Genomic DNA, 60,948 nt, shown 5'->3' with positions numbered 1-60,948 from the left:
CACTGTGCATGAGCTCAATTTATGAAAACAGTACTCCACTGGGAAAGGCCCACCCACATTGATTAAGCATGCACATCCACATGAGCAATGTGCAGAGCCGTGAAAACCAGCCTCATGAGAAGGGTTTGACTGAGATCATATGTCGCCTATATCTATCAGGAATAAAAGTAAAAAGCAGAGACACGGATACAATAGATGCAGTCTCACCTTCACTTCATGGTCATTGTGTTTCACACAAACTGATTCAGGAATATGCACAGTGTAAACCCAATATCATGTCAATGTCACAAATCAAATTCCACTCAAATTCCACTGGTGGTGGATTAGTTTGTGTGCCCCAGTGACCCTAGGAGCTGTGTTCCATCCATCCATCCATTATCAGCCGCTTATCCGGGGTCGGGTCGCGGTGGCAGCAGGTTCAGCAGGCCGACCCAGGCTTCCCTCTCACCCGCAACACTTTCCAGCTGTGTTGTTTGGGGCAATAGCTCCAGGGTCCTCCAAAGCTACCTGGTCCCATGGGAGCGGCCAGAGCAAGAGCCCGTATGAATCTGCCAGAAAAGAGTTGTGGTACCTCACCTGGAAAAAAGTGTAACCAGGGCCACTTCTGGCACACCACTCGGCAGCAAGCAGTCTGGCATTGCAGACTTGCTCTGACATAGAGTTACCTCTCTGCTGGGTAAGGAACCAGAGCTGGTGCGGTTTATAAATTATATTCAGTCTCACAGAATTGTAAAGATAGCTGAACACGGTAAGTGTTTGATTGGGAACTTAGAGAGATAGTTGGACCCGTTTGAGCTTTATTTAAAGATAGACAATATAGAGGTGACTCTTTTCACGTTGAAAACAAACTGAAAGTAGCAAAGGCTTAAATGATCGAACAAAACATTTTTACAATTGTAATATATTCAGTGGACACAGACAATACACCTTAGCTTTGTCATGAATCTATACCACTTTTTTTAAAAGACACCCTTTATAATGGGCTTATAAAGTGTCATAAAGTGTCTCTATTAATGGTTTTTACATCATTTAGATTTATACTTAGTTATAAGCCATTCATACTTAGTAGTGTAGTGTGGTAGTAGTAGTAGTGTAGTGTGATAGTAGTGGTAGCAGTAGTAGTGTAGTGTGATAGTAGTATTGTAGTGTGATAGTGGGGTAGTAGTAGTAGTGTAGTGTGATAGTAGTAGTGTAGTGTGATAGTGGGGTAGTAGTTGTAGTTGTAGTGTAGTGTGATCATAGTAGTAGTAGTTGTAGTGTGATAATAGTAGTAGTAGTAGTAGTAGTAGTAGTAGTAGTAGTAGTAGTAGTGTAGTGTGATAGTAGTTGTAGTAGTAGTAGTGTAGTGTGATAGTAGTATTGTAGTGTGATAGTGGGGTAGTAGTAGTAGTGTAGTGTGATAGTAGTAGTGTAGTGTGATAGTGGGGTAGTAGTTGTAGTTGTAGTGTAGTGTGATAGTAGTAGTAGTAGTTGTAGTAGTAGTGTAGTGTGATAGTAGTATTGTAGTGTGATAGTGGGGTAGTAGTGTGACGTGTGTCTGTGACCCACAGGGAGAGGCTCTGGTCAAAGATCAAACAACCATCTGACTGGGGAAGGCAGCAGGAGCCGGGAGTGACGTCATGGCAGCAGAGAGGAGCGTGCGCCGCAAGCAGCCCAGCTGTGTGCGCGCTCTGTGTGTGTGTGCGCGCTCTCTGTGTGCGCGCCCTGTGTGTGTGTGCTCTCTGTGTGTGCGCGGCTCTGAGGTGACAGTGGGCTAGCTTTCACACAACAAGGAAGTGGAGGACATGTCGTCCAACTGAAGGCACGAATAAAGACGAAGCCGTCGACTTTCTCTCGAGGTGAGGCGCACGAGCAGGAACTGAGTCTGAGTGGCTCCCTTTGATCGGGAAACGTCACGAGACAGAACCACGGAATACATTGTAGCTTTCTCTGCTGATGGGCCCTATCGCTGCGACTGAGTCGATACATTGTCGATGACTGGAGGTTCTGTATGTTTCTTTTCTCATGGGTTCATGTTCGCCATGTGTTTATATATGAGAGGAAACAGCAGTCCCTCCTGTAGCGGTGGTCATGTTGAAGTCTGGAGGTCCAGATGCTCTTCTCAGCCCAGAACACCGGGCACCAGGCGTGTTTCACTGCGGCCATGTAAGGGAACATGCACGGAGCTGTGAGGGTAGAGATGAAGCCTGGGGACTCGAGTGAACACATTAGTTATTCATCCAAGCGCGTTGTAAAAGCTGGCTCGGGAAAGTATATGAAAACGGCATCGCCTCCCAACAGGAACTGCTATGGAGAGAGTTGGTTCACCCACTACCGGTCTGGCCTGCTCTCTGGGGACATGTGTGCACTGACAGTAAACGACTCACTGCCTTTCCCTGGCTAAAATACATGTGTTACATATATGGGTTCAAAAGGCTGGTCTGGATGGCGTGTTCAGGTTTCTAAAGGAATTAAAAGAACTCATCCATGTGTGATGTTTTTGTGTGAAAAAACACCACCAGGATTCACTAGAACCCTGATTATAACCAGGAGAGCAATGCATAGTCATTTAGAAAATAGAGAAAACCAGCAAATCCTCAAATTTGAGAAGCAGGAACTAGAGAGTGGTTGAATAGTCCTGATGGGCAGGTGGCACCTTGCATGGTAGTTCCTGTCATCAGGGTGTGAATGTGTGAAGGATGACATGTAGTGTTAACGCCTTTTGAGTTGTCGGAAGACTAGAACAGATCTATACAAGGCAATTTACCATGAGTTAAAGAGTAATCAAAATGCTACTTTAAATGTGATTAAAGTTTGACTTTCCGCTCTCTGTTCAGTTCAGTTCCTCCCCTGTCCTGTACTCGCATGTCAAACTACCTGTTGCTTTGAAGTCGTGTGTCGATATAACTGAGCAGTAGAAACAAAAAGACAAAGCAGTCTTTAGCACTCGCTTTGAAACCTGGCACTTAATGGGAGTTGTGACCTTTCCATGCCCTCACTGACGGGTCTCCTTATTTATCTCTTGAGCTACAACCTTTCTCCTCTGTTATCATTTCCTGTTCTTCCCTCCTCCTCTGCCCCTGTACCTTCCATGTGATGTTCTCAGACTTCTGATTGGTCCTTCCAGCTCCAGTGCTCACGGTTTTAACCATGTATCCTCGTGTTGCCACTCTCCAAGCAGCTTCCTCTGAGATGGAGATGAGGCGAGGCAGCGGCACCATGTGTGTGTGTTCCCCATCAGCCGCCTCCGCGTGAGCCACATCAGCCGCCTCCGCGTGAGCCACATCAGCCGCCCGTCACTGTCGTTGTCAAGATTCCTTTCCAAACATGGCGTCTGTTCCTCCTGGGATCCGCCTGCTGGTGTCCTTCGACAGAGACCAGTGGTGAGTCCCAACCTGTGTGTGTGTCTGTGTGTGTGTGTGTATGTATAGTCTCTTTTACATAGTTAAGTCTGTCCTCTGAATTTGTTTTCTGCCAATTTGCCATTAATGTGAAGCTAATGTAAACGTGTGAGTTGTTTGCCAGCTGTTTTAGTTGTTGGAAATCACTTTATTTGAATGTGAATTCAAATTGTGTTATTTATTCAGATATTTCTGTGCAATATGGACATTGTATCAATCAGCACATGTGGGCTGAGCGGTAATGTCAGGCAATGCATTCACATGACGTGTGTCACTGTGGATGGTGCGTAACAGAATCTGAGAACAGGAAATACTACCTTGAGTACATTCTACTAAGGGCTTTGGGCTGCCTTTGAAATAGTTTGTTGACATAGGAGTGTATGCTAGATGTAGTCATCTACTTTCTTGGATCGTTCACGCTTTGACGTCATGTAGCAGGTCTCCAGGGGCTTACATTGTAGGAAGTTACATAAGGTTAATCTTAATGAAAGGATATTGAATATATTTCTTATTGTTGACATATCCCAAGAGAACTCCCCTGTCTTTGGTGGTCAGTAAATCATTTTGTAATTAGAACGAGCTCCATGAGTTAAAGTCGGCATTAAAGAGAGATCCGTGTGGCGCTAAATCCTCCAGGCAAATATGTCCTGAGCGTTAGTCGGACCTTGTGGAGTAACTTGCTAAACCGTTATGAAATGGCGGTAAACCTGAACACAAAACACAGCATGAAGATGAGTGTAAACTTGACTGACCTAAAGCAAACAGAATGTATTGCAAATAAAAGTACATCTTGAAGTTACAGGATATCCTGTAGGACACTGCAGGAGGGTGTAACGTTGGCAGCTGATAAAGGACGTGTTTAGCTTTGTCAAGAATACAGATGGCTTTGTCAACATTAATATAGCAGCAAACAACTGTTGCTATGTAAAAATATAGCCAATGCGGTCAGATCAGTCTCAATGTTAATAAATGCACACAGAAGGATTCACAGATTGTGTGATTTATATATAAATTAATCTCTACAAAAATTTGTATATAAATACAAATGGAATCGACAGATAAAAAACAAGATACATTGTTTGTAATATATTTATTGTTTTAATAAAAGTAATAGAAATCCACAAATGTAAGTTTAAAAGGATTTAAAAACATTTTTGGACGAGTAATGGACCCTAAGCTGCTTTTATATGGAAACCAAAAAAATTCTAAAAGCACTGCACATATAACTCTAAAACTCATTTTCATTCTTATTTGGGACTAAAAAACACATAAGTTTTTAACATTTTTCTTGTGTTCCATTTTTAGTGCCAATAGAATGATAGTAGGTAGTATCCCTTTACATTTCTAATACTGTGAAGTAATGCAAAAACACACCAAATACAATGATATAGACTTTAGGTCCTATGGGCCAGCCCTACTTTCTATCACACAAATATCCTTGAATATCATCTATTTTCACTAACTGCTGTGGATTGCGTCGATTGTTACGTTTGATATGTGGAATAATCTTTGTAAAGGGATTTCTGAAAATCTGTGTGCTGTGGTTTTAGTCTTGTTTGCAATAAAGAAGATAACGCGAGCTTTAAAAAGAAATACAGGCGTGAGCTGTTCCTGTCACCCTGCACCTCAAACTGAAATTGGACATGCTGGTTTCCTCCAGAGGGTCAGTTTAGTCCTCACTGCTGCCCTCTTGTGTTTCCTCTCTGCAGGTACAGAGCTCTCACTTTCATCCTCACCTTCCTGCTCTACACCAGCTTCCACCTCTCCAGGAAACCCATTAGCATCGTCAAGGTAACATATGCTCCTTGTTGGAGTATTCTTTACACATGCATGGCATCAGAGGCCCCTTTAGGGACAGGCTTTGGTGATTAACAGTAGCTCAAAATGCTGTGATGTATGGGAAAGTTGTCTATTCTCTATGTATTTATTTGTCCCTACCGGATAAACATGACATGCATATGAATCCACACAAACAGTTTCCTGACAGTGATACACCCTATAGTCAAAAACTGAATACTAAATTCAGTTAAGATTTCCATTGATGATAGTCTTATTTGGAGGCTAGTATTAAACTCGGAACATGGAATTAACCTTTTGTGTTTCACCACCACTGTGTACTAAAGGAAAGCATTGTATTTGAATGAGGAGCTGTGGCAACACATACTTACAGTGGAGGATTGGACATGTTGCTTTTATCTCTGTTATTAACCCCACTGTTTCTAATCGATGTTTATTTAATGAGGCAGTGGAGACAGATGTAATAAAATGTTCTGAATGTAAACTCTGTGACCTTTTTTAATGCTGTGCAGATTGATTTTAGACGGTTTGGTATGACCTGGTCTCAGACTAGCTTAATTTTAGGAGTCTGCTATAAAAAAGTGAACTCCTCAAAGTGGAAGCTACTCAACCTGATAGGAGGAGAAGCCAAACTATCGCACATGCTGTCTTTGGTCAAAGCCAGAGTTTGGATTGATTTTAGATTTTATTGACAAATGGTGCTATAAAGATTTCTGTCTGTCTCTCTCTGTCTCTGTCTCTGTCTCTGTCTCTCTCTCTCTCTCTGTCTCTGTGTCTGTCTCTGTCTGTCTGTCTCTCTCTCTCTCTCTCTTTCTCTCTCTCTTTCCCTGGTTCTCTCTGATCTACATGGTGTTTTCTCTGATTGCTGCCCTCCTTGTTTGTGTGGACAGAGTGAGCTCCATAGGAACTGCTCATCGGTCAGTGAGCTGGCCACCATGGCCTCCAGCAGCCAGCAGCCCTCACTGCCACCCCTCCACACAGACTGCAGCTGGAAGCCTTTTGGTTCGTATCTGCTTGACTCCTGACATTTTGGGGTTTTGGGGGAGTGACAGACAGATGTATTTTAGTGCAGTAGTTGGCAACCTTTTTGATATGAAGTACCATTTAAAATGTTCTTGTTGATCGGTGTACATATTCAACATCAAGGTTTCCTTTGAGTTTAATTATGACTGCACAACAAAATTAAAATCTCAGAGTAGGCTGGGTCTGGGGTAAAAATAATCCATCAAACCACCGTAAATAACAGGCATTTACGTGCCAATGGCTGTGAAAGAGGCCGCTCTAGTCCACTGGTTGGTTTATCCACCACGTGCCACTAGGTTTCCTACCTCTGTCTCAGTATTAGTCAATCAACATGATACTGTTCTGCTAGTAGACCAATGTCCCTTTAGCACCCCCCAGTTTGCTAGACATTTGGAAATAGAATTGTTAAATACTAATGATAATAGAAGGTGCAGAGCATGTAGCAGTGCACTGCTGCTGTTTAACTTGTTTCCTTCAGCTTTGCTCATGGAAGAACGAGGAAGCATAAAGAATAACAAACACAGCTGAAGATGAGCTAAATCTGATTTACTGTTCCAAACTAAACAACTCTTCTTTCTATTCTCAGATAAAAGGAACTACAAACAGCTGCTGGGGACCATGGACTACTCCTTCCTCTGTGCCTATGCAGTGGGAATGTACCTCAGGTAAGATGGCAAGAAGAAGAGGGACGTTTTATTCATGGGTGAAGAATAGATTTACCACACTTTATGAATGCATGAAGAGTATATACTTACAACACACTACTAAATAGAATGATATGTCAGATGGGGTGGTGAAAATCAGTGAAATCTGTCAACAGATACACTATTAATAGAGAAAGCCATTCAACCTCCTGATATAAAGCTAATGGTAATATTCACCCCAGTGCACATGCATCCACACAGCATGGCCACATCTGAAGAGAACAACCCACCTCTCCTTGCTAGCATAAGTCCAGCTCAAATTAAAAGTAGAAGCAGTAGCTAGTAGGTCTTCCCTTGCAGAAGTGAAGAACTTTCCAGGTAACATATCTAGATCCACAGATGAATACCAGGTGTAAATGTGGCCTTTGATATAGCTCATTAAAACCTAATCAACATGTAGAACTTGTATTTATGTCGGCATTATGTTGTGGGGGTTTGGGTGCTGTGATGATGTCACACATTGAATCTGCTTGGTTATGAATAGAACATTTTGGTGTTCAAAAGCCTTGAAAGACTCACAGCCCCCACATTCATCCTCCCTCCTCCCTCCAGGCTGAATTAACCAGATTGTCTTATAAACTGCACTTCCGTGGCTGAAGCAGAGGAGCTTTAACAAAATGAACTACTAAAACGCCATTGTGTGTTGTGGAGAGCTGAACGTATTCATCTGCAATCAATGTATTCGAATCTATTCTCGAACTCTAGATACTAATGTTGTATGTTGATTTCCTTTTGGTGTTCCTGACGGAACGTTCCGTCTTTTCATGTAACGAACAAGAAAACCCTCACTAAGCACAAACCTCCACCAAGAATGCACAAGCTATACACATTTTCATTTCATTGAAAAATAGTATTGAATTACACAGAGTTCCAGTTAGTTCACAGTAATGCTCCAGGTCTAGCCACTATGTACAATATCTGGAATGAAACAAACCACGTTTCCTGTTGTTTTTAATGACATTTTATAGATATCTTGCTAACAAACTGAACCGAAAAATAATCTTATTGGTGAAGGTAAAAGCTTGCATGTAGGGAGACATTAAACAACCTTATTGATGAGAGTAAGTTATGGTTAATATAATGTCCCCACTGTTTCATGCAGCGGCATCATTGGGGAGCGAGTGCCCATTCGCCTGTACCTCACCGTGGGCATGCTAACCAGCGGCCTGTTCACCTGCCTGTTCGGACTCGGTTATGTCTACAACATTCACAATCTGGGCTTCTATATATTTGTGCAGGTGAGACACATATTATTGCAGTAGTGAATCATGAAAAACACTTTTGGGACTAAAGGGATAGAGCTTCTTTCATGGTTGCTGTGTTACCTTTCAGTAGATGGTGATCAGCACATAATCATAGTTGTATATACCGATACAGGCTCACACTAATTACGTGTGTAGCCGTGTTTCTAATACCTCATTATCCTCATTTATTCTTTTGTGATTTCAGGTGGCCAACGGCTTGGTCCAAACTACTGGCTGGCCCAGTGTAGTGACCTGCATCAGCAACTGGTTTGGTAAAGGAAGGTAAGTCGAATCATTCCTGATGGACTTTTACAATCACCGATCATTAGGAGCCAGGACTGAATGTCTCTGAGTTAAATTCTACTACTGTTTTAAGTCGATCTTACCAGAGCTGAGCTCTCTACTTCACAGTGGGCTCTGATAGTGAAGCGTGACAGTACAGCTTCTGTTCATTCTCTCAGTGTTGCACTCATTATCCTCCACACCGATGCAGCGGTTAGCGTTTAAATGCCTGAGTCATTAGCGGTTGCTACCCTCCATGAGACATATGCTAACCTATGGTTATGCACATATAGCTTCTGTACAGGCCTCCGCTCTTTTATTTACTTTCCCAGCCACCTCATCCATGACCTCACCGGCCTTTCCTGTGCCCGCTGTGTCAGTCGTTCTGGTAAATTGGAAGGAACAGAGAATTTCTAGCTGCGAACGCCATCATCTTTGGCCCAGCAGAATCTGGTCCTCTGATTGAAGATCCTCTGATTGAAGGACGACCCTGCCACTCCACCACTGAGCCACAGTCACCCCAAGAACTCAGTCACTAACACCCTGATGTGTCTGTCTGTCTGTTAGGCGTGGCCTCATCATGGGGCTGTGGAACTCTCACACCTCCGTTGGAAACATCCTGGGCTCTCTGATCGCCGGCTCCTTTGTCTCTTCCAACTGGGGCCTGTCCTTCATCGTCCCGGGGCTCATCATCGCAGTCATGGGCATCGTCTGCTTTTTCTTCCTCATTGAGCGTGAGTGCAGCCTCCCCGTTGGCTGTAGGGCTTTTACAAGTGGTTGCCAAATCTAGAAATATGGTTGCCATTTTTAGTCACTTTATTTTAAGTAATCAAGATACTATGCAGTTCTACGTCAGTTTAGAGGTGCAAGATTGGGAGCATTTTAATTTCCTAGTAACAACTCTCAACATGGCGACCCCTGAGCTGGCGGCTCGTAGCTAACATTTCGTAGCTAACATTGCGTAGCTAACAGTACAGCAAACAAGCTGACAAGCTAACAGTGTTTACCTGAGGGTGGGGGCCAAATTCCCACGATGAGGCGGACTTTTTGCTGTAACCGCCCTATGAGAGCAATGCAGATTGGCAGCAGTGAGCTAATCATGCACGAACATGCACGTACATGCGCGTACATGCACGTACATGCACTGAAAACATCTACGGACCACCCCGAATTTTTCAACAAAGCAAAAAGAAGCTTGGAACAAACCACACAGAGGGAGATAGACTCTAATATTGTTCCATTATTAAAAATGAACATGGAAGAATAAAAGCTTTATTACAATATTATTATGTGTGTTCTATGTGACACACACTTGAATGTTAAATGTCATCAGGTAACATATCTAATCTCAACTCCTGGTTTCCAAAATAGCTGTTTTTGTGTTCTTCACAGATCAATCAAAAATGAATGCAGCGACTTGTTGGTTGCTTTCTCATATGTTCTCTGTCTTTCATATTTTGGTAATTTTCCGTCAATCTGCACATTTGTTTGTGAGGTTTTATTTGTAATTTGAAGAACTATATTATTTTCTTCCCTATTCTGTTTAAAACCGATTTCTGTCCACATTGTAAACGCACCAACTCATGTGCATTCCCACACTAATGGTTTATACAAAGGCCTTTGGCTTTAATTGTGTATTTGGCTGTTTTAATTTAATGTAAGGGTTAGGGTTTGCTGGCTTCATGAAGAAGAGACGCAGCTCTTAGCAAGACTTTGCAGGCTGAACATTGACCAGCATCATTAACTGGATCTTTTTCTCTCTCCAGATCCAAATGACCTGAAAAGCATGTATGCTCAAAATTCTTCTCCAAGAAAGAATGTAAGTACAACAGAGTTCTTCCTGTTTCTTTCTTTAGTTAATGGAAACGCAGTTGCCACATTTCTTTGTGTTTACGTTATTATTTCTCTGCATGGTGTCGATCAACTTCTTTTACACTTAATTGTCACCCTATTGTTCATATATGTTTATATTTTTAATATTTTGGGGTTTTCAGTTATTCTTCTGTCTTAATCTTCGATCAAACGCTGACACAAGAATTTCCTTCAGGAAAAATAAAGTTATATCTCATCCTATATAATCTTATCTTTGAGCATCTGGCGTTGCTGCTTCCACTGACCACTAGACATGTTGTTTATGAACAACAATACATGTGAAAATTTTTGTTTTTTAAATGAAAAAAAAATGGAGAGCCAGCGAACATGAAATGAAGTGTGGTATAAACAAGTCAGGACAAAAGGCCATTGCTTCCAAACAGAATTTGGAGTCTCCCTCATGCCTTTTGGTGAACTCTCTTATTTATTTAAGCCGGAAGGAATGTGGAACATGTGAATAAATGATTGCTTTTCTCTTCAAGCAGGTTCCAACCAAGAGTTGGAATGGCGTGAATGGAGAGACGGAGGTGTATCTGCAATACAAGGACAACAAAACCCAGGTGTGTGTCAGTGTGTGTTTGTTGTGTATTTCCACCTTTTTCCCAACTGAGCGCCGCTTCCTTCAAAACAGGGAAAGGAGCACAGTGACAAAACAAGTACAGACTAGTTAAATCTCATGTTTATGTATGAGCTCAGCACAAAATTTACCCAAAGACAACTACCAGTCACCAAGTTGAGATAAGTTAACAGATAACAAAGACTGATTTTTAAGGGATCTAAAACATGATCACTAAATGTTACATTTTGGATTTGGTAAAAGAGCTATTTCATCGCACTGAGAATGATCCATCATGCATGGACAGAGAAAGCACCTGGTAGGGCTCACCAAATAGTTGGACGCTTTGAAGCTTCATTCCTCGACATTCAAATTGGAAATGAAAATGCTGCGCATCTTTTTGGCTTTTTGGTTATTCACCATTCCAGTGGTGGTTGGTGGGATCATTTTAGACTCGTGTGATCCAACTATTTCCAATAAATTCAGAACTTTGTGAAGTCCTAAATTCTCAAATGCTTTTATCTAACAAAACAATACATTTTTGTTTTAAAAACAACATTTTCACTAAAATCAGTGTGTTTTCTACACACAAAGGGAGGCATGCACCTTAATAGGCAGCATAGCAGCAATCTAGGAGCACCGTACATTGCATTTATATAACCACAATAAAATCTATGTTTTTCATTGTATGCTCAGGTTGATAACAAGAAATGACAACAGACACTAAAAGCTTAACCTCAATAGAAGCTTTGAATTATTCAAGTCAAGTAATGAACTGCTTTAGATTTAACAATTGTACCAAATTAACTGGTTACTGTTTAAATGAATGACATTTAAGTATCAAACTGAATCTTCCTGCCCAACACTTTAATGAGTTGCATTTTAACATGTTGTGTAATTTATTCAGGTGTACTACTATTACGAGGATAGTGTTACAAACAGGAAGATCAGTTTCTTTAGTGCTTCCAGGCGCTTTGTGGTTGCTTCAGCAGTAGTTGGTCTACCTACCAGATTTCGGGGTATGCTGGCTAAACACTGAAAAATGTGGAGGCGGAATCCAAATGTCCGTGCTCTGACTCTGGACTGAGCCTTTGACATAAGTAATACACTCTCTGCTGCTGCAGCAACAGTGCTTATGTTCCCTTGCAGACTTGATGAATATTAGATTTTTGGATTCAAACAGCCCTTGGTACTCCAGTAACAATAACACGCCAGTCAAGTCCACTGCGAGTGCAGGTGAGTTAGGACATTTGGATTTAGTCTCAGGGTTTCTTGAACTTTTTTGGAATTATAGTTGGGTTGGGTTTACCACATTCTTTCATTTCTATTTCTTTAAACTTTAGTTGTATCTTTTAGTCCCCTAATGCATTGGTCCCTACAGTGAAACCTTCCCATCTATCACACCAAATGAGTTGGCAGTCCTAGAGTAATGCTTGCATTGATATTATTTGACACAACCCCCCCCCCCCCCCGATAATAAGGAGGGTGTTATAAATGGTGAATAATTGGATGGTCGTCTTTGATTGCTCTTCAAATCACAGTTTGGTTAAGTTAACTCTGTTTCTCTTTCATTCATTGTCACACAACGTGCCAGAGGTCAACATTCAAATGTTTCTGAACAACCTCATTCTTGGTAAAAAAAAAAATCACTAGAGCCTCCACAAAGGTACTGTGAATGATTGGCTGTTGACTCATTGTTCATTTAGTAGGTGGACTGAGTTGAAACAGCTCCTCCTGCAGCCCCTGAGCCTTCTATCCAATTCAGTTTATTTTGTATAGTGCAGAATTACAAATATGCCTAATGTGCATTGAAGAGACATGAATTTGTGGAGAGTGGAGCTCAGTGCATCCTAAGATGTCTATGAACCAAAAGTAACCCCGCATTCAGTGAGTGCAGCTCTCTAGTGGGGTAATATGGTGCTATGAGATCTCTAGTGGGTAATATGGTACTATAAGATCTCTAGTGGGGTAATATGGTACGATAAGATCTCTAGTGGGGTAATATGGTACGATAAGATCTCTAGTGGGGTAATATGGTACGATAAGATCTCTAGTGGGGTAATATGGTACGATAAGATCTCTATAGTGGGGTAATATGGTACGATAAGATCTCTAGTGGGGTAATATGGTACTATAAGATCTCTAGTGGGGTAATATGGTACGATAAGATCTCTAGTGGGGTAATATGGTACGATAAGATCTCTAGTGGGGTAATATGGTACGATAAGATCTCTAGTGGGGTAATATGGTACTATAAACTCTCTAGTGGGGTAATATGGTACTATAAACTCTCTAGTGGGGTAATATGGTACTATAAACTCTCTAGTGGGGTAATATGGTACTATGAGCTCTCTAGTGCGGTAATATGGTACTATAAGCTCTTAAGATATGATGGTGCATCACCAGTTGAGGCTTTGTAGGTGAGGAGAAGGATTTTAAATATGATTCTTGATTTTATTGGAAGCCAGTTTTCTTAGTTTTTGTTAGTACACGAGCTGCAGCATTCTGGATCAACTGGAGAGATTTAAAATACTTTCCAGAGCAGCTTGATAATAAGGAGTTACAGTAATATTTTTTTTTAAATATTACGTAGGTAAAAAAAGGCAGTCCTTGAGATGTGACTTCTCCTTCTCTCCTCCAGAGTTACGACACAGAGCTGTTGTTGCCCAGGGACAGTGTGTGTGTTCCCATGCAGCCGGTCGTAGTGGTGAAGAGGGAAGTGGAGCCGACCGCCATCAGCTTCATGGGAGCTCTACGCATACCGGTCAGACTCACTCACTCACTCACTCACTCACTAATTGCAACTAGCAATAACAATGCCAAGTAATAGCAGTAGTAATGTGCATTAATGAGGCATGAGTTCATACAGAGGAAGTATCTGTCTCTTCAGCTGCTAAATGTTCCTCTGTGTTCACCAGCTAGTCTCTGACGTTGTCTGTCTGCTGTTTGCTGCCTAGCAGGCAGCGCACATGAGTTTCATACACATACTAGTCGAACCCGAGAGTCTACACATAGATTGGACTGCTGATGCTCTAAAAGTGTGGGAACATATTCTGATGGCTGTGTGTGTCTCTGCATCAGACTGGGTCTATAAGGTTAAGAGGTCATTGTTGTAGTTTTACTGCATCAGGGTAGTGGAGGCAGACAGACGTCATTAAGTTACAGAAACAACTCGTGTTGACGTGTGTGTTTGTCTCTGTAGGGAGTGATCGAGTTCTCTCTGTCTCTGCTGTTCGCTAAGCTCGTCAGCTACACCTTCCTCTTCTGGCTGCCGCTCTACATGACCAAAGCAGGTGAGGACCACACACAACTACAACCATTAACTGCTCTTCAATTTTATTTGAGTCCGTTTATGTTCTTCATCTGCTTGTTATACATTCTTAACTAATATGTTGTCAAACATTAAGATAACCAGTGTGTTAAATACGGGGATCTCGATTGATTGACCCACAATTTCAGGGGGTCTCAAAATCACAAGACAATTATTTGTCACTTGCAAGTGTCACTAAAATGTCTTTTTCAAGCTTAATGCAAAGCTGTTTTCATAATTCAAAATACAAAACATGTATACACAAATATGAATCATGAGGCGATCGTAAATTGCCCATAAATGACACAGCCAGCCAGATGATTGCCACACTGAAGGCAACGCATCTGGCATAAGACTCAGAATAACCCAGCAACGGGAAATCAGAGACCGTTGCCTTGATACCCCGGATCATAGATCATACGTGTGCACTTGTGCAGAACTCAAGACTTCGGTAAGAAGAGGGGAAGCACACTTTGGGTTTTCATCAATGATGAAACGTGGTTGAACTTGATGGACGATGTTTCCCTGATGTCAAATATTAAATGTAAAGATCCCGGCCATGTTATCTGTCCAGAGAATTCACAAGTGTTTATGTTGCTGCTACAAAGAAATGCATTACAGGTATGAGGTCATCAGCAGACGCATGACAAAACAACCAGATGGTATTCTTATTTTAACTTGTGATTTAAACCAAACAAACCTCAGATCTGTTTGAGCTAAATCCCACCAGCATGTCCACCACTCCACCAGAGGAAACGACACACTGGACCATGTTAACAGGATTATTCCACACTTTGGACAACCCAACCATATTTCCCTGCTTCTGCTAGATACTTCTACCCAACGGATTAAACGAGCATAACCATCAGTAAAACAATTAGTGTGGACAGATGAAGCTACAGCTGCTCTCTACAGGACCGTGTCAGTATCCACATGATGAGAGTGAATATGAACATGTCCTAACCAGCTAACTGATGTCATGTGTCTAACCCCAGCACCTCCTTCTCTCTGGTGTTGAACCCTGGAGCCCACCAGGGCCAAGTGATCAGACCCCTGCTGTTACATACAAAGACCAATGAGACTTCATACAGAGAGGAAATCAACAACCTTCAGAGTGGAGCTCAGAGAACAGTTCAATGTCAGTAAAACCAAGGAGCTGATTGTTGATTTTAGAAAAAATGAAGTGAAGACTACAGCAATGGAGCTAAGAGGAACAAGTTAACTGCTCTAAGTTCCTGAGAATGAACAACCTGACATGGTCCTCACACATCTCCATCCTGGGGAAGAAAGCTCATACACAGCGGTATTTCTTAAGGAAACTTAAGAAGACCACATTTCTGTGCTACGTTATTGTTGACTTTCCCAGCAATAGAAAGCATCCTGAATGAAACATTACACACTGACCAGGACAGGAGGTGATTTACAACTACCCACACATCATTAGTGGTAACATCTACTGAGCATCAGTGATACTGGTGAGAGGAGGAGCCTGAGAAGAGCTAAAAGGATATTAAAAGACTAGTCTAGCCAGCCACTGTTGCTGCACCCTTATACACATCCACACACATTGGGGCAACACACATTGCCCCGAGAAAAGTGACAGATTTTGGTATCTTTGGAAACAACATCAGCATGTCAAGTCCCTCCACACTAAGATGGGGAAACCATTGTGTTGTGGACCTGGCTTTGTGCACAGGGGCATTGCATTCGGCTGGGAATCAATACAAATTATTTTGGAACAGACCTTTTTTGTTTTAGATTTCTTTCTCCTTTATTAGACTGGACAGATGAGAATGATAAGATGTACCACGGCTGAACAGACTTTCCCACAGCATTATCACGCTGTCTGCAATGTGATCACCGAGCTGCAGTATCTCAGCCTGACAGCTTTCTGTGGCTCCTGAATAATGTCACATTGTACTGTGCTGATGGACTGTGTGTATGCAGACCAGCCCAGAGAACTGAATTTGTGGTTGTGTGTCTCTTAGCTCACCTTGATGCTAAGAAGGCTGGAGATCTCTCCACCCTGTTTGACGTGGGAGGAATAGTGGGTAAGTGCTTTTCTTAACATTTTCTCTTTTCCTGCTCTTATCTGCATGCTTGTCTTTTTTATTCCCAAATTCTCTTACCGTCAGTATTTCTTTGTAGTTTTGTGCTCCATGGTTAGTATACAACTTGATATACACGTCGCCTCTCTTTTATTGTCTCTGTGTGTGTGTGTGTGTGTGTGTGTGTGTGTGTGTGTGTGTGTGTGTGTGTGCCCACAGGGGGGATCTTGGCCGGAGTGATCTCTGATAAACTGGGGAAGAGAGCCACCACCTGTGCGGTCATGTTACTGCTGGCTGCTCCTACCGTAAGTTCCCACTGCGCTGCTGCTACGCTCATCCAGAAGCTAAAGTCACATGTTAGATTAGGACATTCAGAGTCATGTTTTTACTGCTTACAGTAAGTGGATTCTGTGTCGTGCATAAAGGTGACTGATGCACGACACAGAATCCTTAAGCAGGAGCAGACAGAAAGTGGTACTGAGTCATGTTTCCCTGCACAGGCCTCTGTCTGCATTCAGACCCCAGCAAACACATTTCACTGAAGACAAATGTCTTTGTTAGCAGTGCAGCAATAGACAGTCTTTTGTTCATGATGTACAGTACATTAAGAAGACATACAGTATTTATTCATACAGATTCTGATAACTCAAAGTAGCTACAGAACAGTGGTGACAAATTAGAAAGAGATAGCCTCTTTTAACTTGAGCTGAATGTGTAATGCTGATGCTATTGTAGTTCCACATGTTAGTTATGAATAGTGACTGAACATGTGCGTGTTTTGACTGTCATGTTCTCTCTTGTCCTGCAGCTGTACGGCTTCTCCATGATCAGTGAGTTCGGCTTGGGGCCAACCGTAGGTAAGAGCCAGCTCTCTCTCTCTCAGACGCTGAATGAGTAGATGATCTCTCATTAGTTTGATTGGCTGTAAAATATTCAGTGGTAGTTTTGAGAAGCAAAGAATTGTTGATTTTCTGGTTTCAGATTGTTTAGTAAGAAAACCAGATAGATCTTTATGTTTTGTCATCATATAATTAATAGCTTTGGTTGTTTGGGAACTTGCAGAATCGTATTAGTATGTTTTATTACAATAATGGATTAATCAATTGTTGATTAAACAAACATAAAAAGATAATTTAGTAACAGACCTAGTCAATGCTAAACCAATATAATTTCATTTTATTAAGTGTTGGTTTTGTGTTATAACATGTCATTTTATCTTGTTATATCACAAAATTATAATATCTCATTAAAGCAAACATTTATTGTCATATTATAAGTTGATATGTTGTTATAACAAGAAACTTGAATGATGTATAATAATAATATTATGATATAATAATGACAGAACATTGGTGCCTACTTGGGCTGGACAATTTGACAATGAGTGGTTTATATGGTTTGATTAAGTTTTATACTCTGCAAAAGTATCATCTTTACATTAAACATCTTTATCCACTTATCCTGCCAAGAGGGTTACAACCTCTCTAACTTTACTTTCATGTTTAAAGCCCGGTACAAATGTGTGTTTATTAGATTACACTAATCCTAGATTAAAATGTAATAACATATTTTGACTGCATAGTTTTATTGTGGCTACAGTACTTCAAACAAACCTGTATTGTAGGCTATTGAAATCCTGATGCAAGAATACATAGATATTTAGCCACAAGGCTGAGGATAGATACAAGTTTACTCTTTTAATTAATCAAATATAAATATTGTTATTAATAGACACATTATATGCACTTAAATCCAACAGCTGGACAAAGCGAGTAAAACTGCTTTAGACACCATCTAAATGTAGGCCGGCTTCCACTTGAAATAAAACATACAAAAGATGTCGCTTGTGCATACTGTATGGTACAATTACATTAAATTGAGGGGAAAGCTAAACAATGTAAACTACAAAAAAGAGATTGAGTAAAGCTTTAACATGAGCAGATATATTAACCAATACATTATTGGGGGAGTTTTTCCTGATCCGATGTGAGGTCCCGGGATAGGGATGTCATGTGTACAGATTGTAAAGCCCTTCGAGGCAAACTTGTATTTTGTGATGTTGGGCTATATAAAATAAACTGAATTGAATGAACCAATACATTTTAAAACATGCTTTCCACTCAGGAAAAATGGAGCGTTTGGATATTTGTGATCAATGTCATTTTTTGCAACTGGACTATTTATGTATTATTATCTATTGAGATCATTTAGAGTAGGACTTGTGTAGCAGAAGCATAACGTTTCATATCACATGCCATATATTCAAACACGTATGTACGTATACATCTATCATTTATTTAGTTTATCATTTATTCAAGATTTTCTATTAACTTTAATTTTCTGACTGATAGTGCTTAATAAAGTCAAATAATATGACATCACTCCAGAAAGTCTGAGGTGAAATCATTGCTTTCCGGTCCAGTCAGAACAACGGAGACACGCCCTGATATATATTATGATTATCATAACGTTGTCCTCAGGGGAAGAATGCCTTCTAGATGTGCTGCCCACAGGGTTGGCTCCAAACAGAAGTAGTATAAAGGTGATCAAAATGCCACACATATGTGCAGCAGGAGTGCAGTGGATGTGGGTGAGTGTAGAAAGTCCGTAACTGAAAGCCGAGGTACAACGTAGCCGGTGTGTTTCCTCAGGCATGCTGTTGGTGTGCGGATGCCTCGTCAACGGGCCGTACTCCCTCATCACCACTGCAGTATCTGCAGATTTGGTAAGATTGTTCTAACTCTAATTCCAGTCATCTGAATGTGTAGATGATGATGATTTACTCAATCTGCACAGGCCCCTTTTCTCATTCCCTCTCTCTCTTGACCCTTGACCCTAGGGGACCCACAAGAGCCTGAAGGGCAATGCCAGAGCGCTGTCTACCGTCACCGCCATCATCGATGGCACAGGATCTGTAGGTCAGTACCACTGATCAACAAACAATTAGCTTTCTGTACTAAAACACACGATCGGTGACTGTAGCTCACAGGGAGCGTGGTCCTGTAACCAGAAGGTAGCCGGGTACCATCTCGCATGTGGAAGTGTCCTTGAGCAAGACACTGAACCGCTTCACAGCAGCTCACTGCTCTCAGGATGGGCTCAATGATGACAGAGACCACATGTCATGGATGGATGTAAATGTGTAATATGACGAACAGATACGAATTAAAAAGCACAATTCTACTTAGGAGAACATGGAAACAACAATAAGTAACTCCTACCCTGTCTGTAGCACTCTTTTCAGTCATTCCCCCAAACAGATGGTCACTGTAGATTTTAGTAAATGCAACTCAAACTGGAGAAAATAGTGCATTTGTTGGGAACTATTTTCAGTGGCGGATTAATGCATGTGTGTGTTCATGGTAATGAGGGAACATGTCATCCAGTGCAACAGTGTTGATTAGTGATGCGTTTTTAATAAAAATGACATTGGGAAATCAAAATGAAATATCACTAACGTTATATTTTAATAATCTGGTTAGTGGTGTTCATGTTGGCATATCTTCTCAATTCAGGAATTCATGGAGTTTTAAAATGGTTATTTCCAGGCCTGGTAAAGTCCTAGAAAAAAATCAAATTCCAAAAGTTTAGTAAAAGTTATGTAAATGTGTTATATTCATGTGTTCATGACGTTCATTTACGCTGAGTTTGAAATAATTAATATGCTTTTAAAAGAAAGACTCAAAATATAAGCAGGCATACATACAGGCATCTATATAAATGTTTATTCTTTTAATCAAACTATTGTCTCATTCATTTGTGTCATTTAAGGTTTACTGTATGCTTTGTATTCTCATTGTTAGTTTAAATACTACATTTACTCACTTTTTACTGTTTACACCCAGATTTCACTAAATGTTTGCTCATGGAAATTTGGTTTAAAGTCATGGAAATCCATTGGTCAGAATGTGTATGAACCCTGTCACTATGTCTGATATATATATATTTTCATTCATGCATTTATGAACGTGTTGAGATAATCCCCACTCTCTCCAATGACCTGGTGTGTGTGGTATCTCAGGTGCAGCGCTGGGCCCCCTGCTGGCCGGGCTCCTGTCTGCAGGTGGCTGGGATCAGGTCTTCTACATGCTGATGGCTTCAGACTTCCTTGCTCTGTTGGTGAGTGTTTTAAAAACTACAACAACAAAGAATCCCTCCCAAACAAAGTAGTAGATACATCTGTGAGTTGTCTTTAAAGGTGAACTAAATAATGTGGCTCATTCACCAATATGGGGTTAGATCAGCCTCAATAATATGGAATGCACACAGACAGAAAAATATTTTTCAATGCACACAAACAAATTATTATATATAAATGTAAAAAGAAATAATCCACTTATTAAAAAAGATTCATAATAATATGTCTGATGCAGACAAATATCTCTGGTTATAAATAAATTGGATAGAGTTGGATAGTTGTTCCATTTATATAAAAGCGGTTGAACAGGCATTTACAAACTGCTTGTGAACTTCACTGCATTCTTTTATGTCTTTGATGTCGATGATTCTAAACAAGCAACCAAATTATATGCAATAATAATATGCAATAAAAATAGTGAAGCTACTTCTTTTTACATTTTTCAGCATTTGTGCTGTATTGGATAGTGATGGAAAGGCCAGGCAGAGAGGGAGAGTGCTTGTATGTGCATAGATTCTGTTCTTACCTCAGAATAAATCTTGAATAAGAAACATAATTGAATGTCATAATCTTTGTAAAAACTGCGTGAGTGTTTAAAAAAAAGAAATGTCTGGGTCTGAGGTCATTTTCTCAACTTTACATCAATTCTTAAATTCCCCTTTTTAATGGAACTTGCATATGATACATACATGTTGTTTATCAATTTGCAGAACAATCTCAGCTCTCTATATAATGAGGCACCATTGTCCTACGGCACAAGTGTAAAGTGATAATATGGCCCTAAAGCTGAAAACTTTAAGCTCTATTTTTTAAATTCTTCATATCTTGTATGAAACATAACTTTGTTTGTCACTACTTTCACCAAAATGAGATCAGATGTGACTGAGGAATGACTCACACTACAGACCAAGCTTCAGGGGTGTGTGCAAATGAAAAATGAATATTACAACAGTTTTAGTTTTCAAACAAAATATTTACTACATATTTACTATATATATTTGAGTCAAAATATGTACTAAAAATAAAAACAAACTATTTACTATGTTAACACAATGTGCATGTTTGTGCATGTACTCTGTCTGTGTGTACTATGTACTCTTTACCAGCGCATGGTCGTGTGTTACATTGCGCAGAGTAAAACTGAACAGCTGATCTGATCTGCGCTGAACTGAGGTCTCTCTCACAAAAAAAAAGTGTTTTTCTGCAGTGTAGGTAGGTTGGTAGGGCTGTCTTGTGTCTAACTGAAAGCCAGTGTCTTTTTACAGTGTAGGTGGGTAGAGTGTTCAATGGTTAGTTTCAAACAAAATGTCGATGGACAGACACCTGAATGGACAAATCACGGTGAAACAAACTCCACAGGCTGTGAGCTCCTGTGAGAGACAGTAGGAGCTCACAGGAGCTCACAGCCTGTGGAGTCTGGCACATCCAGGAACAGCTGATTCCTATTTCTGTGACGTTTTTTCACGGAGCTATTAATAGAAACATCATATTATCCGGGTTAAAAGGGTTGGTGAATGACGGTCATTGCTCTTATAATATCATGTGATCAAAATCCTGCGTCACTCGTTGGTCCAGCAGGCAGATGTGTTCAGATGAAGTCAATGGACACTGCCGACCGACCAAGCTGGTGAACACATTGAAGCTAAAGAGAGCCATATCTAGCTCAAAGGAGAGGGAATATGATATATGATGTATGAATATCGCATTTGTGGATACAAACAACTTTTGAACTCCGCTTTAAGTGCACATTGTGATACCAGCAGTATGTAGGTAATATATAACCTACAACAAGCTTTAGTAAACTCAATAAATTAACCACTGTTTGACTGTGTGCAGCTTTTGCTCCGGCTCGTGACGAAGGAGCTGACCTCCAATAAATCCCACCCCATCTCCGCTGTAGAGTAAGTCCTGCTTCCTGTTTATCCTGTTGCTCTGTCCTGTTGTTGTTGGATGTTCTCGCTTCCCTTTCATTCCTTTATTCCTCGCAGATTGTGAATCATTTTGGTTTATATTCAAACAAAGTGACTTGATGGCGATTCAATCTATCTTTATATTGTATTTATAGTATTCATAATACAGACCAAGCACCAGTTAGATAGCAGTGTTTAATGAATAAGCTGTAGGCCTCACTGTGTGGAAGAGACTGGATCATTCTTTATGTGGAAGGCAACATCGACTTGACTTGACTATGATATGTTTGTTATACAAAGATTTCATTTTATCCAGCTAATTGAGTCAGTATCAGCCAAATATCTGTGCTTCAGGTTTATTTACCATGTTGGGATCTTTTCAGACATGAATGTTAACAATACTTTATCAATAGGATGTTAATGTTTGTCTCTACTTCACAGGTTGAAGGAGCACTGAGCACTTTGATTGCACTGCCTTCACGTAACACACACACAAACACACACACACACACACACACACACACACACACACACACACACACACACACACACACACACACACACACAAAAACACACGCCCATGATGCCAGCTGCAGCAGTCCACTGTACTGGCGTCCCTGAGGAAGAGCTGAAGCTGAAAGTCTGGCTGGTGAACCAAAAAGAAATCTGTCTGGAGGATCGTCTTCACATTCTGTACTTTACTCAACTTTCTTTGCCCTTTTCTCACCGCTTCTTTCTGCTGTTGACCTGTTTCCTCTGGCAGCCAGTCTGAGCTTGGCCGGGGATTGACAGATGTATGAAACTGGCCTTACGCGTATATTACAAGTAGAGAGACTTGAGATATTTATTTTGGATAGCAATCTTTGAAACAGCAACTTCCATGACTGTCCTTATGGATCCTACTGTAGTGATCCTCCTTTCCTTCTCCTTATAAGCACATGAAACCTGACCTAACCAAAACAAAACACCTTGAAGCGTAAGGTCAGGTGTACACCTCTCCATCTTAAACTACACCCAAGGGACCGTTGTGTATTTGATGCCAGCCTCAGCGCTGCAGTGGTTCATGGCGGCGTCTCGTCCGCGTGCAGACCTTTACATCATTGCTCATTGGCAGCTTCAGAAAACAACAACAACCGATCAATCCTTCAGGATGGTTCAGGATCGGGTCCTCAAGATGAGGTTCCTGCCAGACCCCCAAAAAATGGTTAACAGCAAACATGTTTGTAATTCAATTTACAGGAATATAATACATTTCTTTGATGTAAATAAAAACTTCCATTGCAGCTTCCACGTTGCCAAACAGTGACTTAAGATGGACCGATAGAACGCTCACTACGTAATGTTTAGTAGCTGTGAGATGACTCATTAAAGCTTCAACCCCTTTCACACATGGAGTCTAGTCTGGCTGAAAGGTCCTGGAAGATATTGTAACTCTCTGACTGTCTGTGGACACGGAGCTGGTCAGACTGATGCTGTGAGAGAGAGAGACACAAACAAGACCACTAACTCTCCTCTGTGTGGAAGTTGCTGTTTCAGTGTCTTCTTTGCCTTACTGAACCAAAGACATTGTGGAGATCATGTTCATGTAATTTAATTAATTTAAGTCATTTAAGTTATTCCTGTTGGTTTTGTGTCGGTTTCTGATTTACGTTTTTATGAAATTAAGGCACCAAAGGTGTATTTTTATATAAGACCGATGCAGATGAGGATGTATGTTTTCTGTGAGATATTATGAATGTAATTCTTGTTAAATTAGTTGACTAACTTGTCAAACCTCATAAGGACATGTTTTTCAGTGCAATGGTGATAACTTCGGTTTGTGTTTAAGTAAGTTGTTAAATAAAGTCTTATCTTCTGATTTAAGCATAATAAATCCTATGAATGAAAATCTGAACACTAAGATAAAAAGCTCACTGTTCGTGATTTTGATTTTATTCCCTGACACTTCTGATTATGTTCAGTAAATTGTATCAAAGTAAAATCAAAGTAATTTAATATTCTGAGCGTATTCATTCATTATTCACTACTCATAATGCTACATGTTGTGTATATTTATTACATGTCAGTGGTAGGCCTAGTACTTGAAACATTGTGTGCCTTATTTGTTGTTTGTCTTTTTTCCAGGCACTTGCTTTTGTAAAGAAATAACATCCAAATGTTTCCTTGCTTTTTGGGGAACTAACAATAAACACATTGTTTTCTTCACTCGACTGTCCTGGGTTGTGTTTTTGATGTCTCTTTGCAGCGTTTACTCAGGTCATTTACTACAAGCCTTAAGTCTCAGCTGGAGGAGGCAGGTGTTGTCTAAAAATGATAAACTCAACACACAATGAGCTGTGTGAGACACATTGCACCATAGCTTTCATCTAAACTGCCTGTAATAAGACCTGAATTACACACGATGGCGCCAGAGCTCACCGTGGCCGTTCTGTCTACCCTGAGAGAAGGAATCAAGGTGGTTGGGAGATTTACTGTATGAGACACGGTGGAGGGGAAAGCCCACTATGAGCAGATTTCTCTGAATTGGGGAAATTAAAGTGAGCCATGCTGTGAATTACATTTCAAGCGTTCACCTTTTCATGAAAAATTGTAAATCGCCATTGACGCAATGCAAAAATGATTCTTACTGAAGAATAATGTGTGAGACTTTCATTGATACAGATGTCTGTTTAGTGTTTAGTGGCCCCGTGAGGGAACACAATGGGGATGGAGCCTGTGGCCCGCTGGTGAAAGCCCTTTGCATTTGCAGTATTGTGGTAACATTGTGGTGAAAAGTGAAAATGTTCAAACCCAAGACTTATTCCTGGCTGCATCGTTTCACCAAATGGAAATTTTCTGAATGTCAGACACGTTTCCCGCATATTTGGGGTCTTTGGAAAACTGAATTTGAAATAAACTTCTGTGGGTTTAAAAACGCCTCGGCTGCAGAGGTTGCCAGACTTCTGCTCTAAACGCCCTAAAACCTTTTAAAACCAATCTATTTTTAGGTCTTTCCTCGAAAATGTCATCCCCAAACTAAAAAGGGTGTATCTGTGCAACCACTAGGGCTATTTGAATAATTTGGGTTATAATAAAAACAGGATGATTATTTCTTTGAAATGATGCAGCTGTAAGGTCCAACTCTAACCCAGATCATAGCTCAATATGTGAACATTCTCTAACCCAAATCATAGCACAATATGTGAACATTCTCTAACCCAAATCATAGCTCAATATGTGAACATTCTCTCTGCAAAGGCTGACTTTGATAAAGTGAAGCAGAACAAAGTTAGAGAGGGTTTAGAACAGAGAACATTCAGGCGAGGACTCCAACATTTGATTGAGGCACATTTGTGCACATCTGTGACATTTGAATTTTCTCATGTACAAAACCATATATTTCACTTATGGTGCTCAATACATCCAAATACAGCTGTTTTGTTTTTTGTTTTTCTCATAAAACAAGCTATGATTTACAGTTTCAGTCGCTCAGTCTTCCCCCGAGGGGGGATTGGTTTTTAAAAGGTATGTTTTTAATAAGAATACGTTAGGAATAACTGAATCCTGTCTAAATAAACTCTAAACCACACTGGAACACATCTACACGTTGTCTTTATTTCTATCTGAATGCATTAGGTAGTGTAAACCTCCTCTTGAAGTACATTAGAGGACCTGTAGTAAAGTAAACTAATCAGGCTGCTCTAATCCATCACTGCTGCTTCGCCTCATTTGGTTTGGCCTCTTGACCTACATTACTGCTCCCACTCATGACAGACCTGCTCCTGAAAACCTACAAGTACTACTGGGGTTTTGGAAAGTACAAACATACAAACATAATGGGAACTTCATGTACCACAGTCACGTCCTGTGTTCTCTCTGTGTTGGATAAGCCAATAATGTATCTGATGGACGTTACTGTGAGGCGTAGAGCAGAGATTGCTCACCTTGTCACCCCTTGGAGTTTCTTCTGGTGACCCAGGGTGACACTCAGGTCGTGTGGCGACATGAGCTGTGAGCAGTTCAACACCAGTGACTTTCTCTTCTTCAGTTTGATTTGAATGGTTTTATTCGGCTGAAGCGACCAGCAATCTGTATGAAACGTAACCGTATAAGCATTATAAAATGCTTTATACTGCAATGTTTTATGATGATTGACATTATGAATATGCTTATAACTATAATAATACTGTGGTATGAGCAGATTATTTTCATAATGCATTATAGAAATGGGCGTGAGAGAAAGTTTTGTTACGATCAGTAATATATATTCGACTTGCATATGTTCTTTTCTTACAACATATTAATGGCCACTACAGTGTACAGTAAATCAACCACCCAGCATCCTTCAGTGTGTAATACCGGTTTATATCGCTAGATGGCGGTGTTTGTTTGTTAATCAACAGTAAACCCGGACATGCACTCCTAAACTAAAGTTACAACTTTTTTATTCCTTCCCCCAGATTTGAACTTTTAATTGATATATTATATTTAATTGATATATATATATATATATATATATATATATATATATATATATATATATATATATATATATATATAACATAACACAATTTAACATTGTATCTATACTCTTCATTTTAACGATTATCCTCAAATTTGAGAACGTTTCATAACCTGGAGTATGGCTCAAAGACACTGGTTGTAATATGTGTCTCGATCCCGTTCTATGTTGCAAAACAAATGTATGTTTACGATCAGTCTGAACACTGTGGTCTGAAGCCCAGTCTCAACAGGCTGCAAGCAGTAAACTGAACCTGTGCTCCAAGACTGTCAAAGTTGGATGACCACAATATGTTTCCGTCTGTTCATCAAATAACCAAAAGTCTTTGAAGTGGGAACACAATGATGCAACCTCTCCATAATAACCCCTGTTCCATCAGTGGAGCCGTGGTTTCGGAGACGTAGTAGTTTAATAATCCCGTGCCTGGCGTCCAGTTGGTGGAAATCCCCACGTGGTTTCCACTCCTGTATAAAAACTTTGGGTGCGCTGAGCCCCTGTTGTCGTGATTGCAAAGGGAGCAAAGGGTCTCACTGAGCAGCATCTTGCAGAGGACGCACACGGAGCTGGCCATCCTCAGCCGCGCGCATTCACACTAAAGACATATAGGACGCTGTTGTTCTGTGCGGGACTGCGGCCGGAGAAGTGGAGTTTCTGCGGCGCGTCGTTTGAATGGGAACGAGCGGACCGCGCGCCTCTGGACGCCGAAGGGGTTTATCACTTAGACTGCGCTTTGTGTTGCTAGATCACGCTCAGGCTGAAGAGAAGCGCGTCAACGACCCAAACTTCTGAGTGCGCCTGTCAATCAGAGAGATTAACTTTTTATTTAACGCACAAAGAGGCGTCGCTGGATAACAACCTGCCCGCGTAATGACTCGAGGCAATTAGCCTGCCGATCTCAGCCGCTTCTCGTGTGTTTGGGAATACAACACATGTCCTTGGCTTCTGTGGATATCTTGTGGCGTCTCACTTTTGGAGCACAAGTGGATGTTCCTCCCGGAACGGGCACATTTGTAAATTAAAATAATCTTCTAAGTGTGTGTGTGTGTGTGTTGGACACGTTCGCCTTCTCGTTCATAGTGTTTGGACTGCGATCACAAGCTCTCTCAAAATGAGCATCACCAGAGTTGCTCTGTCCTGTTTAGTGGCGTGCGTCCTCTCCGTGCGCGACAGCTCGGTGGCCGGCGCAGAGACTCAGAGCGCGCCGCAGGAGTCGTGCGCGTCCTGCGGCATCAGGACGCCGGACCAGTCGGAGCGGGTGAACATCGACTTCCTGGAGGCGGTGAAGAGGCACATCCTGAACCGGCTGCAGATGAGGGACAGACCCAACATCACGCACCCCATCCCCAAGGCCGCGATGGTCACGGCGCTTAGGAGGCTGCATGCCGGGAAAGTGCGCGAGGACGGCCGCGTGGAGATCCCCAGCTTTGACGGACAGGCCGCGTACAACAACGAGGTTCAGTCGGAGAACTCTGAGATCATCAGCTTCGCCGAATCAGGTAACAATAAATAATTCATTGCCCGCATCCAGACCGACCCCTCCATGAACCCCGGTCACCTTTAGCCTTTATGTAACAGGGGAGCAGGTGTGTGAACAACATATCACCGCTCTCATCCATACATGGGATTTCATTCTGTTACGCTTATCACGTTGATATAAGCAGAGATGGGTGAGATGGACACATCGGCAGTAAAAAAAGCCATAAACTAATTGGATCCCATGCGCTCATCATTTCCCATAATCTTATTGCATCGCTATTCCCTCCTGCAGCAGCGGCTGCTGCTCAGCCTCCTGCTTGTAGCCCGATGCAGTTTATAAAAAAAGAAGAAGAAAAAAAGGAAGAGTCCTTAAATTACCCCCATGTGTTGTCTAGGGGATAAAAAGAACCTCTGAATCCAATTTCATCACTAAAGCTGTGCTCACACTCAATACTCCAATGTATAAAAGCCCTCTTTTAAACACGGACAAAGTCCCTCAATTGGCCATTTATCCCTTCCTCTAAGAATGTGTATCTAACTAATTCTCAGAAGTCCAAAGAGAACACCCTTCTCTCTCTCTCTCTCTCTCTCTCTTTCTCTCTCTCTCTCTCTCTCTCTCTCTCTCTCTCTCTCTCTCTCTCACACACACACACACACACACACACACACACACACACACACACACACACACACACACCCCAACACCTAAAATCATCTGCAGTTGACAGAATCCAATAATTGTCAGTTGGCGCTGTGAGAACCAAACTGCTCGTTCAACAAAAATAAAACATACAATTAAAGACAGCAAAATGGGATATCTTAAACACACACACACACACACACACACACACACACACACACACACACACACACACACACCATCTTGTGTTTTCCCATTGGCCCCGCTGGTACAATTAGCCTGAATGGGCTGCTAGGTCCGGCCTTCCAATGGGAATGATTTGAGCACCATCATGACAAGGGAACAAAAGCCGGGCAATTATTAGTGGAGTACTGTGTGTTCCTGCTGAGCCCAACATGTCAACGTGGTGCAGGGGGAAAAGCCAGGAAAAAACAAAAGAAATTGCTCAGAATAATGCATGAGACATTTGAGTTTGTGGTTGGTGGGTGGAGGGGTATGGTGTTGGTGATGGTAAAGGGGTGTGTGTGTGTGTGTGTGTGTGTGTGTGTGTGTGTGTGTGTGTGTGTGTGTGTGTGTGTGTGTGTGTGTGTGTGCCCATAATGCAGTGTTGCAAAGAATGCTTTTATCCTTCTAAAGGTTTGCTGGGCTCCTTTTGCTTCTTCTTCTTCTTCTTCTTCTTCTTCTTCTTCTTCTTCTTCTTCTTCTTCTTCTTCTGTTTTTTCTCTCCCTAGTTCTATTCTCCCTCACACCTTTGAGCCTTTGTGTGGCATTGTACCATGGAGCTGGCTCGGGTCCCTTGCTCCCTAGACCCCGTCTGCCTCCTGGCCAGCTGGCTCACGCCCCCCCACCCACGATCGGATGCTGCCAGCCGGGGGGCATGGCTCAGAGGCAAGGTCTCCAGAAAGCACTGAAGCCAGGGGAGCTTGCCACCCCCGCCCCCCTTTAAAAACACAAGGGAGCCAGAATTGTTGTTGTCACCAAGAAGGTTGCAAACATGTTTAGCCAACAGCAGCGAGCAAGTATGTGGATAGGTGTGTGTGTGGAGTGTGTGTGTGTGGAGCAGTAAAGTCAGCCCTCCCCCAGCAGAGGGTTAACTGCATGCTTGTCGGCCAGGGAAACTTATCTCCAGTTGCGGTGGCACAGAGGAGAGATGTCTGCCAATCGGCCCCGGGCAGGTGCCAATCTCCTTTCTCTCCTGACATGGTCCCATGGGTCCTCGCCGAGGGATTCGATGTCTCGTATCCACGGGAGCGGAGCGCGGGGTTCACAGGCAGGGAAAGAGGGAGGTGGGGGAGAGAGAGAGAGAGAGAGAGAGAGAGAGGGCTCGAAGGAGAAGTTTAGATCGGTGCTTCTTGATTGCTCACTATAGCCGTTCGGACCCAGTGAACTCGCGGCGAGTGGTCCAAGACACGGAATTAAGACTTCATTATAGGAGGTCATTAACTTCAGCCTGGTTCCTCCGGAGGATCAGGTTGGCAGGTTTACTTCAGGACACAACTCTTTCATGAGGAGCTGTCAGTCACGGACCTCCTGGACCCAGTCCAGACATTTTCCACATTCAGCCACAAGTGTGTGTTTCAGTCCTCAATGGGCCTGGCTGCCTCTCTATAGCGTGTGTTCCTCTAAATGATTTATGCAACATTATTAAAAAAATGCCCCTGTAGTAAAGCTTCAACAACACCAAGAGAGCTTAGAGCTCCATGCTCCACATCTTCCTCCCCATGTGGGATTCCTGGAGTGCAGAGGCTCGGCCTGAGAGACGGCTGCTCGCGTTCGACCCAGTGACGCTTCTGGCCGCGCCCTCCTCCCTCCACGGCGTGTGGTCTTGTCGACAGCAGCTTTGAGTAATGAGCTCTGGGGCCGGCCTGCCTGCCTGCCTCCTCCCTGAGTTGGTGGCGCAGGTGGGGACACGCTAAGTCGGCTCCCGAGCCCACCCAGGTGTCCTGCACGCTGACGCTCACTCGTCCCTTCAGGACGGGGTCAGGTGCGACGTGTCGGGGCCGGCTGCAGGTCGCTTGCAACACGAGATGACAAGAACAATTTGTTCATTCAAAGGATTTCAGTGGAAATAAGTCATGCGGTGCGTCGGCATATGCTCTGAATGCTGAGGGAGCCAAAAGATCACACTGGTATGAAATGCTGAACCATTTCTACTGGGTTCTCCTCAGTGCGCTGCTCTCTCACTGAGGGCGGAATATAACTCAAAATCCAAAATAAGTATCTGGGTTAAGTGTTCATTTAACCATTCAAATATATTGTAGAGCATAGGGCGGTGACCTGTTTTATGTAGGCAATTTGTTAAAATTAATTATGACACCATATAAAAATTTAAATCTCCACTGGATCTATAATTTAGCGCTACCCAATCAGATGCTGAGATGGGCGGGTCTTCGCTGAATGTGGGTGTGAAAAATGAGTCAATCAAACCTCTGTAAATAACAGACTTTGCAACGTCTGTGAAGGAGGTCATCTGGCATGTGGATGAGAGGGCACTTCAACATTTCACTAATTACTAGTGAGCCTAACGCTGTGTTCACTCTACGGACGACAAAAGCTACCAAACGGCCAAGCGTGGGCATTGAAGTGTCGATGTAAAAAGTTGACTTTGTTATGAGATTGTAGATGTTCAAATGTAGCAACTTTACATGATATGTCAGGACTTCGGTAAGGTCTGTGACGTCACAACTATACAGTCAACATAGCTGGCAGTGAGGCACAGAGCAGACGGGCTTCTTCAGGAGGGACAGGCTCTTAAAGAGACAGGCGCTAAAATAGAGCGTCTCAGACAGAGGCAGGTATATTCAGACAGACAGTGATAGAAAAATGAAGTTTACATGTTAAAGCATGTAAACATGTTCTAGTAAAAATAAATAAAAATATTCCTCTTTTAATAATGATAATCCACCAAAAATGCCTATCATTTACTCGTCCCACCACCTTTTCTTTGTCGTGTGTGATGGTTATTGTGTACTAGAAAAGCAATTTGATGATCCTTGCCTTGAAGACATTGTGATGGGCATTTTACACAATCGATAAACATATGTCAGATTGGTGGACATTGACATTCATAGTTAACAACTAGAAGAGCATTGAACGAAATGCCAAACCTGTCACCCCTAAGTTATCCCCCCAGCTCTGCGTAATGTGGATTTATTGAAAGGGAACCAATCACCTTATCAAGAAACCAAGTCGACTGGAAGACTCAGTCTCATTGCAAGGCTCTATGCCTGTCTGTTTATCACACTGTCACTACGCGCTCCTTAATGAAAGATTCTTCTGTGCTTGGAGGTGTAGAGGCGAGTGAGATCACATGGCGCTCCATGAGGCGAGGTAGTTACTCGTTTCCTAGAGGGGCTTTACGCCAGTCCTCTGCATCGCTCACTTCTGGTGGATTACAATGTGTTGTCACTGTGCACTTGATTCTTTGGCCACTAGCGTTGGTATTGAGAAGGCTGATGGTTGATGTATTGCTTACCAGAGGGTTGTGTGTGTGTGTGTGTGTGTTCATGGTTGGGTGCAAATGTGTGTGGGTGTGCTGGAGCTCCCAGCTGACACGCTACAGAGTGGGGAGCTGGTCTGAACAGGTCCCCGTGTGAATGTAGAGCCGTGGGTTACAGGAGGTAGAGGCGTGAGGCGCCTTAAAGAGGCAGGGGGCGTCTTTGGTGGCCACCTGTTGACACTGATTCACACTAATCAGTCGGCAAACAAAGTCATTTAGCCGCTTTCAAAGGCGCTGCTCTGCTGGAGCGCATTGTACCAAATCTCCTGAAATAGAAACCTTTCAAGTTACCTCAGTGGTAATTTGGAAGACATCATTAGGCTTAGAGGAAGAAGAAAAAAGAGAGGAAAAAAAAGTAGTGCCAGGGAGAGCCCATCGCCACCTTTAGACTCCCGGGATCTCTTCATTGTGTCACTGGAGAAAGTGTCCAGTGTCATGTAAATGTCTTTTATTTTTGCCTCATCATGCTTTTTTGCTGGAAAGCCACGCGCTTCAATGGCGGGCTGCAGCGCGGCTGTCTCCCAGTGCCTCACAGCGGGCTTTGTGCTGTCACTCTCAGGGTGCTCGCACGGGAAGGAGGGGGGACGGGGTGGGAGTGTGGTTTGAGGGGTGTGTGTGTGTGTGTGTGTGTGTGTGTGTGTGTTGGGCGGACAAACAGCAAACTCAATGAACCCCCCGGGGTCCTTGGCCGTGTTCGCCACCCTCCCACCTCTTCCCACTTGCTTTGCTCTGTTCTCCTCCCGGTCCCTTCGTTCATCTCTCTCTCTCTCTGTCTCTCTCTCTCTCTCTCTCTGGCCCTGTCACTTACAAAGCTGGACCCGAGGCCAACTGGGCCTGGTCCCAGAACTGGCCTGGTCACAGCTGGCCTATCAGGAGCTGCCACAGAGGTCACCTGACACAGTGATTGAGGGTGAACAGAGAACACAAGGGGAAACGGCTCTTAGAAGAAGGAGCTTTGCCCTTTTTAGCAGGGCTTTCTGCTTTCTACATGCGCTATAAGTTGCCTGTGTATGTGTGTATAAAGTGTGTTCCCCTTGAAATAGCATACATGTATTTGAAAAAAAGAATCCTGGAAATTTCCCCAAGCTTTCAGTCACATTTCATGGCTCAGTTGTCATGGAGATAGTTCTGTTATCACGCAACCTCAGTATGGAATTTCGGTAATTTGATGCAAGAGCTCATCCCCGCCTGTCATAAGAACACCTGTGATCATGTGACCATACTAAGGTCATGTGATAACTGAACCATTCAATAAGAATTATTATGAGATCATGCATGTGATGCATGCATGATCTCTTTTATGGCCGATGTGTCATAAATACATTGAATGATGAATGTTGTGTTGCTGGCCGGGAGAATAAAGAGAATAAACCATTCCTTCACTGTCTCCAACAGACGACCACACATCCTCTAACACGGGGCTGTTCTTCCTCGTCTCCCACGAAGGCAACCAGAACCTCTACGTGTCGCAGGCCAACCTGTGGCTCTTCTTCCGTGTGCTGCCAGGCGGCCCCGAGAAGGGCCTCCGGAGGAAGGTGACGGTCAAGATCCACTACCAGGAGGCCGTGGCAGCCGGCGGCGCTGAGGGAGGCGGAGGAGGCCGCTGGGCTTTAGTGGAGAAGCGGGTGGATCTGAAACGCAGCGGCTGGCACACCTTCCCGCTCTCCGAGGCGGTGCGGGCCGTGTTCGGCAAAGTCAGCCGGCGCCAGGACCTGGAGGTGCACTGCGAGGGCTGCGACACCGCCGGCGTGGCCCCGGTGCTGGTGAACCCCGGGGACCCGTCCCACCGGCCCTTCCTGGTGGTGCGCGTGCGACAGGTGGACGGGAAGCACCGCATTCGCAAGCGGGGCCTCGAGTGCGACGGCTCCAGCGGGGGCCTTTGCTGCCGGCAGCAGTTTTACATCGACTTCCGCCTCATCGGCTGGAACGACTGGATCATTGCGCCGGCCGGTTATTACGGCAACTACTGCGAGGGCAGCTGCCCGGCCTACATGGCGGGCGTGCCGGGCTCGGCTTCATCCTTCCACACCGCAGTGGTGAACCAGTACCGCATGAGAGGGATGAGCCCGGGCTCGGTCAACTCCTGCTGCATCCCCACCAAGCTCAGTACTATGTCCATGCTCTACTTTGACGATGAATACAACATCGTGAAGAGGGACGTGCCCAACATGATCGTGGAGGAGTGCGGCTGTGCTTGAGTCCGCCCGCGACCCGCCTTCGCTATCTCTGAACTTGGAACAGTCAGAAAGGCCTTTTGTACAAACAGGACGTTGCTGTACGGCACACACATACAATATATCTATACCTACTGTATATGCAAGCAGCACGCACACTGGTGCATCTGGTACGTCTAGCAAATGCTAGTACCAGGCCCGTGTCCCCATGTGTGTGTGTGTGTGTGTGTGCGTGTGTGTTTGCACGTGTTCATGCGAGTGTGTGTATTTATCAGACTGAGTGACGTGCTTGCTGTCCGAGTTGAGTCCGTTGGGCGACAACCGGTCAGCGACGGGACGAGAAGGGAACGATTATCACCAAATGATACTTTGCTCTAGTTTGCCATTTCTAGTCAAAAAATAATGGCTCATCATCTCCTCTTGAATGAAGATAACAAGCGCTTAAGGAAAGGGACAGGATCGGCCGATGACATTATTGGCTTAGCCCCAACACTCCCAACCCCGCTCCTCCAACCCTCTTAAGTACATTGAGCACATGACAGACTTTTGTTTTTTTAGAAAGCACTGACGATTCATCGGCTTCTACAACTCAGAACACCAGCACTTCCCTCCTACGCCGACAGACTCAGTCTGACTGTCCCCTCTGCTGGAATTACACCGGCAGCGCTTAATGCCTTGCAGGATTATACCCTCCACAGAGAAGGCAAAAGAAAGTCCTCCACAGAGCTGCTGTCGTCCTTCTTGCCTACGGGCCTCGACCTCAACTTCCTGTTTGTCGAGACAGATGCAGGCCCTGCTACCACGACGAGCAGGTGGAGGTAGATCTCATAAGTGCACTTCACTTGTGCACAGGAAAGCGACAAGAGAGAGAACTGCTCCCCCCCTGATCCGGAGGCTCAGTCGACGTGGGCCCCATGGTGTTGGCCCAGCGGGTCACCGCGGTGCCGTGCAGCACCTGCAGAAACTGAAACGCACGCCCTGAATAGCACTTGTATAAAGAAATGCCTTCCGAGGGGTACTGAGTGTCCTGTCCTATCGCTAAATAAGTGCCACATGAGCTATGCAATGTATAGTAACCTATACCCATACTCAACACGCTCTATTAGACTGAATTCTCTTTCCACCTGTCTATTCTTTCTTGCTCTCTCTCTCTCTCTCTCTCTCTCCATCAATACTTGAAATGTAATCTTTCGCTTCCTTTCCAAAGCGAATGATTGTTGTGACGTTTGCACTGAAAAGTTGCGGGATTAGTGAAACAAAAACTGCCATTGAAAAGTTATTTTTATAGAAGTAAAGTTAATTTTGTTTCAAATGTATTTTACCTAATTAATGGAACCAAAGAGGTCAAGATTTTTAGCTATTGTACGAAGATGGCAAGGCCATTGAGTTACTGTGTACAATTCTGTTTTTGATCATTCGCAATAGGCCTACCGCTGTATCAGGGTACGATAAATGATTTCATTCCTTAGCTCTATTTTCATTCTGTTTTGTACAATAAGCAACAATTCGTTTTTTCATCTTTTAATTCTATTTTTTTGTTTCAGTTTTCTATTTAATAAGAAAGTTATTTTTAGTTCCTGTCTAAGAATCATTTAGTCAAATAAATGCCATGTGTACAGTTTATGTCAAATAAAAATGTTTTTTAAAATATTTTGTAACTTAAAATTCAAGACTTTTTTTCCCTGCTATATCTGCCTATATCTGGGTGTATTTTGTTTCTGATGGAAGGTTTACCTCAATAAACAAAAAGGTGAGGCTGACATAGTTGAGTGCAGCACGCTCCAGTCTCCGTCCATACCGGTTGAAACATCTCTGTGTTTCTGAAAAGCTGCATTGGAACAGTAATTACACACTATGATTAACAGCTTCCATGGTGGCTGCCAGCATACAGACCTTCACATACCTGCTTGATTTCTTCTTGGCTGCAGCGCCTGTTGATGTGTTTTTGCGCGTGCATGCCAGATATAATTGTGCATCGGTATCTGTACTTGTGCGCGTTGGGCAACTGGTAGCGTTCCTGCGGCGCGTTTTTCTGTTACATCACAGCGACACCCGTCCACCGCCCCGCACTGCAACACCATGTTACTGTTTCTCAAGGTAGGTTTACAGCAGCGTGTCAACATTCTGTGCAACAGCATGAGACATGCCCGGCCTAGCCAACACCTACCAACGGCTCCAATTCTGCGAGGCTCCATCAAAACACGTCACGTGTGCCTGTGTAAAATCAGCCGGGTAATTGCTCCAAACGCATCTATTAGGACGTGCCATGGAGAGCAATCACTTATGTTTGCCCGCGGGGGGAAATAGCATGTAAGGGTGGGATCAGTGTCAAAAGCTGTACCTGGATGGACGAGTAAGCAGCAGCTCTTTGTCTCTAAGAAAACACACCAGAAAAAAGTGGAGAGAGCAAATCAATATTAATTTGACAAGCAGGCCGACAAGAAGATACATTATCTGTCGGAGCGACCGGGGGGTTTGTTTTTTAACCCCCTCGGTGGAGCCTGCACCACTCCAGACAAATGAGAGTCTGTGCAGAGAGATGTGTAGCTGTCTTGTCATGCTTCCCAGTGCAGGCCCAAATCTCCACAGCTTGAATGTTAATGACACTGCAAAAGCTGCAGGCTGTTAAGCTGCAGGGCCACACACTCGCATCCATCCTCTTTTTGATCCAGCCATTGGTGCGTTGGTACGGATCCATCGCATGCTCTCGTGTAAACTTGTGTTTGTGCTCTTTCCTAGTCACACTCGCACATAAACAGGATACTAAACAAACATGTCGGCGCACGCACACACACACACGCACGCGCGCACGCACGCACACAGACACACACCCACACACACACAACCCCTAGTTATCAGCTTAAACAAATACTGTCCCTCTGCCCTGCCTCATCTATAGCGCCACAGGTTGAGGTCGTGGCAGCTGCCAAGTTGACAGGGTCAACTGGTTTATCACTGCTAGCGTTCGTTCTTCCACATCAGCTCGGTCCACGTTCCTAATGAATTTATGACTATTCATCGCCCGGGGCCAGGCATTCCTCTGTTTCACCTCGCTTGTGTTTGGAGCAGTGCTTCATCAAACTTTGTTTTCTTCTTTTTGCTGGAGACCCACTTTTTTATAAATGGCAAACCAATGCACAATAGATCTTGTCTATACATCGTGAGAAGAGCGAATGTGTGCATAAAAGAATGCTCCTGTTCCTTTTTACTGCCATTTCCACATCTTATATTATTTTTACAAGGTACACCAGCCATTTATAATAGATATATGTTTGGTAAATCACAGCTTTGTGAGTTATAGTAAACATATACACACACAGTAGACTACTTAAATAAATTAGACAAAATAGATGCGTTTCTGCAGAGTTAACAGCATCTCATTCTTTTCATTTCCTCTCATCAGTTAAACAAACAAAACATAATAGCCTCCCGTATTAGTTTCTGTGTTATGAGTAGGCCACAAGTATCATTACAATACGCACATGTATATTATATATGCATATATATAAGACCTCTTATGTGGCTAAGACATGTACTGCAGATATAAATGTTGCATAAAGAACTACAGAAGAAATTCAGATTTATTTGGGAAAGACATGTCTGAACTGCACCGCACACGTTGATGGTAATTTGTATGATCCCTTACATATCCGTCACCAAAGGAAGTCGAGGGATATATTTTCCATTTTCTTTACTGTATCTGACTCCATCAAAGATTTGCATTTTTTTCCCTTTGCTAAGTTCACTACGCTAACACAACAGGATTTCTATTCCCGCCGATTAAAGCCTGACCCTTTGTTTCAGTTTCCAGAGAGCATGTAGAGGCACTCTCATTCGAAGGATTTATGGTGTGGCCCCCTAAGACAGGAGGCTTATTCCACCCTTGTTTACTTCTCCCTCCAACCCAAAGTGACATTTTGACCTTTGGAGCCCCGTGGACTGAGGTCCCTGCAAGCTCTCTCTCGTGGCAGAATACTGGAGGAGGAAAAAGGGTTTTGCGCCTTGAAAAAATATTTTCAAACACTAATGAGAAAAAAAACGTCATTAATCCAATCATTTTGAATTGCAGTGTTCAGTATCGCAGAATTTTTCTCTCTCTTTTTCTGCTTTTTTCATTTAAAAAGACAGGAAAACTAATGTTGGATTTCACACCATGTCTGTGATCAGATTAATGGTGTATCAGCGGCTTTATTACTTTACATATAGTAATCCTGGGCAATATGTACAATTATACTCAAAAGACTGCAGTGGATATGCTTTACAAATCATTATTACTGGCATTTGAGTCTGACAGACATATTCAAGTTGATTGACACCAGACCAGACTGACTCCAGCACTGAGAAAATACCATTAACATTGCCTCTTAATGCTGTTACCAGGTCAGTCATTCTATTTTCTGTCTCCTGAATGTTGTAGCTGAGGAGGTGAGGGGGTCAACGCACGCCACAGTGCATGGTGTGTGCGTGTGTATTTGTGTTAGTCCACAATGTCATAATGTCATGGTTGTTCCTCACAGTTTTTGGCAAAACAACTAAAGCATTGTCACTATACTCAGTCCCCCCCGAACTATGTCTCCCCATCAGCCCCTAAACCTCTCACCCCACTTTTCCACCATCGTGACCTCCTGGCCCCCAAAGTACTGAAGGCACACTCAGGGGCCACAAAGCCCTCATTTGTGTTGTGAGTTCTGGGGCTGGCATAAGGATCCCCTCCACTCAGTAAGTGGAGCAATGCAATGTGGGAATGGAAGGCGGCAGTAAAGGTGGTGTCATGGTTGAAGAGTAAGGGTGCAAGATCACCTCATTTTGTTCTTTCCTCCAAACAGACTTGTTTTAAACCAGGGCTTCAACACATGGACTTATTAGACACTGGTTTATGGTAATCAATACACCCTCCACTCATCCATCTATCCATATCTCCATATCCATCCGTCTATATGTCCATCCATCGATCCATCCCTTTCAGCCCATGCTGCCTCTTCAACCACAACGGTCTGGTAAAATCATCAAATGTACATCTTTGAGCCTGAGCTACTTCAACTCCCTTGCTTAGGGCATAAATAAATTAGACATCTTGATAATGCAACCATTATCATATTGACTGCATTATTTGGAGTGATTTAATTGTCTTCTGATCTGAAACAGAGTCAAGTGAAGACTTCCCAAACCTAACACAGAAAATGTTTTTTTTTTTTTTAACAAAACAATAAAAGGACTGGATCTAAAAGGGACCTGAGGACAGTCAAGGCCGTCCGAAAAGCCCCCAGAATATTAGACTCTAACTAAAATGCGGTCGACCAGGATGTATCCAAAGATAGACAGACCACTGGTAACATACTACATCAATAGTTCCTACACTTTACAGCTCACACACTCTAAAAACCCACACTTTGTCCAGCATTTTCTTTTTCTAGAGCTTTCAAGCATATCTCAGGGTCTTCCTCTGTGGTTATGCATGCTCAGTTGTCATGGAGATAGCTCCAAACACATCTTTTGACAACCGAGCAAATCTCTTCTCAGAAGGGTTACGGTATTGTAGCAATTTACATGAAGTTAAACAACCATGTGGTTGCGGAGATAATTAAGGAAACGTTTTTAAAAACCTTTTTTGTCAGAAGATGAGGCGCTGGGGGCTTGGGACGCAAACAGAGGACACTCCGTGCATCAAGCCTCCGACCTCGCCGTTGCTGCATCATTAAGTCCAAATCAACAACCAGTCACATGTAGTCATAACAAAACAATCCAACAAAACCGCGGCACTAAAACACTGCAGTGCACACACAAGACATTTCCAGCAGCTGGACCTGCACCTTGGCGCGGCCCCAGTCCCGGCTCGACCAGCAGCAACAACAGCACTGTGGCTTGTTTGTGATTAAATACGACTGCAGATGTACAAAAAGTAACACAACCAGCATTTCACTCACCAGATGCACATAACCCTCTGTGCGAAAGGCGTCATCAGTAAATCCACTAAGAAGTCCGTTTCTAGGTTTTAGCTTCTTCTTCTTCTCCACCCTCTTTTGTACGCTGCCCCACTGACCAATCACAGCGCATGTTAATGGTCACGCTGGGCCACTGACCAATCATATACGTCCACGCCATTTCTCAGGCACTGCACCGTCAAAGAATACACCCAGCTTGTCAAACTAAAGATCTGATTTGTCCATGACAATCAACCACAACGTCCACTCTCAGTGTACTTTAATCTGCAAAGGCCTTAAACTGCTTTGCTGACATAGAGACACCGGAGACAAAATGTGATTGGATGAAACCAGCTACAATGCTGCAGGCTGAAGGCAGAGCAACAGAGGAAGAAATGCAATGAGCAATGAGAAAATAAGCTAATAGGGAAAAATAATTATAATACATGTAGTGTATTTGTGAAAAACAATTAAATTATAAAATAGCTATAACGTTGTGATTCTGTTTAGGCCAGCAGTGAAGGCTTAGCTGGCCCTGACGACCCACCACTGCCTTTGAGATAACTAAAGGTTATGCTACCTTCTAAAACTGCTGCAAACCCCTCAGCAAGCAGCCTGGTGCTGCAGCTCTGGCATTGACATGTGAAACACCTTTCTGAATAAGGTTATCAACAAGGAACTGAAGGCTCCTGGTTATCCCCTGTTATATCTGGTTATGGTTTGTTTTTACTGGTATTTTCATATTAAACCTAATCGGAAAGCTAATAAGTAACTGTCAGATAAATGTAGAGCAAAACAAGGTCAAATATGTATTCCTGAAGTGTAGAGTGGGCTACAAGTTTACTCCTCTACTGTAGTAGCACTGAAGTGCTTCATGTAATCCCACTTCAAAACATCCAAACTACCTCTTTTTGTCCAGTACTTAAGTAAATGTATCTACTCTTCAATACTGAACATTAGTTCAGTCACAAAATCGTTGAACATTGAGAAGTTCCCATAGCCAAAAGATGCAACATGATATATGATGTAAGCTGAGAAAGCATCAACTCCTCTCATTTGAGATGCTGGAGCTAGAGAGTTAATGGTATTTTTATGTGATACACTGATCAATCAATTAAACAACTCATGACTCCAACAAAATACTAATTGTTATAAAAAAATGTTTCCTGTACATTTTCACATTGGTTCAGCGTATAGTTATTCAGTGCCGAGTGTGTTCACACAACATGTGGCTCTATAATCAGCCTCTGTCTACCCATGCCACACTATTCATGCCTTCAGACATCCCCCCACCCCCCGGACCTGTTGACCATCTAAATTTAGCTCACTGATGGTATTTCGGACTGTTGAGGGAATGTTTTGTTTTTTAAACCTTTAAAAGGGAAAGGAATCCTGGTGACTAATGTCCCATGTGCTGTCGGGAGTTGAACGTAGAACTAGTATGTAAACAGTCTGGCTTTTGTTATGAGGAACATAGTTCCCGTTCCAAGTCACATATGCGATAGTCTGCTAACTGATAGGCTGTCAGTGATGGGTGGCAGCGTGTGTGAATGAACCTACTCACACACTCAGACGAACACTGATACCTTTGTGACAAACACAAGGCGCAAGCAAGAAAATATTTATCCTCAACGAATGTGTGTGTGGGTGTGTGTGTGTGTGTGTGTGTGTGTATGTGTGTGTGTGTATGTGTGTGTGTGTATGTGTCAGAGGGGAAATTCCAACCAGGGGGATATAAGGTGTGGCTAAGGATCATCTCTGACCACTTTAAAGCGGGGCCATCATCAGTGTTCCTGTATGACTCTCGGGCCCAGCTGCATTTCCCTCTGAGGGCTCATTATTCTGGCAGGTGCCCTATTGTCCCGTCTTTGTGGGCCTTTTCAAGAGCATACCAAAAACACAACACCAAAAATATGCAGGGAGGAGGAGTGTGTGTGTGTGTGTGTGTGTGTGTGTGTGTGTGTGTGTGTGTGTGTGTGTGTGTGTGTGTGTGTGGGGGGGGTCAAAGTGAAGAAGACCCAAAAAAAATGCGGCATCAAAAGAAGAGAAGAACCTTTGTTCGGAGAGACGGCATATCTGAAGAAGAAGAATGGTGGTTAGAGCGCTGGGACATAAAGGAGATAAATGCAGACACACTGATGTGATGGACGACAATGAAAACACGATGGGACAAACCATCAGCGGCTTGTGTCCCCAAGTTGGCTTCAACTTGACTTGTTTCTTCACTTTCTGGTTCATTTTGGATGAGTTTCACCTTGTAGTGTCAGAGGGTTGTGGTGGAAATGACGATGTTGTCAGGGCACCAACATCCCCTGTGAGAGGCTGAGTGTCTGAATGCATGACCTCATGGGAAAGTCCTTTTGGTCTGGAGTCATTACAACAAAGGAGCTGTTGACCATGTTTCAATAATAGAAAGAACAACTTATGCTGTTGTGTTTTCATCTGGAAATGTTTTCGAGTCTTACTCACGCCTCACAAACCAGCATCTTAAGGACATATGCAGACAGTGTGTGTGTGTGTGTGTGTGTGTGTGTGTGTGTGTGTGTCACATATGGGAGCTACGTGCCAGTGGACGAAATAGAGCCACTGTTCAATTAAAATTTCATCGAGCTAAAATGTCTAAAAATTATCATATTACAATCGTATTATTAATAATAACTGTCACAAAAGTAAAGTTTTCATTTTTATCGAAAAACGTTGTGATTTCGGGAAAAGAAAGTCACAATACGAGGAAAAGGAGTTGGTAAATTTGATAAATTAAGTTGTAATTTAGAAAATAAGAAACATTAAGAAATAAGTTATTGATTCATGAGAAGAAAGTTGAAGAATGTTTTTGAAATTTTTATGAAAGTTTTCTAAAATAAAACTTTATTTCCAAAATATTATGGAATCATTGCCTTAATATTGCAACCTTTTCCCATAATAACGTGATATTTTGTATTTCCCAAATTAATTTGTCTTAGATACAAATCATGATTATTTTCTCAAATAATCTTTTTCTCATGATGTGACTTTTTTTTCTCAAATTATCTTTTTTTCATATATTTAAATTCTTCTTCTCAGAATCTCAGATTTCCCTTCCAATGACCCTGCTATATATATATATATATATATATATATATATATATATATATATATATATATATATATATATATATATAAATTGCTATTTGTAATGGGTTCAGTTTGAGGGTACTGATCTAAAGTCTATGAAAAAAGGAGATGGTGAGCCCTCAAGAGTTCTTCAAGGTAAGTGTGTGTGTGTGTGTGTGTGTGTGTGCGTGTGTGTGTGTGTGTGTGTGTGTGCGCGCGCGTGTATACCACCTATATACGTAACACTGAAAGACTTCAGGTTTAAACAAACATTGGAGCGAAGGAAAACAATGCTCCACTCTTCTAAACACATGCCTGGCGCCAGCTGCCAACGGAGATAAAACCGAGAGGTGAAGAAGAAACACAAACGAAAACAACAAATCACTCATATCTCCGGGTGATAAACATTGACAGAGGAAGGTTTTCTTTTTATCCGCTATCAGATGGGGTAAGTTCACATAGCTTCACAGCAGCGCATTAGAGGGAGAGTTTGATATACTGACATTCCTGTTGATTTAGCTGTCTTGTGTGTGAGCCACTGCGAAGGGCACAAAGTCAAAAACATCAGAGGCAGAGGGCCTTGGACGGCTTGGGGTGTGGGGTCCTCTCTGGGCTTGAGCTCGTGGCTATCGCTCAGATCAAAATTAATTCAGCGGCGCCTTGGCTCAAGATCAGGGTGAGTGAGTGTGCCACACACAGTCTGTGATTGTCTCTGGTGGCTCAGATGATGCAGAAGCAGCGATACCATCTGAAGTTACCCACCCTCCAAAGTATTTTTTTCCCCTGAACTTTTTTTGTTCATCTCAAATTACTGCGGTGGAATGGGATCTCTGGGCGTGCTGTACCTCTGTGGTGAGCCCAGAGTACACACAACAAAGGCATCTGTTGAACCAGGCAGTCATTGTGTGCAATTTAACGTCTCCTAAATACTTTTATTGTTGACTCTTTCAGGTGCATTCTGAACATTCCTTGTGGCCGTGCCAGGGAGCAGCACAGGTTACTGTCAAAGACGGAAAAAAGATTATTGCTTTTGAGGATATAACAAGACGAGACAAGGGCTCCTGAGAGAAGCTACCTCTAACTACTTAGCGTGCCTCTCCTGCAACACTTACAGAGCACTGCAACAAATCTGCTGCTCATTTCAGCTGTGAGGAGAACTACGTGTGAAATCACTTAGCAAATTGACACACTATGCTGGAACAAAAGCAGGCATGGCCTGTAATTACACACAAACTGTAGCCAGCCTCATAACGTGGTATTATGAGTCATGGTCTTTTCTCCCACCGCAGCAGACAATCACAATGACGACGAGTCAGGGGCCTGGGCCCTAAAATAGGTACCACCTCCGGGGTGTGTTATTTCTTCTTTATTTTCGAGACACCACAACAGCCGCTTGTAGGCCTGCAGACTGAGGTAATGCCCTGTGAGAGATTCCTGATGCCTTACCTCATGCCTGTCTGACTGAGAAACGCCTCAGTTATCTCAGCCACTTCCTTCTCTTGACCGCATGCATATCAGCTGAGGTAAGGATGGAGTGGCCTGGTCCTGGAGCAGCAAGCCGGCTGTAGGGACCTGATTAGATTGGGCCTCTAATGTCAGGTGGCACATGGGATGAAGTGGATCACATTCAGTCAACATTCTATTTTAATAAGAATATGCTCATTTGGTTCTTATCTCAAAGCCCTTGTATAAAATTGGAGAGGTTGGCAATGCGATCGGGTCATATCGCTCTCAGTTTTTCTGTGTGAAGAACAGATGGATTGCATTTGGCTTCAGTTTGACAACACGTATCCCCTCCTCAACTCTACGTAATTGGTCATCACATGATTAAAATCACCAGCGTAGACTTTCCTCTTGAGTGTTGACTCTGGGCTCACACCTAAAGGTCTGGTTTCTGAATCGCACCGATGTGAATATGATAAACTGTTTTTTACAAACTGGTCACCAAAACTCAAACGGGCAAAGTTGTCAACAAAAGTCATGTGGATTTGATTATTGGTCATATAGTTGTCTCACCCATGGGATGTGCTTTCCTACGCTGTGAGCAGTGTGTGGCAAGCAGCAAAGTTGTCATATTTTACTCTTATGGCGGCTGGCGAGTTTGATAACTCCACCAGGCTTTCATGCTACTCTGCGAGCTGTTTGGATCTCCTAGCAGCAAGGGGTGAGCGGAGGACAGCTGTGTGCCAGCTAGCCAAATAGGCTACTACTACACCAGTCACCAACATAGAAAAAGCTAACTTTTTTAAGCCAAAGAATGACAAAAAATGACACACTTTCTTTGACTGGTTTGAATGGTATCACACCAAAGATGAACTGCTCCAGAGTTCACTTAACAGCAGTCTGAGACCCTTTGCAGGCGGACCAGAGAGCATGTTTGGCCAGCACCACTTTGCGTCTGGCATTCACACCAAACCAAACCCACAAGGGCGTAAATGCTTCAGAGTTCCATGCAACTGGTCTAAACAAGACTGTTGTGAACACACCCTCGCAGAACCAAAACAGAGAAATCACAGAACCAAAACAGAGAGGGCCAAGTGCTCCATCTCATCACAGCTGACCTCTTTCATTTTCTACTTTTTGTAATGCCTATTGTTTTTCATCTCCACTTGTTGTATTTCTGGCCTTCCATTTCGGCCTCCCTCCTTATTATGTCCTACGTGTCCTCTTCCTGTCCCCTCTTTTCCTCTCGCTTCTCCTTTTTTTGGCGTGTGTTTCGTTTGAGCCAGCAGGACCAGCAGGATTATCGGCAATGAGTAATAGGGTTCTCGCCGGGACAGACCCAGATGCTTTGCATGCTTTCCCAACACCAGAGGGATCAGTGGTAACTGTAGCTCTATGTGGGTTGGCTTCATTGAGAATCCCTTGCAATAACAGGGAAGGGTTGTGTTTAAGTCTAACCAAGCGGTTGTAAAGCCATGGGGATTTAACAGAGAATCCACACAAGGGGTATCATTAACATATTAAACACCAGCAGTAAGTTAACACCCTTTCAAATCACCTGTTTGTGGACCTATAGGAATGTGCTGTCTTGGTACAGAGGGTTTCCTATCAGCCTCAGCAGAACACTGGCATATGTTTTAGGCCCTGAGCAGCAAAGGCCCTATTGAAACTGTCATGTTTATTTTTGTCGTTTTTGTTATTATGCCAATTCAACTCCCTTTTTGAAGACTTTATCACATCCCGAAACTTATTAAATTTCACATGCACAAAACTTGATATTATAGTGGTTTGGCATTTAGGTACAAATAAATGGCTCTAGAGCTAATCTAACAAAAGGCTCAGTTATCTTCTCAACAGAAAAGGAAAATTGACACAACACAAAGTGATAAAGAACATTAATATAATGGTGATGGGGGGGCGATGCCTGTCAGTGGCACGAGTATTGAGTATCTTTCATAGTTTGCTGGCACATACATATTATTAATTATTGATTATGAGTATCTAGCTAGCTAGCTTCAACTTGTTTGCTAGCTAGCCAGTAAACAAGCTCGTCACTAACTAGAGGTCCTCAGACAGGCACCACCTCAGCTGTAAGTAGACCAATCCAGGTGATAGCTAGATACTCATAATCAATAATATGTATGTTCCAGCAAACTATGAATCATACTCAACACTCGTGCTACTGACGGGCCTCAGTCCCATCACCTGGCCCATCACCTGGCCGGAGTTCTTTTTGGCTCGGGACACACGTTGTGCTCTAGGACAAGGTGTGTCCCACGGTGCTGGGCCAGGAAGAACACTGGCCAGGTGATGGGACTGAAGTCCTTAATAATTGGTTTGCAATACATATTACTTAATTGGTTTGCAATATATATTACTTAATTTATAAATGGAGAATCCATTATTTATAATGTATGAAAACCCAATCATGAAACGCATAATAGTCAAGCTTATTATTCAAGAATAAAACATGCTCCAAATCCACCCCAGCTCCACTCATCATTGTCGACGGATTCCCTGTACCCGTTTCCCCCCAAGTCAAGAGCCTCAGCGTCATTCTGGACAGCACCCTTTCATTTGCACCCCATATTCAAAACATCACCCGGACTGCATTTTTCCACCTCCGCAACATCTCCAGACTCCGCCACACTGACCCAGTCCAGCACCGAAATCCTGGTCCACTCATTTGTCACATCCCGCATCGACTACTGCAATGCCCTCCTCACCGAACTCCCCACCAAACTCATCAACAGACTGCAAATCATTCAGAACTCAGCCGCCCGGATCATCACCTGTACCAAATCATCGGACCACATCACTCCTGTACTCATCCAACTTCACTGGCTCCCTGTACAATACCGCATCGACTACAAAAACCTTCTCCTCACCTATAAAGCTCTCCACAATCTAGGCCCCACTTACCTCTACGACCTCCTTCAGGAATACACTCCCTCCCACACTCTCCGCTCATCCTCTTCTGGACTGCTAACCATCCCCACGCCACGCCTCAGTACCATGGGTGCCCGAGCCTTCAGCTGCTCAGCACCCAGGCTCTGGAACTCCCTCCCCACACACATAAGACAATCAGACTCCATCACATCATTCAAGTCTCAACTCAAAACTCACCTGTTCAAACTGGCATACACTTTATAACTGGTCCCTGTGCACTTCACTTGTTCCTATGTTGATGCTCTGTTTTACTGTTGTTTCTATCTTTCATGCTTCTATCTTTTACCCTGTATTATTCTATTGTAAGGCGACCTTGGGTGCCTTGAAAGCCGCCTCCAAATAAAAATGTATTATTATGTATAACTGTGTTTATGAATTGCATACTAATGAGTTATGAGTGTTCATGTTGGAGCAATGCTTTATAAATTATGAATTAAGTGTAGCACACGTCGGATCCTTTTAACTCAGCGGTCCCAAACCTTTTTTGCGCCACGGACCGGTTTCGTGTAAGACAATATTTTCACGGATCGGCCTTCACGGTGTGGACGCTAAATAGGACGAAATTAAAAATAACGTAATAAAATGATACGACCAGATACAACTCACCATTACATTACATTACATTAAATTACATTAGTGGGAACCCTGAGCTTGTTTCTCTGCTACGAGACGTTTTTTTTCATTCATTCTTTCTGTGCGGCCTGGAACCAAGGGACCCACGGACCAGTACCGGTACCGGTGGTTGGGAACCGCTGTTTAAACTTACCCTGTGATTTTCATTATATTCAAACACTTGGGGGCGATGCAGTGAATCGACCAATTTCAGTCTTTTTTTGCGATTTTTCTTCGTTTTCAGGCGTTTTAAATGAACAAACTTCTCCTACAAAATGTATGTGATTAACTTCAATTTTGGTCAAGGAGGATCTGAAGACTTTTATGATGAAAAGTAATCAAACTGCTGAGTTGTCCTTGACCAGCTTTGACGTGGAGTGGCGGCCATTACATCCCCATTTCGTTGGGGGTGTAATGGCTGTTGTAACTCCAAGGTACATTATCCTATCTAATAATGTACGGATAAATGAAGTGGCCAGGGACTGAACGGGTTCATTTTCCAGCAAGAGCACTTTGGGCCACATCTTCTGAAGGGACTGAAGCAAGACCCTGTCGGTCTGACCAAGTCTCACATCAAATGGTGCAAGGTCACGTCCCAAGTCATCCGAGCTTGAAGCCATCCAAGTCGAGTCCCAGGTCAACTGCCTCATAAGACATTATGAGTCCTGACTGAAATGATTTCAGACAAATGCAAGTCTCCAAATCTCAAGCCTCATCTTGAGGGCCAGACCAAGTCAAGTCCCAAGTCACTAAATATTCAAGCCATAGTTTCAAGTAATTTGAGACAAGTCCAAGTCAACTCCCAATTCAATAGTCTTAAATTGTCTAAGTCAAGTCTGTAGACATTGGAGTCATAATCATTCTATTCAAGCCATCAAGTCAAGTCAAGACTCAAGTCTTTCTAGACCAGTTCAAGTCAAGTATTAAGTTCATTAGACCAGGTCATAGCTACAATCTGAAGACTTTAAGGCCACGTCCAAGTCAATTCAGAAGTTATTTGAGTACTAATCAATTGGATTACTCTTCCGAGTCCAATCTCACATAATTGAAGTCACAAGTCGCTCAAGTAAAGTTCAAGTCATCTAAGGGCATGTCCAAAGTCGTCATAAGCAAATTGCAAGTCAAGAGACGAGTAATTCAGGTCTCTGAAGGCTGACCATGAAAATTACATCATATTTGGGCATTTCGCTATCAAAGCTGTGTTAATAGTGTGTTTTATGGAGTCAAGTCCTTTCAATGCGAAGACCAAATAATGATTTCCAAAATTGTTGCTTTTCATGATAAAATACTTTCATGTGTTATTTTAATATCAAGCGCAAATGGCTTTTGTCCTGTATTGATTTGAAATCTCAGCTGCGGAGGCCAGACTGATAGCTACACTAGTCTTCTTTGCGAATGCTTCCATCTATAATCACAATGTTAACAAGTCCAAGTGAAGGAAGCTGTAACGCTCAGGATCAAGAGCCACCTTCAACCTGGGCGTTTCCAAGCTGACCTACAGCCGGTGGTGGAGGTGCCTCATGGAGGAAATATGCTTTGCAACAGCCAGCCAGCCCTAGAGGGGATCCTCCCTCATCAAGCAGCCGTCTCTGACCCTTCGACTTGAATCCCCAGACTGCTGTTGAGAAACTTAACAATATTTCCGGTTACTTTGGAAAATATGACGAAGTTAGACAACATCGCCTCCTCTCTGTTTACCTTCAGCTATGTTGTGAACAACACGTCATTCAAGAAGAAGGAGGAATGAGGTTTGCAGACAGTTTGAAGCTCCAATTAAGTTTGGATTTCATCACAAGCTCTTTTTCATTGGTTAAATATTTGTGAAACCCAAGGACAGAGGTGAAGGGTGACCAAAAACCTTGTTTTATTACAAAAATAAAAATGATGAAATATGGCTGTGACCTGACCGCGTGGTATTCAAAGCCTGTCTCATTGTCTTGTTGATTTTCTATTGTTCCTAGATTTTACCAGTTTGAATTCATAAATGACAAGAAAAGGGATTAATGGCTGACAGAGTGAGGCCGTACTCGAGGTTGTCTCCTCAGGAATGTAAACGTGACTTCCTTATTTAGATTGTATGACTCAGATTATTCAAATAAGACAGCCAGCTGTAATCCCAAGGCTAGACGATCTAGAACATCTAAATATAAATACATTTAAATCCTTGTGTGTGAATGAGTCAATGTGCAGGTGCTCCACCTCATCGCTGGGAGCAGCTGGATGGGGCAAGGTCTCAGACATTTGTCTGTGGCTGCACACACACACACACACACACACACACACACACACACACACACACACACACACACACACACACACACACACACACACACACACACACACACACACACACACACACACACACACACACACACACACACACACACACACAGAGCGTATGAGGTTGCAATATGGAAAGCAAAGAGGAGAGGGAGGGGTTTGAAACAATTAGACTCATGCTGACAACTCACAGACAGTCATTTCATAACTCATAGGTGCAGGAGGTCGGCTGGAACTCCCGGCGGCAAGGCCACATGGGAAGCAGCCCTTATAAGGATACACTATGAGACACACACAGGACTGACACACGCCTGGCACAAGACACAGGTGTGCCCCGCCTGGCATAGATGTTCTGAACCCAGACAGCTGTGGCTTAATCACACATGTAGGAAGCAGCTTCATCAATGGGTTTCCATCACAGTGACTGTGTTTTGTCTCTACATGCGAGTTGATTTCACGCACTGTAATAACCCACAGACTGTAATTTTCTGTGAATGGTGGGACACTTTGGGTGGTCAGGATGGCACATCTTTTGCAAATGTGGTCAAACAACCAACTTAAATTCCTATTCTGGTAAAATAAATAATTTTAAAACAGTTATTATTTCCGCCATTCACCATTAACCACCAGTTCTGCTTCATACTTTTTGTGGAAGTCCCACAAACGTGAGAACATCAAACGCCGGGCGAAAAAGCAACCATTCGCGTCTGTGCATTGACATGTAATCTAATCGCGAGAATATTTTGCAACTCTTTTCGTGTGAACGCGGCATTAGGGTCAGAGAGACCAATCCTCAACTGGAGGACAAGGATTCATGCTACTCTGTCAGCCACACAAGCTGTACATTACGTACATGACTTTGATGTCCTGACATCATTACATGGTAACTGATAAATTGACCCATAAGTTGACCTTATAGGCTTGAAACCAACTCCCTCTAAAAAACTGAATTAAGCAACACCATAAGAAAAAGGAGAAAAAGCCGAGCGGTAAACCAACATGAAAGAGAAATCTGCTGTAAACCAAAACATGAGGAAAAAATCTATCCCTACACACTCTCAGCATGTGTCTTTGCCCACGGCCTCTAATGGCACAGCATGCAGTTCACGAGTGGCGTTGCATTTCATAGGAATAATTACACCGCTTAGCTTTTGTTCAAGGGACCACTCAAACCGAGGCTTGCTTGGAAACAAGGGGAAGGGATAACTTCTGTGTAAATGCAGCTGGAAGGCGTGTAACAGCAGGGCTGGTTTGTGCCTTCGTGGTTTGGGTGCACTAAAAGGCCTGCGAGTTTTCGTTAGGGTGGCGTTATGTTTCCTCGGAAGCTGTGTTTTCTTCGCCGCGCATTTATTAGCCGGAGAGGTCAGCAATCAGCACTGGGAGTACCCCTGTGTGTGTACTAGCCACCTGAGGATTATCTTGACATTCTTGTTGCTGCAGGGAAGGACAGTCCTCCCACCTGATTCATACTACTCAACACAGATGTAGCAACCAGGTAGGGGAGGAGGAGAAGAATGGGAGCGAGGGATGAAAGGCGGCATAAAAGGGACTGAGAGGTGGAGGGGCGGAGCTCTAAAGCTAGCCGCTACATGTCGCAGCACGTCCATCGTGGGTACATTACAGACAACCTCTGCCATTTAGAGGTGGAGGGCCCCTGTACAGTGGCTAATCCACTGCTATGAGTGACTTTGCAGTCAAGGAGGCAAGAATAGGCAGACTGTACGGCGCATTATCAGTAAGGGGCTTACACAAACCCGTAGTGGTGGGAATGGGAATGCCGTTGTGAGGCTTACAATGACCCTCTTCCATCCTCTGATCCTCCTCCAGCTTGTTTTAACGTGTGTTTTTAAAACTTCCTGTAAGTCACTCTCTAAAGCCCGGCACTTAAGAGACCTTTTAGACAAGGTTGTCAAGGTCCGCTCCTCAGAAAAGCCCACTGCCGCAACTTGTAAAAAGTGAGTAGAGAGAGTAACATGTCCTGACACCCGTGGCTTTAAAGGAGCTGGTGGAGAATGTAGTGAATGCCAAGTTTGCGTTGTGTCCTTAAAGACTGTGTGCTTTACATTTCCTGGCCAGAGGCTTTCTTAACGTTTCTGGGCCTGAGATTGCCAAGCCTGCTGTCTGGGCCTGAATCCTGTTGTCCTTCCACTCTGGAATGTCAGACTGCATGTGATATACAATGCATACTATATATAATGCATGCAAAATGTGACATTAACTGATTTGTGTCGTCCTTTTCAACGTGTATCAAAGCAGATAATGTTGACACAATGTTTCTGAATCGTTGCCTAACGTCACTGATGTGTTTAGCAAATCAACTAATCAAGTGAAACAAAATGGCAATTCAGTGCCCGGACAGAAGAAGCTTTAATTGGAAATGGATCTACAAATCAGTCGAAACGCTTCAGCGTTGATGTTAAACCGTGATTCATCAAGCTAACTTTCAGCAGGGCTAATTTATCACAGCTCCCCTTCCTTCAACTGGAGCTTTTGGACTCTGACAATCCAGCAAATTTGAGTTTTGGGGCCATTGTGTGACGAAGAAAGATCTGATGCTGTGTGTGAATCTCACTGAAATAAAGTCAAACATACAAATCCATGTGACCTGAGCAGGACCGGCTGCCGCAGAGAAAGTGAAACAATTAAAGGTGTCTCCTGTAATCTGTGGCTGGTCTCATTAGAAGAGGCCAGCTGGGAAAGTCAAGGGACATGTTGTGTTGACACAAACCAGCTTCAGCCTCTGACCACCATGCCATGGTGATTTTATTTCCCCCCTAATCTGCACGAAAAATCCGACATAATTTTAGTTCATGTTATCCCCGTAATGACCAACAGTATGAGCAGCGGTTGGGACAGGATCTGGTGACAGGTGGCTCATTGGAACCTCTACTGGTGATGTATTTTTGACAAGTCAATGGGATTCTTTGAGGGTTTTTTCTACACGTTTATGAGTTATCCATCACACTTCTGTGCTCTGATTAGTAATTTCCTTCAGAAATGTTGAGTCATTACTATAATTTGAACCTATAGCCATGGATCCATGACGTTTTACATGATAAACAAAGACAAAATACATTGTCATCTCCTTCTGAAATGACCTATACGACTGCTGACTGCATTGCTAGCACGACGTTCACCAGAGAGAATGTTGACGTGTCCTTGAGCAAGACACTGAACCCCCAGCCGCTCTCGATGAGCAGGTTGGCACCTTGCATGGCTGCCTCTGCCATCAGTGTGTGTGAACGGGTAAATGTTGGCATGTGCTGTAAAGCGCTTCGAGTGGTTGGTAGATCATAAAAGTGGATTATGAATGCAGTCAGAGGTGTCAAGTAGCGAAGTACAAATACTTCGTTACCTTACTTAAGTAGAAATTTTGGGTATCTATACTTTACTGGAGTATTTATTTTTCAGACGACTTTTTACTTCTACTCCTTACATTTTCACGCAAATATCTGTACTTTCTACTCCCTACATTTAAAAAATAGCCTCGTTACTATTTCATTTTGGTTTGTTTTCACTCCGGCTTATCATCGTTCAAAAACACACACACAAAACCTCTCCGCCCCGTTGCCCACAGATACGTGCGCGCACACACAGGTGAGCACTGAGCACACACACCAGCGGACAGAGAGCGTCGAAAAATATGTCACGTGAAAAGTAGACCGCTATATCTGCGTTTTAAACGCTCCCAGGGTGAAGATGCAACAGCAGCTCTCATGTGAGGAGCAACCGGAGTTCTCCTCACACCGGAGCAGCTCTCTGAACCCGGAGCAGCTCTCCTGCTCCAGGTGAAACGAGCCACGGTGCTCGTGTCTTCTACCAACAATGAGCTGCTGGCTTCACATATTATCTAAGTACAAAGTACACGGATATAAAACTAAGTCATTAATAAATACATGGACAAATGCCTGTACTTTCGGGTAAATGGTTACAGTACGCCGTTAACAGGTTACGCTTGCGCATGCGCGATTTGAAGCGACGCCGTGAGCTCGTCTTTTCCTGCTGTTGCGTTTCTCAAAATAAAAAAACAGATCTAAGCTCAATATTGAGCATGAATTGAGAGAGGTCGTATCAAATCTACAACCCCGTTTATAACATATGTGTCGAGGAAAGCTGCTCACTGCAGCCACTAATACTGATACAACGTGATGGCTCACATATCTGCACTCATTCTGTTTTGTTTGGCAAAAAAAAATAAAAGCTTATTGTTTTCCACAATGAGCTATTTAGTAGTAACTAAATATGAGTAATCTTTTGCACAGATAGAACTTACACAAAACATTGTATGATGGGGCAATTTGATTTACTTGAAAGTGACTGCAATTTTCTTTATTCTTTTATTTATAAAAGCACAAATGAGTCACACAATTATGTTATTTACAGAAAAAGTTTGAGAACCACAGCTTTAAGTGTTTGTGTCGGAGGCGCCGCCGCCTATTTTGCACTATTACAATACTTATAGGCAACTAGTTATCATGTCTTCCGCTCCATGAAACGCATGTTAATGCTCAGTAGTACACATATGGTACTTTAATGTATTTGCATTGTAATAAAATGTGATCATTTTCAATGGGCATATATGCAGCTGAAACGGGTAGCCTAGTGCATCCCACATTTTTCAACATAACATTTTAAAACATTATAGTCATTATGGCCTTTATAAAAATTATTGTTTTGGGGGAGGTGGGGTAGTGCACTATAGGCCCCTGAGACGCGGCTTAAGAGTTTGTCCTTAATGGAAAAAAACATTCCCCTTACATTACTTTTACTTTTATACTTTTAAGTATTTTTTTAACCAGTACTTTTACACTTTTACTTAAGTAAAAAGCTTGAGTTGATACTTTTACAGAAGTATTTTTAAACCCTAGTATCTATACTTCTACTTGAGTAATGAATGTGAATACTTTTGACACCTCTGAATGCAGTTCATTTACCATAGTTAAGTTCGCTCACTTTGATTATGGTTAAATATGCACAAATCAATATTACTGTATTAAGCATGGATCAAATTACTTTGGTAAGGTGTTCCTCATGGTAATCCTAACTCCACAATAATGATATTTTAGCATATTTTTTTGGTTTCTCAACTGTTTATGAAAAGTAGTTCTGAAAAACCCACCGCCGATTCCTGCCCCTTCACAATTTAGCGACTAGCTGGTGGAGGAAGAGAGTTGCCGGAGACCAAAACAAAGAAAAATGAATTGAGTAACGTAGGTTTAAGGTTAGGACATTGTCACTGCCATGGTTGGAAGAAGGCATGGGAAATATTGGGTTAAAAAATATGTGTGGTCACACTGAATAAACCAAATTGTCGGGAGGAAATGGACAGCAACCTTCCATGACAAGCTTACACTTTGCGGAGCCAACCATCAGACTAATCTCCACCAAGAGGGTTGGCAGCATTACAACAACGTCACAACCTTTCATCCTTTGCCGCTTCATGCCCACCAACTGTTCAGGGAAACAAAGGCGCTTCTACCAAACAAATTACCGATTCTGTCCCTTTAGATGTATTGTCCATTCAAGATGGATTTGTCTCAGATATCTCCCCATGTACTTGATGCTGTCTCAAACTGCAGTGCTGTAGATAGTCATGAAATCAAAATGTACTCAAATAATATTACCGTGATTACAACGATGTATTATACAGTCAAAAACAGCAATCGTGGCTTAGTTATATAATATACCCTGTCCTTAAAATGTGAGTTTAGCGTACGGGCCCTTACTGCTGCAGGACACTAGAAGGTTTCCTGGCAGTGTGTGTATGTGTGTGTTTGTGTGTGGTCATCTGGACATAGAACAGCTCTATTGTCTCCATTCAAAGGTGAGGGGGACGGGGACCTGAAAAGCACCTCTCATCCAAACCCTTCCTTCTAATGGCTACACTTGAGATGCAGGGGACAATTCCCTAGGCAAAGAGTGAAAAGGTGCTGGCCAGCTGAGCGGGGCTCTCAGCAAAAAGGAAGGAGAGAGGGGAAGGGTGAAAGAAAGAGAGGGATATATAGAGAAGTTGGAGTAGGTTGGAGATTCAAATTCATAGGAATAACCTGAGAGGAATTTTGTTTGTTTTGTTGCTACATTATTCCTGTGAACAAACTCACCTTGTGTTCGGTGGTGTTTGGTAAAAAAAAAAAGTGTGAGTGGGGGCCATTAGGAGGGCCTGGGATCTTTAAAAGCATATCCTCCAGAGCCCGGGGCATGCTATGAGAGGAATACCAAGCTCTGGGAACAATGAGGAGAGGGCCGAGTCACGCCTGCCCACCAGCCTTTCACCGCACTGGCCACTCAAAGGGCAACTACCAACCCTGCACTGCAAGCTGCTGCTCGCTGTCTCTCCGACTCTCGCTCACAACCATTCAAGCTACGATACGCAACGTTTGTCATGTTGAGAAAAAATTGTATAAATCAATATTTTGTAATATATATATATATAATTTTACATGTTACATTTCCTCAATCCCATGCTGCTTGAACTGAAAGAGACACCGCAACTCTCTGCTTCCCAGTACAAAGGGCTCATATTTACATACAACCAGCTATGGGCTTGTTTTGTTTTTTTCTTTTGTGGTTAACTCCTCAAAGCATCCGTCAGGATCCAAGGCTTGTACAGCTTGTACTTAATGAGTGTAATTTTCAACATTAAAAGCTTATGGGTTGCCACTGCAAGAATAAAAAGCGTGCTTTGTCACTCTAGCCTTTTGATCTTGACACTTTTAAAAAGCGGTCCCCTAGGATGTTGACAATGAAGCCAATTGACAGGCCTGTTTGCAGGCCGCGGAAGAAGATTATTGCTCTTTGTAGACATGACCCCATTCGTCTTTTCAAGAGGTTTGAGTCTTCTTAGAGGAATTTGGCGATGTAAAGTTCCCTCCATGTTTCAAGATGAAAAGGAAGAGGCTTTTAAGAGGGAGTAAAGCCACACTAAACAATATGGTTTCTTTGCTGTGATGTGATAAAATGGGTGTTTCTTTACACAAGAATCAAAGTGGAAATAAAGCACAAATTTCATATACATTTCACAAGCACCGATGAAGATCTAAAAGAAACAAGATTCTTAACCCGTTTGATCTGCATTCTCCAGATTTAGAAGTTGACGAATTATACAATTGGAATAGTTTTTTAACAGAGTCAACACGTCTCCTCTGGCCCGGCGCGAGGAGATGAGCGGCATTTGTGAGGCCTTCAGTGTGGAATTTCTGGACTCAACTCAGCAGCTGTCATTTGCTCATTGACATTATGCATGCTCGATATGTGCCATGCTGTTTTTCCCCTCTCCACGGGGGTAATTTGGGGCATAATAAAGCACTCAGAGCTCTCTTTGTGGCACAGGCCCCTGGGTGCCGCTAATCTCTGCCAAGGAAAACAATAGCTCACTGCTGCAGCATGGCCCGCTCCTGTCAGTAATGCATCAGGTTCAAACACACACACACACACACACACACATACACACACACACACACACACACACACACACACACACACACACACACACACAGCTGACATGGTTGCCGCCCATCCTTGTCCTGACAGCCACGAGAAGCGAGTACCTGGCTCACTTTGGCAGATAATCAAGACTTTGCTCATAAAAAACAGCAACAGATATTATATATATATATATATATATATATATATATATATATATATATATATATATATATATATATATGTATTTGTATTTACCCTAACTACTTACCACGTGCAAACAGAGGGCGCGTCCCTGTCAGATCAAATTAAGCATCATGCTCGTTACCCAGTAAATCCTATTGTTGACACATCAGCTCACAAACCTACAACCGGCACAGCTTTAAGAGCATCAATCATCCAGACAACACTTACAAATGATTTAGAGAAAGAAGCTAACGAGTCAGGGATAGATCAAATCCACAGCAGCTGTCATGAGACAGACATTCCTTACCTGTGACCTGAGATATCATTTCCTACACTGGGTTCCTCCAAGCTTTGATTTATTCACGCTACCTCAATGTACAACCTGCTATACATTTAGCCTCTAGTGTATCAATCACACATCAAATCCATGTCTTGCTCAAGGACACATGGGCAGGAGGAGCCTGGGACCTAACTGCCAACCCTATGAAGTGACCACAACCTGTTAAAATGATGTGCCACACCAAAGAAACAAATGTATGTTCAGGCAAGAAATCTGGCCAAAGAATGTACCTTTAGATTGCAGCAACAAAAGTACAGGCTTTTTTTCAGATTATTTGACTGCTTTTTCTCGCTGACTTTAGTCTGACTTCCTTTAGTCTGACTTCCTTTAGCAGTGTCTCTAAACATGTTTTAATCAAAGCGGACATTTTAATTTGGTATAGCAACTGTCCCAGTACGCACTGGGAGTCGGCACACACAATACCAGGACCTCCCCGAAGTGGAATGCAGCCATCGTGATTGTTATTCAACACACCTATACTTTTCCTGCTCTGACATGTACAAAGTTATTTGTGAAAAAGGTATATTTACTTGTTTTTCTCTCATAAACCAGAATGACTTTTTAAAACTATCTTTTAACAAAACCATACTTCTTGCTGCGTGTGTATTGCGTAAGAAAACACCCATTTAGTTACACAAGGCCTATTTAAAAAACCTCTGAGTTACAATAATGACAGATTGAAAAATATAACTATCCATTGGAGCCTTTTAGCAGCCAATGACAATGCAGTGAGTTGAATTACAACAGGAACCAAAGCCTGTAATCTACATGTCCTCTTTGCATCTAACCTAGATCTGTTCTCTATTGGTTAACCACATGCGCTACAATGGCCTAACCACATGTGAGGGATTGTATCAATAAGAACAGGTCATCAATCAAGCACGAGCTCTCAACGTCTTGTTTGCTGAGGTTCCCTGCATTCAAATGAAAGGCGGGATCACTGCCTGTTGAGCCAGTGACGGCATAAAAAACATCAGAGCTTTCTCTGTCAGGCCCAGGGGCGGATGAACAGCCAGCTGAGATTCTACACCACACACTACAACGAATGTTCAAACTCTTCCTTTGGACTCATCTCTTAAAGTGTCGGACATAAACCTTCCAAGCTCTTTGTATTTCAATGCAAGCTTTGTTTTCATATCTGTTGACATCCAAGTTGATAGAAATGACATGACAGAGAGAATCTACAGAGAGGACGGCTGCTGCAAATGAAGGGAGAGAATGAAAAAACACTTGTGTTATATCCTCATACCCCTCCCCTCATACCCGTATCCTCTCCATCCCTTGCTATTCTGATCCAAACGCAGAGCTCTGAAGTGTAGTGCCAGTGTTTGTGTATGGAGGACCCAATTCGGGGGCAAGACAATAAGCTACCCTCACTACCCACATCTAACACACACTTTAGACCCTCGTATGTGTTGTCAACGAACATTCAATGGAAGGGATTAAACCCCTCTTTCATCTCCTTCTTACAGGTTTTGTGTAGATTCCACGGGTCGTCAGATCCAGCTGGGAGTCTTCACTTTGCCCACAACGCCGCCCTGTGTTGTGACACAGGCAAAGTACAGCCTGAGAAATCAAAACGTCCAGCTACTTTGAAGATCGGCCGCTATTATTCCTCAAGTGCCCTCATTGTTCTACGCTTGAATTAGTGCACCTGAATCCACTAATCGATGGTTGTTAGTTTTGTGTGCACGTGAATGGCATGTGAGGGCCGTTAAGTGATGTTTGAGTGTTTCACGAGGAATGGCGGCCGGCTTCAGTGGACCTGGATGCCTGTCGGAAGTTGTGCGTCCATCATGAGCGAATTTACAAGCATCCCTTCTCACTCAATGCAAAACTGTCTAGTGTAGAAGAACCTGAGGAGGAAGACGATGGTGTTTGAAATGTAGATTATACTGTATTACTATACTACTATAATAATATATATATATATATTTATGTATCACCTTTCTGAATGCTTGCAAGAGCTTGATAGGAGGGTGTAAGTATGTGACTGATACACTGGATAAATGATATTACCGGAACTTGAGATTTATGTTCTACTTTAAAGAATTTCATGTTTCGCTTTTACGAGAGAAAAGACTTCAGGTGAGGACTTTCTAATCCTTGAATCTTGGGGGACATACTTTCTGATGCTCAGCTTACACA

At 42.8% G+C, this 60,948-nt stretch overlaps 2 protein-coding genes across 2 annotated transcripts; both read left to right on the top strand.

The window, feature by feature from the left end:
• Positions 1-1,820: 1,820 nt before the first annotated feature.
• slc37a1 (solute carrier family 37 member 1) lies at positions 1,821-24,264 on the top strand. Its single transcript, XM_079230641.1, has 21 exons — positions 1,821-1,838; positions 3,158-3,362; positions 5,090-5,171; positions 6,068-6,179; positions 6,787-6,865; positions 8,007-8,142; positions 8,354-8,430; positions 8,998-9,164; positions 10,197-10,249; positions 10,788-10,862; positions 11,766-11,804; positions 13,500-13,622; positions 14,061-14,151; positions 16,157-16,219; positions 16,436-16,521; positions 17,025-17,073; positions 18,868-18,941; positions 19,056-19,134; positions 20,238-20,335; positions 22,191-22,255; positions 22,706-24,264. The coding sequence occupies exons 2-21, from the start codon at positions 3,307-3,309 to the stop codon at positions 22,719-22,721; spliced, it is 1,620 nt and encodes a 539-aa protein (XP_079086767.1). The 5' UTR covers positions 1,821-1,838; positions 3,158-3,306; the 3' UTR covers positions 22,722-24,264.
• Positions 24,265-27,873: 3,609 nt separating this feature from the next.
• On the top strand, positions 27,874-35,031 carry LOC306748094 (inhibin beta B chain-like; the record flags this gene model as incomplete). Its single annotated transcript, XM_079231220.1, has 2 exons — positions 27,874-28,261; positions 33,776-35,031. 2 exons carry the CDS (start codon positions 27,874-27,876, stop codon positions 34,576-34,578), a joined length of 1,191 nt encoding a protein of 396 aa, XP_079087346.1. The 3' UTR covers positions 34,579-35,031.
• Between the last annotated feature and the right edge of the window lie 25,917 nt (positions 35,032-60,948).

Source organism: Taurulus bubalis (genome assembly GCF_910589615.1).
Source record: "Taurulus bubalis genome assembly, chromosome: 15".
Lineage (NCBI taxonomy): Eukaryota > Metazoa > Chordata > Actinopteri > Perciformes > Cottidae > Taurulus > Taurulus bubalis.
Note: the sequence above shows the minus strand (reverse complement) of the source record. Positions and strands in the feature narration are given on the sequence as shown.

Coding starts and splice junctions, on each gene's coding strand:
- slc37a1 (XM_079230641.1), top strand. CDS start 3,307: ATGGCGTCTGTTCCTCCTGGGATCCGCCTGCTGGTGTCCTTCGACAGA. Junction 3,363..5,089: donor TCCTTCGACAGAGACCAGTG/GTGAGTCCCAAC, acceptor TCCTCTCTGCAG/GTACAGAGCTCTCACTTTCA. Junction 18,942..19,055: donor CTGCAGTATCTGCAGATTTG/GTAAGATTGTTC, acceptor CCTTGACCCTAG/GGGACCCACAAGAGCCTGAA.